We start from the raw sequence: 72089 nt of genomic DNA, 5'->3' as shown, positions 1-72089 counted from the left end.
TCAAGTCTTTTTTATATAACTATTGTCTTGCATTTTAATTTTAATATATTCATACATATTTACATAAATACTAAACTAACTTTAAAATACTTAATTTAAAAATCGAAAATTCAAGTTTAAATTACTTTAAAATATTTAAAATACAAATTTGAACTTCTCAAATTTGAAATTTAAAATTTGAAAATTGAAAATTGAAACTTGAAGTTTGAAATTTGAAAGTTGAATTTGAAATTTGAAATTTGAAGTTTGAAATTTGAAGTTTGAATTTTGAATTTTGAAATTTGAAAACTTAAGCATTATTTATTAGCTAAAAATGTTATTGAAAAAAAATCAAATAAACTAAAAATGTTATTCAATAACATATAATCTCAATACAAATAAATAAGTATATAAAAAATAAAAAATCCCCCGTCCTGTCCCGTCTCGTCCCCCCAAAACCCGTCCCATCCCGTATATATAGTGGGACGGGATGGGACTTATTTTTGTCCCCCCAATCCCGGTCCCGGCCAAATCCCACCAGCGCCGTCCCCAATCCCGTCCCGTCCCCCTTTGTCCCGTCCCCCAATCCCCGTCCCTGCCCCCTTGCCAGCCCTAACTTCAGCAACAGTAGAAGCCATGCTTCTTCAGAACTCTTTGAGATAGTGGATTGCTTTTTTGACTTCCAAGAAAGTAAAGAGTCCCCAAATTTTATCATATACCAAGTGATGGACCTCCTAGTATCAAGGCAAGATCCCCAATCAGTATCACAATAGGCTTGTAAAGAACCAAAAGATTGTGTAGCCAAAAGAATGCATGAGCTTGGATCCTGTTTGATGTATCAAGGCTTGCGTATAGTACACTCTATCCTCCCCAGACCACATTTGTGAAATTTCACGGAGCGTGCTGTTGTTGTTGTAAAATAGACTTATTGAATGTGACTTCTTATAGACTGATACACGGAATTAGGAAGTAAATGGTTATTATCATTATACTCTTCCTGTTTCAATTTACAATTTGGACAATTGAAGATTCTATATCTGTATTTACATCGACCATTAGTTAGTTTGACCCTCATATTCCGAATCAAAGTCAAAGAATTAACTTGATTTTCCTCTGTTTCTTTGCAGTTTTCTTGCTCCTCTACTTGCTACAATTTGGGAATTTGTCGGTGCATTTGTCACATACTTTGTAAAACTACTTGGGCTTGTTTCTCCACTTGCTTTTCAGCCTTAGATTGTTGTTGCACTTGCATTTGTTTCAACATTCAGAAACTTCTTCTTACACCTAGGCATAATAGAAGAAGAAGAAGACATCAAAAAGATATTGAAGAAGCACTCGTTGTTAGTATAAAGGGCATATATGCTCTAGTTTTTTAACGATAGAAATATTAATGTCTCAAAAAAATGACGAAGAATATCTGCATATCATTTACGATAGTTCGAAGTATATTTTATTTTTCCCTTATTATTTTGATGCAAGTAATATGAATTGCGTTAATGACTTAACGTGTGAGGCTGACGTGGTGAGTATATCCTAATATTGTTATTGGTAGAGTTGAATTAAGTAATGTATTAATTATATCACGTGACTAAATGAAATTCCAGCTGTCGTTTCTTTTAGGATCTTTTTCACAAAATATATTTTTCAAATCTTGGAATATATATGTCAAAAGATATTGCGGCTTCATGATAAGATAATAATCAAATCTTTTTGGTCAGACAAAATAAAAAAGACAATGCTTGTGATTGGCAGGGAGGAAAATGTTCTTCTGAAATAATTTTTACGAATCTTTCTTGAAGTTTGGATTTTCTTGAAGTAACTTTTAATTTTATCGTAACAAAATTGCTTCCTCCACTTTATATTAATTGAATTTTTGAGGTATTTTTTATTTTATAAATTAATTTAATTGTTCAATTTTTAAGACTACTTTTAGAGTGTTCTTTCAATTTTACCTTTCATTTGGATTTTCAATGTGATGACTTCAATAAATTTGGCAATAATTAATAAGGGTAAAAATGGAAAATTATGTTTAATTTATGTCTTAATCTACTTTTCTCAAAAGGTGTGAAACACCTCAAAAATTCAATTAATATGAAAGGGAGGACGTAGTATGTATGTATGTAACTTAAAATTGACATATTTGCTTCTTATATGTCAATTTTATGTCTTCGTTTATTTTGTATTTTCGTACGCATCATTCACATAAGGTGAATCCAGAATTAGATGTATAGTATGGTTAAACAATTGCTATTGTCAATGTAGAACAAAATCATAATTAGATATGATTTGTAAGATAAAAATAAATATTTCGAGCTCATACTTTTTATTTCTATATTTAACAGAATTTGAAGGATAAAAATTAAACACCACTCGAGCGAAGGATGAGAGGTAGTAATTAGCATGCACCAAATAGGGACAATTTGATCAGTGAAACTTATCCATAAATCTAAGGATAGAAAGGACAACTACTGTTCTTTTGGATAAGATATTGCCATAAATTTTGGTCACGCCTGTTGGAGCATAATCTTATCAGTGGTTTCAAGCCTATTCTACATACCTAGGGTACCTATTGTTGACTCCGGTATTCGGATTAGTAAAAAGGTCAGAAACAATAAAAGATAAAAAGAAATAGAAAAGAATTATTCGAGTTCATTCTTAAGAAATTTAATACCCTCAAGTATCTGAGGTTGTAGATTAATTCCTTCCAAGATAAAACAGATTAACTATTAAAGAAATAGCGGTACCTCAAACTTCGATAATTTCAATGAACTCAAAAAGACAACAACGGGACCACATACACAGACAAGATCGATTTCGTTTGTAAGAAATGTATGTAGAAGAAGGGAAGAATTCGATGCAGAAAAATGAGAGAAAATCTCTCTATTTATAGCCAACAAATTGTAGTATAAAAAGGTGTTAATTATGCCTTATTGAAAAAGTCACAACTCCTTGGAAAAGAAATGACCTTTCAGAAAGGTCCCAACCCTTTGAAAAAGAAACGACCTTTTAAAAAGGTCTTAACCCTTTAGAAAAGGTACAAACTTGCAAATGGTCATAACCTTTTAAAAAAGACACAATATTTCGTAAAAGTCACAACCCTTCATTTTCTTTTAACACCTTTAAACCCAACGCTCATTACAACATACGATGTGTGATGCAAAATACACACAATTCAACTTGTACAAGGCATGCGTGATTGTGGGCTCTTAATTATTGTTGTCATTTTGTCCCAAAGAATTTAAAAACAAAATCTTCAAGTAGGCTGAGAATATGTATCGACGATAACATTGATCAACCATCAAAAAAAAGTATAGTGACATAAATGAATTTTCTTTTTATCCTCAACTAAAAGTATCAATTTCGCATATAGTATGAATACACTTCTCAAAACTGCCTAAAAAGGTAGGGTTAAAAGTGACGCAATCACTTTCGTCTTAAATATTTTTGTTACTTTTCCATTTAGGATGAACGACATCGCTTTGAAAGGACGGACATAATCTTTTTTTTCATTTGAAAATATTTTCTATAAAAGTGACGAACAACTTCGTAATATTTGAACTTTTTTAACGTTATCCATCGCTTTGTTTTTTCATATCCGATAAATGTGACAGTGAGTTAAAAAAGTTGAATCAGTAAATTTTAGATATTATAAAAGGGGAAAAAATACATAAAGAAAACTTTCAAATTTTGTGATCTAAAAATTAAAAATATATTAAATTATTAAAAATAAATAAAAAATTCAAACACTATAAAAAACAAATACTTACAAACAAATTAAAACAGAAAAAATATCTTTTTTAACTTATTCACATTTTGTTGAATAGTGGAGAAGGGAATTATGTGGCTGTCAAAATGGCGGCGAATTCTGGTAGGGTTTAAGTTTTTGGCATAATTTTGTTGTGTGAAAATGATTGATTCATTTCACGTAGACCCATCTTTTTCTTTTTCTTTTTTTGCAAAAAACTTTGGAAAATAAAATTCTTAGTTTTAAAAGACTCTTGCCAACCCCCAACCTTTTGTTTGATTTACCAACTTTTCCAAGTGAGGTGTTTTTTAAAAATATTCGTATTGAAAGATCTATTTTTGAGGTGATGTTTCAGAAATCGAATCAAAACCTCTTTGATTAAGAATGAAGGAATTTGAACAATTCTATTATCTTTCATATTTGATTATTTTTCGTTTATAAACTAGTGATAGAAGGTTTTTCGATATTTTGGCTTTTTTTTTTCACGAGGAAAAAGGATTAAATTTATCCATAAATTTTGCAAAATGATCTAAAAATTGCCCCCACTTAAAGAAATGGTCCAAAATTTCAATTTTCTCAATTTTCATCCCTTGTTTTTCTAGATCATTACCACTATAATAATTAATTTTGTCCAATTACGAAAAAAAAAATCCGTACAAAAATCATTTTCATCTGTACTATTTTTTTCAAATATTATTTAATTAATTACCTCCGCTAAAAGACTATCACCCATCAAGTACTATATAACCTTTATCTTAATTGCCACAATTATATTAATGCAACTGATTTAATTAGGAGTTGAATAGTGTATATCTAAGTTTGTTTTGGTATTAGGTGGTTGATATAGAGCTCTTTCTTAATAGATAATTTTAAAAGGATTAGTGATGGAGTTATGTCAATAGAATTCTAATAAATGTGGGAATCCAACTTATTAGTGCAATATTATTCATTCCTTAGCTTATTTGAGGTTTGAAGGTGGTTAATTTGAGCTTCGAGATAGAGATCTAATAATTGGAGATTTTGAATATTGAAGAATAACGCGATATTGTTATCGTCGATATAAATCCTTGCTCCTTTAAGTTCAAGACAAATTTGAACCTTAATTAACCTATGTAAAAAAGGATCACTTTTTTCGAAAGCTTTTGTCATAAGTCAAAGAGGGCAAATTTAGCCTATATTTATAACGAAAAGGGTAGATCCAACCCCAACTATTAACAAGGGGTATATCTAGACCATTTCGTGAAGTTAATAAAGGGCAAATTTGGACCCTTTGACTTCTTTATAACACGTGTAACAAAAAATGTTTGACTTTATATTTTGAGTTTTTATTTGATTCATTAGTTGTGTACTCTCAAGGACGTGTCATTATTGAAATGATATAACATATGTAATACCAAAAGATCACTTAAAAAGGTATTTTTATTTTGTTTTGCACATATTAGTTTATCATAATTATAAGAATCAAAACCTTTTTTTGATATTCTTAAATTTTGTATTCATTAGTTGTGCACTCTTAATGACGTGTCCATTATATTATTCTTCCTTCCTTTCTTTCTAAAGCAACGTAACATTGAAATCAAGAATAGTTCTCAGGTTGGAGATGCATCTTTCTTAATCAAAGGTCTCAGATTCGAACTTTGAATATAAAAAAATTTGTAATAAAAAGTTCATTCCCTCGAATAAAGCTTTTCACAACTTAAATTTAGAATAATCGAGCTTCAATATAAAGTATCGAACATCAAATTGCAAAAAGAAATAGAAGTAATCAAGAATAGTTGCATCGAATCAAAACATGGTATCCTTATCTTGATAGCCTCTATTTCTTCATGTAGAATTGCTAACTAAGGTGGAATAATCGCCTAATCAACGAATATATCTATCACTTCCATTTCCCTCTAGCTATTTGTAGCTAAGTGACAAAGAGTGATAAATAAGAAGTGGGTAGAAGCAAACAGTTGTCCGTCGACATGTCTATTTCTTTAGTTGAGGGTATTTTTAAAATTTCTTTACTTTGTTTGTCTTATTTTTTTTTTTAATCTATTATATATTTAAAAATACATTAAAAAAAATATAAATTATAATAATTAGCAACTTAAAGATACTTAAAAGTCATATACAAAATTTGGTTGACTCTCAATATATTATCAATATCACTTAATTTAACTGGGATAAAGGAGATAATATATATTATTTTAATTGATGTAAAAAATACTAAAAATCACAATAATTAATAAATTTAAAATTTAAAAAACATATAAAAATTTTAACTAGCTTTTGAAATTCTATCAATACCACATAAATTAGGACAAATAAAATAACATATATTGAATTCGTGTTAGTGGCACATGCTCATTTATCTAGTCACACCAAAATTATTCATGTTTTACTTTTTTGCCTTTTCTCTTTGTGGATAGTAAAGAATGAATATACATAGTTTTCCCGTGTAACATTGAACTTTCTCTCCTTTGTGTCCAAGTGTAGTGTGGTGATATATAGTCTTCCAAAAAGATTGGAAAATTGTTGAGAAAAATTTGAAAATTTTCTATTAAAAGTAGAGATTTTAACTCTTGATGGTTTTTTCAATTGGATGGTATATATCTCCCATCAATGAAGGAGAATAATGTTATGAAAGCCGTATCAATCAATATTATTCAAATTAGACATTTGTTCTTACTAGATGTTGATGAAACTCTTATGAGAGTAATTAGGATCACTTTAGGTTTTCAAAAGGGATGATAAAAAAAAAAATACAACTATATATAGTCATGCAACTAATTATGAATTTATATCAATTTAAGTATATTTGGTCCTTGTTATACTTTTTGTATCAATTATATTTGTTTGTATCTGCTACTACTGATTATACATTTATATTAGTACATCAAGGGTACTTGTTCCTCGTTATTCCTTATGTATCATTTAAGTGTATCTGCAACTTATTATAAATTTGTATTAATGTATTCAACTGTATTAGTTTCTTGTTATACATTTGTATCATGTATTTTTGAGTGTATATGTTCACTAGTATACATTTGTATTAATGTATTTGAGTATTTTTCTAGTGTACTAATCACCAGAATGTAGTTATATCAATGTTGTAGCAATGTATTCCAAGTGAAAAATAAAAATTGTAAATCAAAAAAAAAATTATGTATTAATATTGTATAAGTAATAGTTAGTGATATAGTGAAATTAATGAAGAAGAAAAAAATCTTGTGGCACAATTCTTTTTTATTATTAAAAAGACCTTAAGAGTTTTCAGTGACATTGATTATCAAAAATTGAGATACTAGTGAGAGTGACTTATGCTAATTTACATTTTTTTTTTTAAATGTTGCACAATTAATACATGTGAAAATTTTATAAATGACATATATAAGACTAATAATTTCAAGTTATGACAATATAATAAAACTTTCAAGTTGTAACAATAAAAAATTTCAGGTTATAACAATTTATTAAAAAAAAAGTTTTAAAATAAAAATAAAAAACATTTTAAAAAAATAATAAAAAGTAAAAAACGGAATTAGTTGTAGTAATTAATTTGAATACATTAATGATAATTCATAATTGTCATAAATTTAGAAGATTCAAAGTATTTCGAAAATCAGATTTCTTTTTTTATTCAAATTTTTCTCTCTCCTCGATTTTTTTTAATTTCAAAAACCAGATTTTCTTCTTTTGTTTTACATTGTCAGATTCGTTTCTTCGAATATTCATACAGCTTGGATACCAACTTCATACATTTTTTTATTTTTTTAGTTTTTGTCTTAGATTATGAAGTAAAAAAACAATCATATATGAATTGGATACCAATTTTATACAAATTGAATACTAATTCTATGACACTCGTATTTCATGTAATCGAAATTGTTGTTCATTTGGTTTTCAATTAATATCCAAAACTAAAATTGTTTAATGTTAACAATCTGTAATTCATATGTTAAGTTTAACCATGAATATGAATTATTTGGTACTATGTTTATGGATTTTTTTTCAAACTAAAGTCCAATAAAAATGTTGATATCTAAATTGTGTATTGTTAGTATCCAACTTGAGAAAACAGTGCATATTATATATAGTTGGAAGAAAATAGTGAATATTATGTATCATCCAAAACTTAAAACAGTAGGAAAAAAACAAATATATATCATCCAAAACTTTAAAAAAAATTTAATACTTAAGAGTCTAAGCTCCGATCAACTATCTCAAATTAAATTTTCGTGGTCTTGGTGTAGGACAATTTTTGGTATCCGGGGTCCACCAAATTTGCTAACAACAGTTCCAGTTACTTCACTCTCACTAATCGCACCATCATTGTTCTTTATTTTTTCGTACTGCCAAATGATTGTGGCGTACCTTTGACGATGATACTTTGCATCAATATCAATGGAACCCATATTAGAAACTCCATTGCAAATGTATTCAGCAAATAAACATGTGTACATACCACAATCACTGAAACAAAAATGAAAGAAAAATAATTTTAAGAAATAAAGTGAATTAATTTTTATGATGAAATCACTAAAAGATAAAAATACATACTTTGAACTTGACTCTTGTTGAGGCACATTTGTCAGATGCATGACTTCAAGAGTTCAAGTATTAAGACAGTTTCATACCAGTATTATTCATGTTTCATACCACATTCATATACAAATATTAGATAGATGACAAACTTCATACAAATATTAAGACAGTTTCATATCAATATTATTCTTGTTTCATACCACATTCATATACAGATATGAGAGATTTTGAAAAATAACTTCCCTGCTAAAAGGTGTATCAACTTCATACCAAAATTAAATCAGTTTCATACCAATGTTAAAACATACTGCATACCACATTCCTAAACCAATATTAAGACATTTTCATACTAATATTATTCATGTTTCATTCCACATTCATAGACATAATGAGAGATTTTGAATGATAAATTTCCTGCTAAAAGGTATATCAAGTTCATACCAAAATTAAATAAGCTTCATACAAATGTAAACATATTGCATACCACATTCATAAACCAATATTAAGTCAGATTCATACCAATCTTAAACATGCTTCATATCTTTTTTGATAAAAATAATAATCAAATTAATATCAATTCCATGATAGTAACTATATGTACATATGTATGTTTATGTCACAACAATTTCATGTCAAACATTGAAACAAAATTCATGCCACAAATAATATGCATAAATAACCTGTTATAACAAAAATTGTACTAAATTTAATAATTGGAAAATAAATTAAATAAAATATTTACCCTAATCACTTTTTTGCCCTTTTTTGATATTGGAATTTTCGAAGTCTCCTTCATAAATAAACTGAGTTTTCTTCTTCTTTCTTGTAATCTACTTCTTATTTTGAGAAGTACCAACCTTTTTCGCTGGAGTTGCATTTTTGTTATGCGATGGTGTTTGAGTGAATATGTTAAACATCGGAGGCTCTATTCCAATCATAGAACTCGCTTCTACTAATATGGGACTCTTTCTAAAAGTATGCTTTGATTTCTTCGACATGTTTTAACGAAAATCTTGAAAACTTGATTCTTAGTATTGTGAAATCGCCCTTTCTTTCTGATGGTAGATTGAATATTTTATGATTTAGGAGGTGATATTGAGATGTAGAAACAGTTTGAATGGAAGATGATTGATGAGGTGAAAGAGGAATGGGTAATTGTTACAACGGAAAATTTTACTTTTTGAACGTAGGGGTGGTGGGTTACTGACTAGAAGAGGTGTGATGACATTAGGGGTGTGGATTTGACGTGTAAAAGTAAAAAAGGAACAAGAATCAAGGTAAATTTCCTATAAATGTGTAAAAGATAATTATGGTAGATTATTTATTCATATCATTTAATAATAAATATAAAATAATAAAATACTATTTATTTAATAAAGTAAAAATTTAATTGATTTTGAAATAAAATGTGATATGTTATAACCCGTAATTAAACTGTTATAAGTAAAAATATTTTAAAAATAGCTTTAAAATCCGTAATATTGTCTCTTAAATATATATGTGGGGTGATTTTTTCTTAATACATTTACATTAAATATTGTATTTATATTTGAAGTCACCTAGTGATTAGTAAATTGAATTAAAAATTATAAGACTCCAAATTCAAATTTCAATAAATATAATAATTAAATACTAGGTAATACCTTTTTATTTTCCTATTCTTAGTGGATATAATTAGTTATTATCTAATACCTATCGCTAAAAGGAGGACGCAAAGTGATCCTAACACTATGGTTATATATATATATATATATATATATATATATATATAAAACGTTGCTTTTGACACATACAATGAAACACCAGAAGATATTAAAGCTTTTTTAGCTCAATGGTGGAATTAAAATATTTGAATGTCCAATAGAATTGAGTCTTGTTAAAGTCAAAAATATCAACGTGGCTTGAATATGCTTTAAAGCATAATAATAATTGATTTAAATGTGACCTAAGATACACCGAAAACCGTGACCTAATCCAATGCGTAAACCATCCCCCCCCCCCCCCCNNCCCCCCCCCCCCCCCCCACGCCGAACCCCTACGCCAAACCAACCTGAGCTTATTTTGGGAGAGTAGTAATTTTTTTTTATTAATATTATAAAGCAGTATTTTATACTCTTAAGGTCATTGTCCAAAATTACTTATGAAAAAAAGCTATTTTTTAATTTCTGGCTTTAAAAAAAGTGAGTATCATATTATTTTTTTGGTCATCCTAAAATGCTCATCCAACTAGGTATGTTGTCTAATATTTTTCTGTCACAATTGATACGATTCACTTTTTTAATCGATCTAAAAAGAATGATATATTCATTTAAGTTGAAACAAAAAAAAAAAAAACTATAAGGAGCATTAGATCCCTAGAGTGGTACTATATTATTGTCTATTACTAGGTTTGAAGTCGAATTAATTAGGTCGAGGTGGTACAAAAGCAAGCTATTATATTATTTTTTAAAAAAAATTAATTCGGAGTTATTTTTTGTCGTTAAACAAAATTAAATAGAAAATATTAATCGAAACCGTTGTTTATATGCTCTGACAATGAATTAGCTAATTAATCCTAATCTGTTTTTAGTATTCCCTCTTATCTTTGAATTGAATAGATACTTCCCCTGTCTCAATTTATGCGGCACTTTTCGTTTTTCGAAAGTCAAACAGTTTAAATTTGACCGGGAATTTGCATATGAAATCTTCAATTTTTTTGAAATGAAATTTATATATTTGTAAACTACGTAAAAAGTACTATAAGTCACAACAATTGATAATTCAAAATGTTTAAAAGATCTATGAAGAATTTACTGTCAAAGTTAGACTTATTTGAATCTCAAAATTCGAAAAGTGCCACATAAAATGGGACGGAGAGAGTATTAAAAGACAGTGTTCACATTATTGAGAGTGACAGTCTAATAACTTAATGCGTGCAAGCCATATTAAGGAGATTATGGAGAACTCAGATTAAGATACGACGTTATTAGATGGTTGAATACTGTTTCTCTTTAATTTTTTATGTTGTTTCAACTTTTTATAATTTTTTATCCTTGGAGTTTGGTTGATATATATGATTTGTTTATACTTCTATTATTGTTTAATCTTATTATGACTATTGTTTATGATGATTTGACAGATTGCTTATTAGTAAGTTTTTGCCAAGATTTTCTCCTTTTTGTTATTTTTCTCTATCTTGCTTTGACTTGTTTTTTTCTTAAATCGAGAGCCTATTGAAAATAACGATAAAATTTGCACACACCACTAAAAAAAATAAGTTGATTTTTATTTGGTGTCCGATTTATTAGAATTCGATTAAATTTAAATTTATGTCGAAAAGTCACACACATTAAGAGTAAACACTTTCTAATAAAAATAATTTTATATTTAAAAAACTCAAATTTAAAATTTTTAATTAATCATAAGATAATATATTCCCCACTCTATCACCATCCTTGTTGCCTACACCAATAAACTTAAAAGGGAACCTCAAATGTTTTGTCAACATAAAAAAGTGACGACTTAGTCAAGTCAATCACCAAATATACCTCCACCTCCACTAACTTTTTTTACGCTCACTCCAAAAATCAAGGCTATTTCCGCCTACTTTCTCATTTTACCACTCCCATACAAAATGAAATGCGTAAGCAGTGACAAAATCTCACTTATCTTAATTTGTTTTTCACTCGGTGTCTAGAATTCACACTAAAAATTCCGATTAAATTTGGATCATGCAGTGCAAGATCGATTTGGAGCTGACGCTCAAATAAGATTTTCTCCATATTCATGGTTCGAACTTGAAATTTATGGTTAAGGGTGAAGTACTCCCATAAATGCACCACAAACCCCGTTGGTCCTACTCATCTTACTTATCCACATACCCACTTAGTGTGTTGACACGTGTCCATCAACTTTATTTTTACATTTTTATATTACTCTCTCTCACGTTTATTCTAGGCCCTGCCTCCTTCTCTAGCCACGTGTCCCTTTCACCTCCTATATATTTGCTTCTCCTCCCCTGTGTTCTACGTTTCAACTTTCAAAGCACCTCTTTCTCTGTAACTACAAACATAAATCATATCAATTCAAATCATTTTTTTGAAGAAAAAGTAATGGTGGAATTGCAATTTCCTGCTGGATTTCGATTCCATCCAACTGATGAAGAGCTTGTGATGCACTATTTATGTCGAAAATGCGCCTCACAGCCGATTGCTGTTCCGATTATAGCTGAAATTGACCTCTACAAGTATAATCCATGGGATCTACCTGGTAATTTTTCATCATTTTATTTACTTAGCTGTTGTTTTTGTACACAACTTTGATGAGGATTTTTTGATTTTTTTTTTCAGATTTGGCTTTGTATGGTGAGAAAGAGTGGTATTTCTTTTCGCCGCGAGATCGGAAGTATCCGAACGGTTCACGGCCGAATCGAGCTGCGGGAAATGGATATTGGAAGGCGACGGGTGCGGATAAGCCGATTGGTCGTCCAAAAGCGATGGGAATTAAAAAAGCTTTGGTGTTTTACGCAGGAAAAGCTCCGAAGGGAGAAAAAACAAATTGGATTATGCACGAATATCGACTTGCTCATGTTGATCGATCTGCTCGTAACAAGAACAATAGCTTAAGAGTGAGTAAATCAACTGAATTATACACTTGTAAATGTAATTCAGTGATTTGAGATTTGATCTTTTTGACTAATCGAATGTGTGCTTCTTTTTTTAGCTTGACGATTGGGTTTTATGTCGAATCTACAATAAGAAGGGTACAGTTGAGAAGAATCAACTGAATATTCGAAAAATGAATGTTGAAGTGTCGCCGGCGGTAAGTGAAGGTGATGTAAAGCCGGAGATTATGCCGTCTTCGACATCGTACCACGTTTACAATGACTTCACATACTTCGATTCATCGGATTCTCTTCCAAAACTTCACGCCGATTCCAGCTGCTCGGAGCACGTACCTTCGCCGGAGTTCACATGCGAGAAGGAAGTTCAGAGCGAACCGAAGGTGAAACTGAGTGAGTGGGACAAAACTGCCCTTGATTTTCCATTTAATTACACAGATGCCACTACTGCTGAGTTGCAGAGTTGTTATGAGATGTCACCGCTACAAGATATATTCATGTATCTGCAAAAGCCGTTTTAAGTGGGGCCCGCCGGTTTTTCCATTTTGATCGCACGTGCGAATGAGACTGAAGTCGATGACTTGGCACGTGCCGATGATTTGTAGGAATTGGAAAAAAAGAGTAGTATCTTTGGGTTTTCCATTTGCTTTCACATTGGCTATTTTTTTTTGTTTTGGAGAAAAGAAAAAAACAAAACAAATTGGTCGTATATAGTTTTTAGTAGAAGGAAGAAAAATTAGTAGAAAACTAAGTTGTGAAATGATATATTTATTGGATTTATTAGCATACTTGTGGAAGTATTTGATTGATACTCACAAATTGTAAGGAATATTTAGACTCCGCGTATATGTATATGATTTAGAGGTGTTAAAAATGAGCTCAATTATAGGTAATTCGTCAAATTCGTTTGGAATTTTAAGGGTTCAGCTCAAGATAATTTGTCATTCAAGTCTTAACGAATTCTCAATTGAGCTCAATTTAATCTCTAGTTTCAACCCGTTCTTAAAACTTTTTATTTGCATTAATGTAATGTACATTCCTATATTGAAGGTATGAATTACTTATCGATTTTATATCTTTTAGGATTTATTTATTTATTTTGTATTTTCTTTCTTTTTAAATTTTCTTGAGTTGAAATTCAAATTGTGGTTATAAAATTTAGAAAATAATGTATTAAAATTATTGAGATTAAGTGGGTCAAGACTCGGTACGTTTTAAAACTCATTTGAGCCTAAAGTAAACTTGAACAGGTCAAGACCCAATCTAATATCTATTTCAACCAACTTTAGTATCTTTAATTTTAACTCAACCCGTCCATTTAACGTCAGGAGCACGTAGAAATGCTAACTCGTACATAAGCCATTAATGATTGAGAGAAAGTGAGCAACATCTTGTATAAGGTTGGGGCATGAAAGAAAAAGGCTAGCGAACGTCTATTTGCAGATATCGACCCTTTACTCAATTGGGCAAATCAACTGGAAAGCTCACTACTACTAAAATACAATGATTGGAAAATGTTGTAATCTTTCAATATCCAACTAATAATCATTACTTTCTCTATTTCAATTTATTTGCTTTACTTTTTTTCAAATTTTGTCAATAACTCCAAGATTCCACCTAACATATTTAAGACCCAAGATTAGGAGATATTTTGGTACGTTATACATATCTTTAAGAATACATTACAGTTCGATACCTTTGGACCATCTAATTTACAATATAATATATATATATATCTTATACATATACCTCAAGCATTTTTTATATACTAAATGGTTGAATGGTATATATTGGTACTATTGGCATTTTTTAATGTAAGACTGACAAAATTCGAAAGTCTATCTTACTTTCTAATTAAACTTCATGCTCAATAACAAAGACAAATAAATTGAAATGGAGAGTATATAATTTCATCTCTACCATTGTCGACTGAGAGATTAATTGACAAGTGGTTTAATTTGTTGCAACTTCCTTTTCCCTCTTCTATGACTCTCAAAACCAATTATGTTAAGATGGTAACTGACAGGACATACCCCCAAAGCTGTTGATTCAAATGCACATATTTTGTGTTCAACTGCCAAAATAGCTGTTGAACGAGCAAGATCTGCACTAGTAGTTGCTGCAAATTAGTAATTTTGTCATGTTGATCAAACTAATCCCACTTCACTCGTCGAGCTGAAAATCTAGTTGGACAGAGTAAGTAAGTAAATTCGAAAAGAATGAAGCAAAACTAATAAACTTTAATGTGCCAGGCCTTCTGCACAACAATCACCTTTGGCATTTGTTGCTACTTGGAATTACAAATACACCACTGGGATTTGAAATAAACAGGATCCGTTTTTCTCATCATGACTCTATTTGATATTGATATTTCTAAGAACTGCAGAAACTGTACAATTTGGTGCTTAAAAGCTAGGTGTAAGACTTACCTTGTACCATGGGAACCTCTCTCAACTTTTCTGTACTTGCAAATATCTTTACTATTTTTTACAGTTACAACACAGGTAGCAGAGCTTTAGATATGAAAAAACTTGGACTTTACCCCAACAGCTCTTGCATTAGGCTGGAGTATGAAGAGATTGTTCTTTACCAGGTTCAGCTCCGACTTTGGGTCCTCAAGTCTGCATTATTTCTGTCTTGCTTCTCTTCACTCACTATCGCTATGAGTTCTACTGGACCAGCTAATCTCAATCTCTAAAGTCCGTGATGAGCCATCCTTGTTGTTGTCCTGGCTGAGGCTGAAAAGGCCACTGTACATGCCTTCACTAACAACTTTATCGATTTGGATTGTTACCCTCCCGATAGTGGTCTGAAACAAAAGTATACACATCAGAAATGCTGAGACTGATATTAAGTAAGAGTGACCTGACTCGCAAGGGGTTTCGAACTTGAGACCTCCAACATGGAAGTCCCATGGCCAAACCACTAGGACACCCCGAAGGGTGTTCTAACTGAAAGTTTATTGGTCAATGAATATAAACTTCACACCAGACATTCAGAATATAAAGCTATTTACCTTCCCAAATGTGTTTTTGCTTTTGCACAAGATATGTAACTTTTGTCCCTTGGGTGGTACATCAAAAGCCCATGTGAAGCCTTCTTTCCATTCTGGTGATGTACTATGACTCACAACCTAATCATGAACCATGGATTGTTAATATGAAATGCAGATCACCAAAACAAGAAGCTGTTATATATATAAGGTTCTTTAACACATTCCTAAACCTAAATATTCCTCTCTTGGAAGTTCCTATGAAGTATAATCAAGTAAACTGCAAGTCGAATAAAATTTCAGAATAAAAAAGGAAAGAAAGGAAACCACCCAAAAATATCACAAAAAATGTTCTTAGCATGACTAGATCTTATAATTGTTGCATGAGCTTAATATGATTATCCTGTGTTTCTCGGACTTTTCAAATATGCCGACGCACCCATGTTGGATCCTTAAAAAATATACTACTTTTGGAGGATTCAATACGCACCTGACAATATTTTTAAAGAGTACTAGCAACATAGTGATTATCTATAGAGATCCATGGAACTCATCACTGTCTTATGCAAAGAGTTATACAAGACATCATGTAATTAAACATTCAACCACACAAGCAATGTGCATGTAGCACCCCTATCGCATGCCTTAAATACCTTCAAAGTAATGTCTCAACACCCAGAGTTGAGAATCTAAGTAATGTGAGACAACATTCTATTTCTTCCTCACACGAAAAATCATTTTATATTTCTTTTCCTAATTTTGAGATTATATTTACAATAGGAAGTTGATCTTCGATGCTCTACATTTTTTAAAAAGAAATAGTGGAGAGATTATGGTACAAGGATTACATTTGTAAAGGATTCACAATTTGATATTTTTTTAATGGAAAAAAAAAACTAGGGAATTATAATATTTGGATGGGGTAATTATATTCTTTAATATAGTATATTCCAGATACAAATGTTCCAACCACCAGCGACTTCATTGACTTTTAGAATATGTAAGTCTAGGATCACTTGGAATTTAAGCAATTCTAGAGGACCCTTAAACTGTCACTACTCTACCAATTAAATAAAGCCCTTCAACCCCCACATCCCACCTATATATAGACATGAAACATCAAGACCTAAAAAGAGGAAACAACACCATCTTTCAAGCTTCATTTGCTCTGTGTATCTTGCTATTTTGCTCCCCATTATTTTCCTTCCAATTCTACTCTGATTACACTTTGTTTAAGTCGGGAGTCTATCAAAAACAACCTCCCCACCCACAAAGGTAAAGGTAAGGCCTGCACACATCCTACCATCCCCAAACGCCACTTGTGCGATTACAGTGGGTATGTAGCTGTAATTCACATGTCGGGACATGTCCCATTCCTACATATATGTAATGTATTCTGTAGGGTCTCCATTGACTCACTGTGGATATGCTTATATATACTTGATATTGTATTTGAGCTACATCTCACGAGACTTAATTCAACTATGTGATAGCTTTGAACCTTTGTACGGGATGTTCATGCTTTATAACAAGTTGAACAGGATTTGCTCTACAAGTGCCAGGCCCGTCGGGTGCTGGTCACTGCCCCTAGTTTGGGTCGGGACAGTGCAATACACATACCCTACTATACTCAGAGTAGCTGTGATGGTACTTAACGGATATACCCCTAGTATAGTTAATGTAGGCTGTGATTGTACAAAATTGTCATTCTCATGATAAGTGAATGATTTCAAAAGTAAAAACAGATTTTAGAATAACAAAAGCCTTTGTGCTTCATCAACAATTATAAAGTGATGGCTCATTACCTTTGTTTGCCGTGATGGACCATTTCCAATAGTCAATTGACAAAAAGCATTAGTTCCTCCCATCACCTGCTTTAAATTGTTTGCACGCTTGATTGTGACTGTCAAACAACCTGGTAAGCAATGCAACAGACTGTCTGCTCTATCATGGAAACTTGGTGGGCAAGTCTTCATTAGCATCTGCAATACTGGAATGGCTTCAGCTGCAACCATTGCTTGTGAGTTTGACACATCCATTGGCATGGTTGACCATGATTGCTTGAGTAAGCATAGTGTAGTCAATACTGAATCCTGTGCAGCCTCACTACCAGACTTCAATGCTGCCACCAGATGAGGGATACAAAGTGTAGCAGCATCAGTAACATGGAGCTTGGGAAAATTAGAAAATATAACATGAATGGTCTGCAGAATCTCCTCACTAGCAGTTGCCTTGTTCCACAATTCCTTATCAAGTGCAGCTGCATTTCAAGGAATTTTAAAGTGTTTTTAGCAAATAAGAGGAAAAGGAAATACTTGTACTACAGTCATGACATGAAGAAGGAACAAAAAAGAGATGAGAACAAAAGGCATGCAACAAAGATTTAGGATTTGGTTAGCTTAAGACATTAGATCATGGAAAATTTGAGTTTCAAAATTCATAGATCAGAAAAATTTAATAGCTGCATTGGAGCGCTACAAGCAAAATTAGACAAGGAAAGAATATGCATCGGGTAACGGTTTGACATCTTGTTACTTAATATGGTTGTTTTATTTTTATTTTTTATAAGTAGGTTTGTTTTATTTAATGGCATTAGGTCTTATGTCTACCAATCTAGTGCACTTATGTTTTTCCTTTTGTCAGCTGTCCAATTCTTTGAAGCACTATCTTTAGCTTACAGATCTAGTTTCTGAAAATGGCTCTGAATCTGTAGCTTTCAATTAAGTGATAGCTTCTAAAATGACTGGAAAGCTATAGCTTTCAATTTATTGTTTCAAGACTTTACCCTACTTCAACTTGTGGGGACATAAAAATCAAAATGTAAAAAGAAAAATAATTGCAGCATAAACTTTCTAAGGGTAAAATATTGGAACAGAGATTTACATCTGAAGACTCCTTTTCTGGGTTTTTAGCAGATTGCATGTAACATTATTTTCGTGTAGGCTTTGGATGGTTCATGTATATTTCCATAAAAGCTCTTCACCAGATGTAGGTGCTTCATCGTCATCGGACTTCCAAAAATTAAGAATAAAAAAAAGTACTCCCTTTGTCCCAATTTATGTGGCACACTTTCCTATTTAGTTGGTTCCAAAAAGAATGTCACCTTTAGAAAAAAATGAACTTCAAAATTCTCATTTATTTAGGTGATTTATAGCCATACAAATGTCTAAGGCTAGTCTTACATACAATTTAACTTCAAAAATCTTTTACCCTTAATGAGATGATTATAGCCACACAAATGTCTAAGACTCGTTTTAGATCACAAGTTTCAAAAGTCTTGCTTTCTCTTTAAATTTGTGACGAGTAAAAACATGAACATAAATTGGAGAGGGGGGGGGTACTTAACAAGCAAGTTACCTGTCAAAGATCTGATAAGCTCGTTTGATACATATTCTTGAAGCGTGTGATTTGAGAATAAAAACCTTACGAGCAGAGATGCTTGTACTACAATTTCTGAATTAGGGGCTATAAGCAGTTCTTGAACCATTAAAATTCCACCTGCGTCTGCAACTGCTCTCCTGTTTGTTCTACTGCTCATTACAAAATTTTGCAATGCACAAATTGCCACCATTTGCATTTCTTCTGTTGGTTCATCTTCAAGTAAGCTTATCAGAGCTCGACAGGCTGAGACAGAATCACTCGATCTAGCTAGTCCTTCATGCTGGGAGAGATCACCAAGAGCAAGAGCTGCAAGAAGCCTACCAGATTGCGATCTAGACTGTGGATCCAACAAATATTGTGCCAGAGGAGCAATTGCGTACTTAGATACCTTCAGCTGTCGTACCCTGACATTGTTGAAAAGGGCTTCAAGTAATCTTCCCGATGCTTCTTCACACTGGTGAGATCTTAGCAGATCCAGAAGGGCATCAACTGCGCCTGCTTCAGCCATCAGTTCCGCACATGAAATATCGGCCTTTTCATGAACTATAAGTGCATCTAGTGCAAGAGTAATGGTGGTCTCGACTGTTGAATGCAGCATCTTTACAAGAACCACCAGGGGAACTTTGAAGTAGTAATCAGAGTTAGAGCATAGGACATTGCAGAGAACCATAGCTGCTGACTCCCACAATGCAGGCGGTACAGGGTCGTCTTGAACAATAACCTTTGCAAGCTCAAAAATACCGCCAGCATCAGCAACTGCTTTTGGCCAGCTTAATGAGATATTTTCCAAAGCTTTAATTGCTGTCTGTTGCAAGTTCAAAATACCAATGCCTGCTAGCTGCACAAGAGGCACTACAGCATTTTTTGTAGTTATATCCTGCTTAAAATGCTCTTGTGCAAGGAGGTGAGATAACAATTCGGTTCCAAGTTGCTGGATATCTTGAGATGGAGATTCAAGAAAGGAAATCAGAGGCTCAATTACCTGGCTAGGAGAAAGATTCAGAGTTGAAAGACTTTGTGGCTTCTCTAGAATATTTACAAGAGTCTGCAAAGCACTGTGCTGTCCCCACAGTCCAATATCTGACCGTAGTAAAACCATAAAGAGAGGTTCTACAATTTTTGCAGCAGATGTGCTTTTCGAAATAGCACTACTATTTGTCAATATGCGGAAGAGTTCTGCAATAGTGGAGCACAGGGAACTGGATGCAGTTGGGAGCAGCTCAAGGCAATTTTCTATTATGCCTGCTTTGACCATATCCATCTTGCGGGGAGTTCGGTCTTTACCCAACTTAATAAGTGCACAAATACTCGCGTCGCTGAGCCGGTGGTTTGAGCTACAAATCAGATGAACCAGAAGATCAACAAGATCATAAGCTGATGCAAGCTCCACCAGCTGCTCATCATCCAACAAGCTCTCAAAAGCACAAACTGCTGATTCCACAGCCCGTTCTGCTTCAGATTGCATTAGCATTACTAGGGGATCTACAAATTCAGAAGCAATCGGCAATGCTCTGATTTTTGGATCACCAAAAAGTACAAAGCATAGCTCGGCAGCATCACTTTTCAGTTCCAATGGAGAAGCTGAAGAAAGAATCTTATGTAGACTCTTAAGGGGATTCCTTTCTAGATCAGCCATCAGTGATGCTTTTGAATCACTTTCCGATGTCAACTTAACCAAGGCGCTAAGAGCAACTTTCTTTTCACTTTCTAATGCAGCGTCAAGCATGTCAACTAATGGCTGTATGGCTTGAATTGATGTTTCAGAATCTCGGATGTTCTCAGCATCAAAAAGTTCATTTAAAGCCCTAGCAGCACTCAGCCTTGCATTTCTTGACCCCAAATGAAGAACAGCAATCAGTTGTATCGTGCAACTAACTGCTGCTTCATCCTGGAGAAGATCGGAATTGCTGAAGAGTATTCTCAGTAGCTCAGAAATAGTTGCCTCAGTCAAGTCTTGAGGACTCAAAGATAGGTACTTCGTTAGAGCCTCCAGCGCCCCAGCTTCAGCCATGATTAATTTGTTTGCATCGTTACCATCTGCAATTTGTATCAAGAGACACACAGCCAATGGAGGTGCACCTGGTCTATCAGGCAGTGGTTTTAACAGATCTACCAGTAGAGGGATAGTCTTGCGCGCAGTTGAACCAACTCTCACATCATCAATTTCAAAAAGATATTCCAGGGCAACCTGATCAGGGTTTCTTACCAATAAAAATTCTTCAGAGAGAGAAACAAGATTCGGCATATCGATTTCAATGTGACCAATCAAGCTCACTAAACCAGCAATTGCACCTGAATTCGCAATAGTAAGATTTATTCCCTTGTCCCTCTGACGAACAAGACTAGCTATTGCCTGAGCAGCAAAAAATCGATCAATCATTTCATCAGATTTCAGAAGATGTGCAAGCAAGGGAATAAAACGCATGGATGTTGGAGAGGATACTATATTGGCATCTTGGAATAAAATAGCCAAAAGCAAAGCACTGATCCACATGCCCTCTGCATCTTCAAACTCTGCCTGCCATAACAAATTTTTCTTCAGTTCACTTGACCAGATAAAAACTTCAAAAAGAGCATGTGAACCTTCCTCACTTCTGATGATTGGACTCAACAAAGGTGACAATGAATCAGTTACTTGCTTATCAACCTTTTCTTTAATTTGTTAATTATTTTTTCATTAATTTCATCTTGTTGCCAAAGTTGAGAGGGTAAACTTGCATATTCAGGTACTCGGAAAAAATTCCATTTAGCAACTCCAGTGGTTTCTATCAAGAGCTAGCACATGGCAAGACAAAGAGAAATCAGTATAACAGAAGATGAGACATGACACTTCAAATGCATTAGTTTTTATCATGATCCAAAAACATGAAGTGAGACAAAAATGTTGGCCCTAATCCAGAAGTATGTAATTGATACAGATGATACCTCACAGCCTTGCGAATTCGTTATTATGGGTAGTTCCTACAAAGGATCAGACTAATGACGTATACAATACTCAGATTCTCGATGTAGATGCTACATAGTTGGTTAAGTCAGGTAAATGAAACATTCAACAGTTTTAAATAGTTTTACAATAGCGGCCATCAGTTGCGCAATCAACAACATAATTAAACCGCACAAAGAATAATAACCTGAACCAAGGTCCAAAAACCAAAAGTACTGAATAAAATTAGCCAATCAACACTTATATGGTTCCAAGTTGAAATCAAATTTGGTTCTTAAAGAAGAGGCCTGCAGCACAAAGACAAAGTGAGAATTATACAATGTCTACCTGTAGATTGTAAGTGTGTCTTGCAAGCTTGTCAGCAAGAGCCTCAAGTCCCCCCGCTTCCTGAACAGTGGACTTGCTATTTATATGAAATGATGAAATTATTGATAGCAGCCAAAGGGCAACAGTACCACCCAAGACCATTGCTGGATCTGGAACCTCAAACTCATTTCCTACCCCAAATGGAGTTCTTTCTGTGAAACCCCTAGGGGTTCTGACTTCAATTTCTAGAGAAGAACAGTTAGAGTTCTTCTTCATCATATCAACTAATGCATATATAAGAGGTTTCAAGTACCCAGATGCATAAAGTGCATCCATTGACTGAACTTTGTGTTCCTTGGCAGCACAAATAACCAATGCTGTCCCACCAACACTTACTTCTAGGCTGCTAGAGTTCATTATTCTATCAGCCAATGCACCTATTGACCTGGATCTTGACACTAACAGGTCACCTAGCACAACTGGTTGATCTCCACAGAGCCTGGATAGAATTTCTATTGCTTTATCTTGTACCACTGGAGATCCCTCACATAGGCAATGTATAAGAGGCTCTAAACTAGATGGAACTTCAACAAGGGTAGACCAGGGGTTGTATGTCGAATGTGTGCCTTGCTTTGCCCTAGCAAGAAGTGCAATAACATCTAAGGCGTCTGCAGCATCAGTTCCATCTGCACTCATTGCTTTTAAGGATTCTGCAATAGCGAGAACAGCAAATCGACACTGAGCAGTTCCCGTCAGTACATCTCCCACTGGAAAATGCCTCAATACTTGATGAAAGCCACGTGATGCATTTTTCTTACCTTCTAATGACCCTTCTCCTAGAACTCGGGTAAAAGCTGAAACAACATCTTCAGCCAGTGCTTCCGCAGCTATCTCTGGATCAGACAACAGATTGGCTAAAGCAGCCATTGCAGTCTCTGCAGAATCAATAGTTGCAGTTTTAGCCAACTTAATCAGTGGTCTTACATCTCCTTCAGCAATATAAAGCATCTTATTTGTAGATTTTTCTTTTGTTGGACGGGACAAAGCACCCAAGGCTCGAGCTGACTGTGTTGCAACAACTGGAGTTTTGCTAGTCAAAAGCTTCTTGAAAGGATTAACCACTTCATCCACTGTGAGACTGTCACAAATATCATGCCGACTGCTGAATAGGTCTGCCAAGACAGAGGCAGCATATTCTTGAGTCTTTTCATTTGAGGAATTCAGAGCTAGGACAAGTGATTTTAGCCCTTCGTTAGCAGCAGCCCCTTTATGTACAAGGTCACTCTGAGATGCCATGGTAAGCACATGACCTAACACCTTAATTACATGGGCCTTTGAGCTTGGTGAATCTCCCTTCAGCAACAGTAGCAATTGATTTATAGTAGCCGAGTCAGCAGTAGTGATTAGTTTTGTTAGGGATCTAGCTGATGCTTCTTGTCCCTTTGGTCCACCATTTTTTAGAAGCCACAAGAACGAGTGTATAGCTCCAGCACTTTCAACACAGGCACGAATGTCTTCACTATGGCAGCACAGGTTATACATAACATGTGCTGCATCTTCCTTAGCCTTCTGAGACCCCGTTTCTAGTAACTGAACAAGTGGCGGAATCCCACCAGCAGCAGTGATTGCCCACTTGCTGTCATCAACTTGGTCAGTTAGGATTGCAAACATCTCAACAGCATACTCTTGATGTTGTTCACTGGATAACCCCAGCAGTGATATCAGTAACTGAATTCCTTCTCTCTTTCCAATTGCATCCCAGATACTCACTCCATCACAACATAACTGTATTAAAGAGAGTATCAGATACTCTTGCGCATCACCACTGGCCATTGTTATAAGGCCCGTAAGAACCTTCTTAGATTCTGATTGGTGGACGAGATTTGACAGATGAGTATTGCCATAAAGACTTGCCATTGCCTCAAGGAGACGTTCCCGGACCAACTTATTATCCCGCGGCTTTAGAAGCATTATTAGAATATTCTCAACCTTTGTTGCGTCAAAACATTCTTCTGCATTGAGCTCAAAGATCATAAGAGCATAAGCAAGTGCTCCAATTATATCAGCAACAGGAGCAGTTAATCTTGGGGACTGAGAAAGTTCACCAAGATACAGCACGAGGGCACACATTCCACCGCATATATTGGATAAAGCTTGTATCGCATGCCACTGCAGAAGCTCTCCTCCTTCGCCTTGCATACATTCTTTGGATGGAGCTACGACAGCCCCTATGAGAATTGGCACACCTTGTGAGTCAGCAACAGCTTTCTTTGCTTTGGTTGATTTGAGAGAAAGAACCTCTAGAGCCTCAGCTGCACTGGCACGAACACACACATCATTTTTCTGATGTAAGAGGCCTAGAAGAGCTTTGATTGCTCCAGAATCAATTATTTTGGGAATGCTGTCACTGAGTGCCAACATTACTTGGGCCAACAGCGAAGCTGCATTTGATTGAGCTGCAGCATTATCAGAAGAAAGAAGTCCTAAAATAATGTCAACTCCACCACCCTCAAGTGTTGCCTTCCAATATCCATCTTTATCACCACAGAGATTTCTCAAGGCCCCAGTCACAAATCCTTCTACTGTTTTATCCTGCTTCTGCTTTGGGTTAAGTTGCTCCCACAAAGTTGGTACTACACCCTCAGTAACAAATATTTTAGTGCCAATAGGATCATCTGAAAGGCCACTAGATGACACTTGAAAAATTGCTTCTGCAGCTGCCTTCCTTGCTTCTGTGGAATCCGACTTCAAAACTGAAAGTAGAGGTGGAATACATCCACCTAGAAGAACCTTCAACCTTAAGTCTTCATCTTTACATAATATAGATAAGGTTGCAGCAACATTTACTTTTGCCAAAGGAGTGCCATTTCTGAGAATGAATATGAATAATGGCATTGCTTGGCCATGTGAACAAATAAGACCTCGTGCTTCCTTTCTTGCTTTGGCTATGCCGAGCAAGCGTGCTGTAGTAAGTTCTTTTTCATGTGGGGAAGATTTATTTGCATGCAGCTGCTCAATAAGTTGAGCAACTGTTGACATTGTCTTTTCTTGATCATCCATTTCAGCAGTTCCATTGGCCTCACTGGAAGTAAAAATAACATCTTTTATTGTCAATATAAATCATAGTATGCCTCATAAATTGATGAAAAATGTAAGGGATAAAGTTAAAGCAAGCAATGTGGAAATGATTTCTGTCTTAAGACAATTAATAAAAGGTAACAAATAAGTGATTGTATATGCCCAATAAACCCTGGTCCTCCAAGTGTTCTGTGTATGGAAAAAATAAAAGATAGATGAATCAGCAAAGCTCAGCCACCAGGAAGTAAACTTCTCTACTTAACTTCAAGCAAAAATATAAAAGAATTGTTCTGGAACAAATTCTCTGATTAGTTAATGTGTTGGTACACATTTTAAACCAACCCAAGTAGCACATTTACATATCTTACATGCACATGAAAGGGGGTAACCGACCTGTTCTTCTGAGAAGAGAATGAAACCTTCCCGACCCTCAATTCAGGGGAAGCAGATTTTGACATTGGCAACAACGCTCCACTTTGAAACTCTTCTTGCTTCCTACAGAATGTAACTACCTTACATTAGTATAGCATTCAGGTTTGCTTGATCAATGAAACCACAAGCATAAATCAAAGGGAAAAATCATTGAAGAAAGGGACAATGTGGATAAATTTGCTCCCTGATATGCTTCACTTTGACAAAAAATTCCATTTTAGACCAAACCCACTTCACAAACTTAATCTTCAATAAGAGGGGGTATTTACCGTGGCCGAAAAATTTCCCCCAATGCTGCCAAATTCAGCTCCTCTGTTGCTCTCCTAGGTTAAACTTAAACAATTTACAAGCAGGAAAACCCCCATTTTTCACATAGCTGGACAAAATTTGTACCAATTGTAAAATTCGCCAAAAAATACTGCACAAACCCCAAAAAAATAATCTAAATCATACCCAGATCTCCATTAATAACCTATACATGCAGGTGAGTGAGACTTATACATACATTACATTATTATATACACAAACCACATGCATATAATTTGGAGAATAACCAAATTGAAAAAAATAATTATGAATTAATAAAAGCCATTTAAAAACTGTAAAAACAACAAATATACAGAGATCGAATCAGAAGGAAACATTGCAGAATATTAAACGATGAATGTCTGTATACATTACCCACGATACGTCAAAGTAATAACAATATTTTATTCATTTGAAAACTAATTTACAGAAAAATAAATAATAAATTAAAAAAAGTTCCAAAAAATTGTACCTTTTGTGTGAAATTTTAACAGTTTCTGCAGAAGAAGAACATCATCATCATCATCATCATCAATGGAGGGAGACAAGCAGGTGTAGAGAGAGAAAGAGAACAAGAGAGAGAGATTGAAGTCTAATTTGACTCTTTCTTTGCTTCATTTCTCCTGAAATGTTTTGACACTTATTTTTATTTTTTTTCAGCACACTAGTATGGGTTAATTAAAAAAATATTTTTATTGTTGCATTTTACGTGGCAACTTTTTCTTTTTCGTTTATCTCAAAAGAATGTGATTTTTTTATAATTAGAAACAATTTTATTTTACAACTCCCCTTTTATCCTACTGAAATGATTTGATTTACGATTATACAAATATCTNGGGAGACAAGCAGGTGTAGAGAGAGAAAGAGAACAAGAGAGAGAGATTGAAGTCTAATTTGACTCTTTCTTTGCTTCATTTCTCCTGAAATGTTTTGACACTTACTTTTATTTTTTTTCAGCACACTAGTATGGGTTAATTAAAAAAATATTTTTATTGTCACATTTTACGTGGCAACTTTTTCTTTTTCGTTTATCTCAGAAGAATGTGATCTTATTATAATTAGAAACAATTTTATTTTAAAACTCCCCTTTTATCCTACTGAAATGATTTGATTTACGACTATACAAATATCTGAGATTCTTTTAAATTTCAAGTTTCAAAAAATTTTATTTCTTTCTTAAACATTGTGTTAAGTTAAACGGTGTAACATAAAATGAGACAGAAGATATAACAAGTTTAATTTTACTAACTTATGTGAATATAGTAGGACATTCATGATTTGTTGTATTTTTTAAATTTAGAAGAAAAAAAATAGGTTCATGTTTAAAAAGCTAGTAATAAATATTGGCATGATATGTAAATATATATCTTTTAACTTGATTTCAGTTCACATTTATGTCCATCAACTTTGGTATGCATAAGTAAGCACTTAAACTTGTATAAAGTTTAACAAATAGACACACATCTTATGTGGCATCCTACATGACAATTTGCGTCATATATAGTGTCCTACATGTATTATGTCACGTAGGTTTCATGTGTCTACTTGATCAAATTTATACAAATTTAAGCGTTTATTTATGCACATCCAAAGTTGGAGGGCATAAATGAAAAATGAGATCAACATAAAGGGCACATTTATGATTTATCAATGAGCTCATTTAAGTGAATAAAGAAGAATTTTAGTAGCTCAGTTGTTAACTACTGAATTGTGTTAATGAAATTTGATTTCTCACTGTAATTTCTTCTCCATTTTCTCTTTCGAATAATAATATTAATAATAATAGAAAATTAAAGAGTTTTCGATCTATCTAAAAGAAATTTAAAAAAAAAACATTTAAATCTTTGATCAAATTTTCGTCCAATTATTTCTACAAAGATTAAAAAAGGAGAATAAAAAAGATATTTAAAATATTAAAGTTTATTAAATACTGTGTTCATTTTCATCTTGTTTAACCTAGCATTTTTTTTAGTTGTGTTGGTTTTATTAAAGAAAAGTATAGGGAGTACTAACAAAGTGAAATAATAATTCAGTGACGGAGTGACCTAGATATATTCCAACATGAGCAACTTACATAAATGACTACATTTATAGGGTTATTGAAGTTCAATAGTTATAAGTATGTTATTTACTAAAAATGACTACATTTTATATGAATATCTAGTTGTATTTGTGTATCTTTTGTATTTTAATTTAATTATAAAGTGGTACAATGTGAATTATAGTGCATTAAATAAGGTAATTTATGGTACTATAATTGAATCTCTTTAATTATTTCCTGAAATTCTCAACTTCTCATTATTGCATTAACAACTAATGATTACATAGTCAATGTGTATACTCTTGAATTCCAATTAGTTTTTAAAAATTGGGTACATCGTACACAAATTGTCATTGTCGCTATTGCTCTTGTTCAAGCGTAAACGTATTTCACATAAATTTCTTAATTAAATTGATTTATTATAATTGTGAATGAATCTTGTTTGTTTCAATTTCAAATACACGAACTTCATGTCAAGCATAACTGTATCCCTAAGATTGTTCAATACAATTGTGTTGATATATCAATACAATTGGACAATCTAAAAAAAATGACAATGAACTATACTACAATATGATTATCCAAATCTATATGTATTTCACTCTATAAAAAATAGATGTGATGTATACGTATACATTCAAATCTATGTAATGTATTTATGTATCCAAATGCACTTGTATTTCCAATTGGACAATCCATGAAAAAAATAAAAAGTATTCAAATGTATATGTACTTCATTGTGTTCAACATTCAAATACGATTATATGTGTATAATCAAGAGAAGAAAATGTATTCATGTATTTGATTACCTAATCAATGCATATACTCTTAAATTCCAATTAGTTTTTATTAAATTTGATACATCGTACATAAATTTTCATTGTCGCAATTGTACTTGTTTAAGCGTAAAAGTATTTCACATAAATTTCTTTAGTTAAACTTATTTATTGTAATTGTGAATGAATCTTGTTTGTTTCGATTTCAAATGCGCGAACTCCGTGATAAGCATAATTGTATCCCTAAGAGTGCTCAATACAATTGTGTTAATATATCAATACAATTGGACAATCTAGAAAAAAATGACAATGAACTATATTACAATATGATTATCCAAATGTATATGTACTTCACTATATAAAAAAGTAGATGTGATGTATACGTAAACATTCAAATCTATGTAACGTATCTATGTATCCAAATGCACTTGTATTTCCAATTGAACACTCCATAAAAAAAAAAAAAAAACAAGTATATATTCAAATGTATATGTATTTCACTGTGTTCAACATTCAAATACAATTATATGTGTGTAATCAAGAGAAGAAAATGTATTCATGTATTATCTCATCTATATCAACGTGAATTTTAACATAATTAAATTGTATATTTGAATGCTACTGAAAATAACTTCTTCAAACAAAACCCTATGAAAATCGAGTAAGCATATAGATGTATACAAATATAAATTTCATATAAACGAGAAAAAAAATACAACAAATCGTTCCTACAATCATGCAGAGGATCTTGAATTAGAAGAAAATTGAGAGAAACAATAATAAAAAGTGACATTGATGCATATAGAGAAAAATATTGAATAAGGTAAGCAGGGGAACATAGCACCATAAAACGTGCATATGATATTTATTAGGTGGGTAGTGATATCTTTCCTATTTAATAATAATTTAAATACATATAATTTTTTTTAAAAAGCTGACAATTCATGTTTAATTAAGTTTGCTAATTAATATATAAGTATATCCATATAGCTTAAAATAAATAAACTGTAGCTATACACATTAAATATAAATTGATTATATTCTGTAGTTTTTCTTATAAACATAGGTCAGATAATCAAAGAAAATAAATACTGATTTATTAATTTATGCTCAGATTTAAAGTTATTTTTTAATTTAAAGCATGATTTTTTATGCAAAATGTTAACCGATAATTTTATCCTTCAAAGTATATTATGTATTTGGTAAAATACAATTAACGTCTATATAAAAAATATTTTAAAAGATTATATATAGTTATATAACTAAATTTATATTAGTTTAAATCGTAATATTAATGAACTTGACAAATTTTCAAAATTAAAATTAACTAACAATTTCAATTTATTTTATCAAGAATATTCTGAGCGATAATTATAATTAGCTCTCAAAGTAATTGTAGGATTTTGATATTTGTACTTTCCTAAAGTGTATGTATGCTTATGAGTTTCAAAAACTAAAAAAATGAAATAAAATTATAATGCAAGATTCACTCGGATTCAAATTTGGAACCTCTAGGGAAAATTTAAACACTCTTATCGTCGCGTCGAAGGATATACTTAGAGGTGTTAAAAATGAGTCCAATTATAGATAACCCACTCAACCCGTTCGGGATTTTAAGGGTTGGTTTAAGATAATTTGAATTGGGTTTAATCTCAAATCATTCAAGTCTTAACCCATTTTAAGAAAATCCTCAATTGAGCTCAATTTAATCTCCAATTCCAACCCGTTTTAAAAATCAGTATTTGCATTGATGTAATGTATGTTCCTATATTGAAGGTATGAACTACTATCTATTTTATACATTTTTTAAGATTTATCTATCCGTTTCTAACTTCTTTTTTAAAATTTTTTTGAGTTGAAATTCAAATTGTGGTTATAAAAGTTAAATAATACTATGTAAAATTATTGAGATTAAGCGAGTCAAATTGGGTGGGTCATGACCCAATCCGATTTTTAGCCCATTTGAGCTCAAAGTAAACTTCGGCGCGTGAAGACCCAATACAATTTCGATTCTAACTCATTCTAATATCTTCAATTTCAACTCAATCTGTTCATTTAACACCCCTAATAAATATGCTTGTTTAAAGAGTGTTCAAAATTATATATATGAATAAGTAATAGAATTTGACCTGCATATACAGGGGTTGACCCACGTGGGTTTCAGGGGTTCACCCGAACTCCCTCAGTAAAATTTACATCGTATATATAAGGTAAATTTTCTATATTTTTGTAGATATATTAATTTTGAATCCCCTCAAGAACATGAACTAAGTTGTAGCATAGTGGTAGATCTCTTTTTAACTTGATCCTAGCGTTCCGGTGTTCAACCTCAATTGTGAACATTTTATTTTATTTTTAGCTTCTCTTCATTTAGTTTCGGGATCAATCTTTCACCTTATTTTTTTTTTTAAAAGAAATAACGTGCTAAAAAGTAGATTTAAATCCAAAAAAATTCAAACGTGCTAAAAGATCTCCTATAATGGAACTTACTTTTTCTACCTATAAACATATACTACTTCTTCCTTGCAATTGTATTTTATTGACTTATTTACACGTTTGTACTTTTATTTTTTGAACTCTTGATGAAAATCTTGGATCACCACTATACATATATGATAATAAGTTTTCGACAAGAGCATTCAACTCAACAATGGCTATAGAAAATGACTAAAGGAAGATCAGTACAAACAATAGCATGCATTTTCAATGTTAGAGCATCAATGAAACTTGTATCTTTTTTATCAAGGTCGTCTCAATCAATTTAAGGTCTAAAATCAAACTTCATAGAGAGGCTTTAATATATTTCTTTTGTTGACATATATAAAATGAATAATAATAACATAGCTTAGTATAATTGTAAAAGTGATGTCTAGAGAGAATAAGGTATACATAGACCTTATGTAGTAAGAATGTAAATGATGCAATATTTTAGTGAAAAATATATAATATAAACTTAGAATGATAAAATCTAGTTCAAATTTTTAGAAGTTAATATAATATGAAATAGTATTGAGTTGAATTTGATAAGTTAATATAACTATATTAAAATAGTATTCACTTGTTGTAGTGCTTGAAATTTAAAGAAAATATCAAATAATAGTAAAACCAAGATTTTCATTAAGAATTCAAATTATGAAAGAAATAAATACAAGAAGTAGTCAAAGAAGGTTTAATATCAATTAATATATACATAAAAAAATAATTTTAACTACGTATAAAGTGCTCATGCGTTGGCTCTGCCCCTTAAATCCACTCATGAAGTTAAAAGTGATACTAAAGTTTCTAAGATTTACTCTTCCTTTTTCAAATTCTAAATTTTTTTCTTATTTGGAGCATTCTATCAAGGCAAGTATGTGGCAAGATCCATTTGGTTAGTTTTTCTATGGAAAGAAAAGTGGAAAATGTTCTTTTGTGTTCACGTGATGCTAATTACTTACTTATTTTCTTTGATTATATATTGACACTAGCTCACCATTGATGACATTGGATTTGAGACATTGGATATTTGATAAAGGACTCTTCATAGCTTGGAACTCTCTAAAGAACCTAAAGTTGGATACCGTAGAGTTATACAATGAAGATATTGTGAACTTACTATCCAGATAGTCTGACATTAAAAACTCTGAAATCGTTATTATTTTTTGAAGTTTTTTTTTCATGTTAAAATTACTTCTTCAAATATAACAAGACTAGTATTAGCAAGCCATGTGAAGCATGGAAATGTGGAGTCTTTCGAAATTTGTTCTTATTTCTAAAGACTTCTCGTTTCCAGATTCAAATGGACTGAGAACATCAGTCTATTTAAATTTGGAGAAGTAATTTCTATATGATAAAAAAAAATCAAAGAATAATAATAACTCCAAAGTTTCTAATGTAGGCTAACGTGACAGCAAATTCACACTATCATCATTGTATAATTCAATTGTATCTAACATTAGGCTCTTTATAGGGGTTCCAAGTTATGATGTCCTTTATTAAATACCTAATGTCTAAAATCCAATGCAATCTATGACAAGTTAGTGTATAGAGCCAGAAGAAATATGTATGTATGTGATATCAACATCAAGTGAACACAAAAAATCAAAACTAATCCAATGGATCTTACCACACCCTTACCTTTGACAGAATACTCAAAATAGTATAAAAAAAATTAAATTTGAAGAAAAAAGAGTAAAATTTAGAAATTTTAGTTTCACTTTTAACTTCAAAAATCAACCTAATTTCTATAAAATCAGATTCTAAAACTAAAAACATGGAAGCGGTCACTATACTATGGGGCAAATCATGACCGCGACTTAAGAAAAAAGTACTCTTGAAAAGACTAAAGGAACGGGGGAATGACTACCTGTAATAAAGCACAGGCTAATGCGAGCCGACCAGAAGAAGCCAGGCTTAGATTACCAGATCCTGGACACAATCTTCCTAGAGATGGAGAGCAAATCAGGATGATCAATTTTACTTAATATTGTGTTACATTTGTAAACAAACTTAGATCATTTAGATACCATAATCTTTGACAACAAAGAGTATGTTGGTAGAAATTAAGAGTCCATACAATAATAGTGGTTGTATAACCTATGCAAATCAATTTTTACTTCCTTACAAAAGTAAGATATTAAAAAGTACATGGATCTAATAACATAATCAATTAAAAAAAATGGAGAAAATTAAAGGAAAAACAATGAATTAAAGATCTTACAACATGAATACTCATTGATTCAATTGAATTGCAACATCTTCATTCATCCTTATTATGAGTTGAAAAGTGAGGGATGAGAAAATGATAAGACATATATGAGTTTATATAGGAGAGGAATGAGACTCTTAATGGAAAGTAAATCTGATTTAATTCCAAAATATGGTAAAAATATCAATTAGTTTCCAAGTGATTAGAAGCCACTTAATGGAAAGTAAATCCTACTGTGGATTTGTGAAGTAATTAAATCAAGAAAATAATTATACATCTTAAAAGTTGATTCTTATAGACATCTTGTGATTTTTTATTTATTTTTTTTATGAAAAATATATTTTAAATTATCTCTCTATTTATAATCTTTTATGTGATTTAAAGCCTATGTTATTCAAAATAATAATAATTTGGAAAGTAGAATTATATTGGTTTAAAGACATTTTATTTATTTTTTTGGATGCATGAGGTTGATGAAAAATTGGCAAATCAACTTTCAAGTGGAGTTTTGGAAATACCACATATATTTTGCCCCATTGTTGTATTTTCTTATGTCTTCTTTTAATACAATAACATTTATTCCAATTATATGCTTGTCTGAAAAAAAGTTTGTAAAAGAAATACCGAGAACTCTATTATTTTCATACAAATAAACTTTTTAGTCTAAATAATGAATGTTCAATTGTGTATTTGTTTTCACTTCATGTATTTAGATATAACGATTTCATGTGAAACTCAATTTCATGTAGCCAATAAAAAAATAGCCTTAATAATGAAGCTCCAAACATATTCTTTTTACAAATCTAGCCAGAAATATGGCCCAACAAAATTATTGGATCGGTAATAATATATTTTTAGTATAGTGGACGAGTAAAAGCAAATTTCGAAAGTATTGAATAAAAAATCTTGTTAAACTAAAAAAAACAAAAAACATATAGAAGAGCCCGTACATGAAAAAAACCAATGCTAAATTTATATTTTTTTCCACCTTAGAGATTGAGCCCGTGCTAGCATGAGTAAATCGCCGCTAGTAAATAATATAAATCACATGTTTTATAATATATACATGATACATATAGTGCATGGTTCCTACAATATAGTAGCTTATCTGGCCTTCCAATAACTTTTGGAAAATTTTTGAAACAAAAACTGAGGCACTGAGTGTTTTGGAAATTATCCTTAGTTGATTTAGAAGTTATTTTTCGAGTTTTTTTTTTTTAAAAAAAGGTTATTATGCATCTCAATCCGATTTCTCATGAAAAAAATGATAGCATCAAAGAAATGAAAAAATGAGATGGTGATTTTTATATTTCTGCGAAGCGGATATTATTAATTCAATCGCTTGGCTAATAAAAAGGATCACATTTTTTTTACTTNTCAGAGAGGAAAAAGAGTTGCAGATACACGTTTCGGCCATCTTCAATTCTTGGTAGGCATACATTAATTACTTTATATAAAAAATAAGGATAGTTGCTGGCATATTACATTATAATAATGTTGGTTTGGTACAGTGCTAGCACTATGGTTATTATTATTAATTGTTATCAAAATTGTTGGTTATTAAGATGTGATGATTGGCAATGATTGCCATTGAAATTATTATAGATCATTTTAGAGGGTTACTGAGTTTAAGACGTTAGGGATTTTTATATGTATATATATATGCGTATTCAATACATACATGTGAAGATAAATTTCTTTCCATTCTGGTACAGAGATAGGCATATATTATTTACGTATGTTTATGAAATGCAATGTCAATTATTATGAATGAACTTGATCTTGTGTGTTGCTGATCTTGTGAGTGCCTTTCTGTGAAACTATTGATGAATATTGAGTTGTTATTGAGAATATATGATCTGTTAGAGTGCTATTGTTGAGCTGTATGCTTTGTAAACTGTGAATTGTTAGGTTGGACTGGTTTTATGCAGGTTGTAGTTATGGAGGTTAGGATGGGGTGTAAGGATCGGAGTACTCGTATTCTGTACCCTTAGCTTGTGTTTAGAGGTTTGCTTGTTGAGTACCGTGTGGTTTGGTACTCACCCCTTGCTTCTACAATCTTTTGTAGGTTACGAGCCCGGATCTTCGTGATACCTTCCATTCTCTTCGTTTCCGAGGCTTTCTATGGAGATCTGAGAGGTAGCTGTTTGTCATCTCAGCGAACCTCCTTACTCCTGTTTATGATTTTGTTTTTACTTGAAAGACAACATCATTTGAGACTTGCGTAATTTATTTCAATTCTAGTATTTACATTAGAGGCTTGTGCACGTGACAACCAGGTTTTAGGGATTGAATTAAGTTGACTTGTTTTCGTAATAGTAATTGTTATTGAACTTTGCTTTATTTCCGCACTTTATAGAAATGATTGAGTTTTAGGCTGACTTGTCTTGGTGGGATACGACGAGTGCCATCACATCCATTTTTGGGTCGTGACACTTAGTTGATTTAGAAGTTATTTTCGAGTTTTTAAAAAAAAAAGGTTATTATGCATCTCAATCCGATTTCTCTGGAAAAAAATGATAACATCAAAGAAATGAAAAAATGAGATGGTGATTTTTATATTTCTGCGAAGTGGATATTATTAATTCAATCGCTTGGCTAATAAAAAGGATCACATTTTTTTTACTTTGACCAAACACTTTATTCACTAGCCACACTCTTTTTGAGGTAAATTCCTAAAAAAATGAGTTCACAAAGATGTGGATGAACAAACCTTTCTATAATCTTTGTATGAATAAACTTTTCTATAATTAAATTATTGATTAATATGTGTATTTCCTTTAGGTAATTACAACGTAATTATCCGTCTGATGCTTTAAAAAAAATATCAAAATACTTGTGTCTTTCATCAATGTTATTACATTAATTGCGTTTTATATAACAATTCTTTCTTTTAGTATAATAAAATTGACATGTTATTATCGTGCAATGCACAATTGTAAAGACTAATATATTATAGAGGTATGAATTCCACGTTAAATATTGAACGATGAAAATATCTTCAAAATCAATTGATCTACTTTTATGTCCTTCATTAATTGAATTACTTTTCAACAATAATGCCTAAAAATGTAAAAATAATTCATATAGTAGAGTTCAAGTCAAGATGTCCTTTTGCAATGATTTTATAGTCTAACCCATTTTTAGCTCATTTTAGCTCAAATAACTTTTGGACGGACTTTAACCCTACCTATTTAAATTTGCCCAATTCCAATCTAACCTCTCCATTTTACACTCTTAATTCAACCAGATATAACGATTTATTTGTGTGCAACAATAGCATACCCCATTTGGTCCCATACAATGGAGTCTAGTATATGCAGACCTAATTATTTCTACCTCAGAGTTGAGATAGAGAGGTTATTTTGATTGATTTATGTAGTGTTATCATTTATAAATTTATAATGACTAGGTTGATATCCTTTTGAAGTTAATTTTCATATTAGGGAAAACTAAATTAAGAGAGTGATAATACTTAATGTGCTAAGTGCTTTTATTGAGATACTATCTAACCAACTATGAGTCTTAGTGGGTAGGTTATGGTTGAGTATTAAAAAGTAAATTAAAATTATCTGTCTAATTACCTTTTACATGTATATATTATGTGGATACATTTTTAAAGAAGCAAAGATATGTATATGGTATTTTAGGGGTGTACACATTGCATGTTTCCCTATATGGACATTTTCGTATGCAAACATTTTTACTCCCCTAAATATCATTTTCCCACTATCATAAATCCAATAACTCTTTCCGTGTCTTAATTAATGTGATGTAGTTTGACTGGATATGATATTTAATAAAAAAGATTTTTGAAACTTGTGACTTAAAATAAGTCATAAATATTTGTATGACTATAAAACATCTCATTAAAGTTAAATTATTACTCTCTCAGTCAACTTTTGTTGGTCATGTTGTCCTTTTTGAAAGTCAAATTGACTCATTTTCAAAGTTAAATTAAATTACATTAATTCAATATTTTAAACAAAAAAAATTTAGATATTCAAAAACTACACGAAAAAAGACTATGAACTGCAATTTTTTGTATATCAATATGATGAAAAATACATTTTATAAAAATGTTAGTCAAAATTTTTATAGTTTGACTCTAAAAAAAGGAAAATCATGACAAAATAGACAGAAAGAGTATCAAATATAGAAATATTCTTTTTTAAGTCCGACTAAAAAGAAAAAATGTGTCGCATAAATTGATACACGTACTTATAAGAGTGTTGATGTTTAATTCCTTCCACCTAGATTTTCTATAAATTGAATTTGAGTCATTTTTCAACCAAACAAATTATCAATTTGGTGCTTGAGTACACTATGGTTAGCTTTCAAGCTATTCTTGTTTTCATTAGTATTTTCTTTTTTGTTAATCAATGTGTAAGTGCAAATGAGGTTCAATTTTACCAAAATTATTATCAAAAATATGGAGGTGACCATATAATTGTTACTGACCAGGGAAAAGAAGTTTGCCTAATGATGGACCAATATACAGGTTTTGTAATTATTTAACTAAATATCAATCTCTAGCTCTATCAAATTCATATAAATAAAAACAATATAATATATTTTAACTCATTTTGTTGAATTCAGGTTCTGGATTTATCTCTAATCAACATTTTGGTTCTGGAGATTTTAGCATCGACTTAAAAATACCAAACAAGAACAGTACAGGAGTAATAACAACATTCTACGTACGTACATTTTTTTGATATATATATATATACATGTATCTGGTAAACGATTAATACATTTATCTTCTCTTTTTGTTAATAAAACTAGCAAGTACTTACTCAAATGGATGGTTCTAATTTCGCAGAAGCAAGCAACAGTCAGGGGTTGCTCAATAGAATAAATGATCGATTTAAATGAAAACCTTAATAACATGCTTTAAACATATTGATACAATTAGTAAGGTATATATAAGACAATATTTTTCAACCCTAACACAAGCTTATAGCTTCATTGTCAAAGTTGTACACATTTTATGAATATTCTTAACCATGAATATATAACCTATTTGAACATATATATATATATAGAAAAATATAGTTGTCTCTGTTTAATTAATCGATTTGATGATTGAACGTTTACAGTTAACATCACTACCAATTAATGGAGATCCTGGAATACGTCATGATGAGATTGATTTTGAGTTTCTTGGAGGAGATGGAAAATATACATTAAATACAAATATATTTGCAAATGATGGAGGAAGTAGAGAGCAACAATTCAACCTTGAGTTTGATCCTACAATGGATTTCCATACATATCGAATTCTTTGGAATCAATATCATATCGTGTAAGTATTTTTAGTTATATACATCGTCAGTATAACTATGAACATACATAATTTGTTGTTTTAACATTTTCTTTTACTTCTTTGAAGATTCTATGCTGATGATGTTCCAATAAGAGTTTTTAAGAACAATACTAATTATGGAGTGAATTATCCAACAAACAAAATGCACATTGAAGCAACAATATGGAATGATACAAATTGGGTTGGAGTTGTAGATTGGAGCCAAGGACCATTCAAAGCTTATTATCGCGATTTTTCGATAAATGGATGTCAATATCAAGAATCAAATCCTCAAGAATGTTATAATGATAACTATTATTGGAATACAATTATGAATCTTAGTCCAGATGAAATGCAGGAATATGAAGATGTGAAGGAAGAACAAATGACTTTTAGTTATTGCATGAGGAACAATAGTATGAATTTTCCAGAATGCATGTTAAATTGATGATGATCTTATAATACTAATAATAAAATTATCTACGTAATGAATGCTTGAAACTATGAGCTTGACTAATGCTAACTGATTATGATAACAAATTACTAACTAATGTAAGTACTATAAATTCAATTATAAGTACACGTGGCGGAGGCAGAAATTCAGCTATACGCTTAGGGGTTCCATTTTAAATATATACACGTACACAAAAAAATTGATCTTATATATAGTGTAATTTTTTTACCGAGGGGGTTCGGACCTGGACACAATGTACATCCGCCCCTGAGTACAACTCATGTGCTAGCACCATTCAAGTTAGAAGTGTGGATATATATCACTACAACAAATTCGATTATCAAGGACAAAAATTTTTATCACTTCAATAAATTCGTCTTTAGATATGGGTGACTAAAAGTATAAAAAAGTGATTTGTCATAAAAAGTGTATTTTTTATAAATAATAGTATGATTTTGTCAACATCAAAGTCAACACCAATTAGGAGATAGTAATTAAGAGACTAATTGGATGGTGTCTTTTTAAGTTGATTCATCCAACAAATAGTAAATTGGGAGTGAAGTCAGTGAAACCTCTATAAATTAATATACATTAATATAGGTAGGATCATGAAATTTTATTATTTTATAGAGATATTATTTAATTAATAAACTAATAATTATTAATTTAAAGAATGATTTGAGATTTAATGAAGGTTAATTTTGATTATATCAAAATCATTGTATCTTACTAATTTATGTATCATATTTATTAATTTCACATAAAAAAAATATTATACATAAAGTACAACGAATACATCAAAATTATTGTATCTTACTAAGTTATGTATCATATTTATTGAATTGTCACTATCGTGCAAACAAAAGAGCATGGATGACAAGTGTGTTTTTTGATGAATACATTAATTCGTTTGACAACAAAATGCATGGTAGACGAGTTTTGCTTATTGTAGATAATTGTCCAACCCATAATAGAAATATTGAAGGGACTACAAAATATTGAATTGTTTTTCTTGCCACTCAACATGACATCCAAAATTCAACCTTGTGATGTTGGGATAATATGAGCTTTCAAGATGTATTATCATAACAGATTTTATCGTAGGATATTAGAAGGCTATGAAGTGGGACAAACTGATCCAACAAAGATTAATGTTTTGGATGCTATCAATTTTGTTATCCCTGCTTAGACAAAGAATGTTCAGCAAAAGACAATAACAAATTATTTTCGACACTGAAAAATTCGTTCGGGGGATGCAATCTCGGAGAATTTGAATGAACCTGAGGTCATGATTAATGATCTCGGTTACCACAATAAAATGGATGTCAATAACTTGTTGGATTATCCGGGTGAAAGTGATACATGTTCAGAGGTCTAGAGATTAGAAGAAATTGTGGATACCATCGGAAAAACAATGTTGAAGATGATACTATACCTTTGGAACCAGTTATGCGTAAGGAAGCACTTATCACATCAGGAACTTTTCACAAATTTATGGTGTAGTTCAAATAGACAACACCGACGCTCTTGGATGCAATAAGAAAAGTTAGAGAAGAACTTCAACTAGATTTAAATTTTATGAAAAAACAGAACACAATAGAATCATATTTCACTAAATTGTCTTAGATACATTTGTACTTTTAAAGAATTATTAATTTATGATATTAATGAGACCATATATTTATATAGGGGTTCTGGAAATATATTATCTTATTATCTTATCGAAATTGGTGATTTTTTTCATTGGCCCAAGTCGGGACTGGAGGAAAATATCATTTTAGAGAGATTATTAATTTATCGAGAATTAATTTATAGAGGTTTTACTGTATACTACTTCCTCCCGTTCGTTCATTTTTATTTTTCATTGTTTGACTTGATACACTCATTAAGAAAATAATTATTGATATAGATATTTTACCATACTATTCCTACTAATTAACGTTTAGTATTGAATCTTGAAAAATGATATGAAACATAGTATTTAATGGTAAGGGTAAAACATGAAAAAAATAATTGTCTTTTCTTGTTATATATGTCAAAAGTGACAAGTAAAAATGAAAATCTATTTTAGGAATAAATGACAAGTAAAAATAAAATCTATTTTAGGAATAAGTGACAAGTAAAAATGAACGGATGGTGTATTTGTATAGTTCCAAAAAAATATTAAAAAATAAAGAGCACAATTTTGATATTTGTATAAAAATTGGAAGTAAATTAGACTTTTTGAAAATATTATAACAACTCTTAGAAAACCCTAGCATCTTGTCTCTCCTATAAATATTAATGATGATTTATCATTACCTCTCATTCTCAATGCAACTTAACCTATTGCGGCTGAGGTGGGAACTTAAATTCAATGAAGTACATCTCACCCACAATAGGTTGACTTGCGTTGAGAAATTCAGGTTGAATTCCGTTGAAAAATCACTCTCAATATGAGTCTCTTCGTGAATTCTTCAAAATTAAATTCACAATACATTGAGCTGCGTCGAAAAATCACTTCCAACATGAATCTCTTCCTGAATTCTTCAAAATTAAATTGTAAGTTTTCCTCTTCATTGTATCTCCCTTATGTGTCATGATGTTATATCCATTTATGTTTTGATTCTTAATCTTTATATGTCAAAATGCGAGTTAAAAAAATACCTAATTGAATTGATTCACCGGATCTTTCATCTACGAAAATGGAAGAGATGTCTGTTAAGGTTGGCTTCATGAAATCAAGAAAGAAAATAAGTTTAACGAACATAGAGATGGAGAGAGATGGATTTTGCCCAAACACTTGATTCCAGTTTAATTTTAGTTTTAGTTATAGTATCTGGATTTTGATATAAGTTTATTTGACTGATGTTAAAATGAAATTAAATATTTTAAATCATAATTTTTATGTTAAATCCAAAAGTCTCTTTTAACCTTGAATAAATGGTCAAATCAGCATTAAAGGAAGAGTATGAAATTCATTTTTTTCCCAATCTGACTATAAAGAAAAGAGTGGGTATTAATTTCATCAACTTTAAGTATCATCGGAAAAATATTTATTATAAGTCTGTAGACTAAATTTATTATATAAGTCACTTCTAGAATTTTCTATATGCTTAGAACATTCTAAGGTCTTTCAAGAATTCTTCCTAGATATTCTAGTAGTATTTCCAAGAAACTCTCTATTGCTGAAGAATCTTCCCACAATTGCTTATCAAGTAAGCTTCCACATAGATAACTTTATACCACGTGGTGCCTATGTGGTGGGTAATCACACTCTCCCACACCAGATGTTGTGATGCTGCGGCGTATTGCTAGCTGCTACATAAATTTTCTCAAATCTTGTCTTTGAATTATCACAAGTCTTCATACCACTCCCATGTGTCTTCTTCTGGTGATTGTCCCTTCCAATGGATGAGGAACATGGTTGTAGCTTGTTGACCTTGCTTTCACCTAGCTTGATATTTAGTCAATTGTATTCTCAATCGTGCAAGATGGTGATAGTAAAAGGCGCATGACTCGATTGTCCTTTGTTTGGGTCATTCTTGTTTTCGTAGTATGGCTTAAACATGTTGGCATTGAAGACATGATGAATCTTAAGGTGTGGAGGCATGTCAAGTTTGTATGCGATCTTTTTCCACCTTAGAAAGGATTTTATATAGGCCCTCATATTTGCGAAATAGATTGTGGTGCATGCCTCATAGTGTCTTAAACTGTTTGGGTTAAACTTCATCATGACCATGTCCCCAACTCTATAGTCCGTGGAACACCTCTTGCAGTCTACAAATTTCTTCATCTACTTAGCTGTCTTGTTCAAGTAGGACTTAGTCGTGTCAAACTGCTCCTCCAATCCTTTCATATGATAAGCTCCCGAACTCTTTCCTTCGAACGCGGCTCATAGTGAATGTGGAGTTTGAGTCTGTTAGGTTGTGGCTAGCTCAACTTTAAGTATCATTTTTCGGTAAAATATTTATCTTAGAGTATGTAGGCTAAATTTTATCAATTTTAAGTATCATTGATTAGTTGCAAATTTTATTTGTGATTTTTTTTATTTTTCAAGATTTTAAATTTTTTGCAAGTCTTAAGCTAGTGTTTAGCAATAAATTTTCAAATGTTTTTCACAAGTCATTTTTTAGTGAAGTTTTGAGTTAAGTGTCACCATGCATTTGACCACAAGTCATTTTTGGGAGAAATATTTGGCTTTTTAAAAAAGTATGATTTATATCCATAAGTTCTAAAAATTATTTTAAATTAACCATAAGTTTGTATTATCATTTTATAATGAAAATGTCGTGTGAAAAGACATGACAACGAACATAATTAAAATGAATTTGAAAAAAGAGGAAGTAAACAAAAGAAAAATACCATTAATTTGTATAGAAAAACTATTATTACTACTTGTAACTGGAAGTGACTTCGGAGAGCAAATTCGAATAAAAATTGTATAACATATGTATATAACAGTATAAATTTTTGGGTAATTTATAAAATATAAAACTTGGGATAATTATTNTCGATAGTAAAAGGCATGTCAAGTTTGTATGCGATCTTTTTCCACCTTAGAAAGGATTTTAAATAGGCCCTCATATTTGCGAAATAGATTGTGATGCATGCCTCATAGTGTCTTAAATTGTTTGGGTTAAACTTCATCATGACCATGTCCCCAACTCTATAGTTCGTGGAACACCTCTTGCGGTCTACAAATTTCTTCATCTACTTAGTTGTCTTGTTCAAGTAGGACTTAGTCATGTCAAATTGCTCCTCCAATCCTTTCATATGATAAGCTCCCGAATTCTTTCCTTCGAACGTGGCTCATAGCGAATGTGGAGTTTGAGTCTGTTAGGTTGTGGCTAGCTCAACTTTAAGTATCATTTTTCGGTAAAATATTTATTAGAGTATGTAGGCTAAATTTTATCAATTTTAAGTATCATTGATTAGTTGCAAATTTTATTTGTGATTTTTTTTATTTTTCAAGATTTTAAAGTTTTTGCAAGTCTTAAGCTAGTGTTTAGCAATAAATTTCCAAATGTTTTTCACAAGTCATTTTTTAGTGAAGTTTTGAGTGAAGTGTCACCATGCATTTGACCACAAGTCATTTTTGGGAGAAATATTTGGCTTTTAAAAAAAGTATGATTTACATCCATAAGTTCTAAAAATTATTTAAAATAATTATAAGTTTGTATTATCATTTTATAATAGAAATGTTGTGTGAAAAGACATGACAACGAACATAATTAAAATGAATTTGAAAAAAGAGGAAGTAAACAAAAGAAAAATACCATTAATTTGTATAGAAAAACTACTATTACTACGTGTAACTGGAAGTGACTTCGGAGAGAAAATTCGAATAAAAATTGTATAAAATATAAAAAGTTGGGATAATTATTAAATTTTTAAAAATTCTCAAATACTAAAATTCAACCCAAATATTCTAATTTTTTTCCCCAAGAACTTGGAAATTTAAGATATTTGCCAAGTAATAACAATTATGATCAAATACTAATTTTTAAATTTTTCCCAAATATATTTATGTTCAAACGAATCCTAAATATTCCATCAATTATTAGATACGTGAATTTCTATCCAACCAACACAAGATCCTAACTTTTAGCTTTGTTGCATGGACTATGCGTAGCACGTGACAACAATTTTGTTCTACTTGAATTATACATTGACTTACTTGAAGTAATTAACTTACTGCTACATATATAGATCCAAGTTGATTCGAATTTTTCAAATATATAATCAAATTATTTGTGTTAGATTTTTAAATCTATATATCAAATCAAATTATTAAGGGTTTTTCAACTTCAGCTTTTTTTTTTGGATTTTTGGATTTTTCCCCCATAAAGTATTCATATAAACATATACATTATTAACGTGTGCTTCAAATATTTCTTTAGTCCTATCAAAATATAACTATCTAAGGTGCTTCTTAAGAAAATAAGACTAATATATTCAACAAATATTGCAAATTAATTATAACTCATAATGAAAATAATCATAATTTAAAAGTACTAAATCATGCTAAAATAAGTCTAATAAGTATTAATTATTCATTAAAGAAAAACTATAATTAGGTTAGGTATCTTGATTGTCTGAGTCAATGTAAACTAAAATAAAATTATTGTCATTCTTAGTATTGAATTGATTTTTTCTAAACATTATTAGTATTAATTTGATTTTGATTTGAACTTTATTAGAGTTACTAATATTTATGGACTATGACTTTTATTGGATCATTCAAAATTTTAAGTCTCAAACTTGAAATAATATGTAAAAGGATAAAATTATCAAAAAGTGTAAGAAATATTTATAAATTATGTCAAAGTAAATACTTTTATATATAAAATAAATTTTAAAAATTGTAAATATATTGTCGGATTGGATAAAAAAATGAATCAAACCAAAAAAATCGAGTCAAACTGGAAAAAAAATTTGACTAGTAATTTGGTTTGACTTGATTTGATATTGATAAAAAAAATGACTATACTTGAGTTGATTTGGGTTAACTAAAGTCAACATGAGATCAATATAACCAACCCGACATTATATATATAGTTTTAAATTATTTTATATATAAAAGTATTTACTTTGATATAATTTCTAAATAATTCTTATATATTTCATAGTTTTTATACTTTAAAATATTATTTCAAGTTTGAGACTTAGAATTTTGAATGGTCCTATAAAGGTTATAGTGCTTAGATGTTAGTAATTCTAATAAAGCTCAAATCAAAATCAAATTAATACTAATGTTAATAAAAAAAATCAATTCAATACTAAAAATGACAATAATGAATATTTGTTCTTTAGTTTTACCTTGGCTTAGTCAATTAAGATGCGTAACCTAATTTTAATTTATCTTTAATGTTTAGTCAAATAATTAATATTAATACTTATTAGACTTATTTTAGCATGATTTGTACTTTTAAATTATGGTCATTTTCATTATAACTTATTAATTTGTAATATTTGTTTTATGTGATTTCATTATTATTTTTTGTTGAATATTTTAGTGTCATCAGTCATCTCATATTTTGTGTTATTTTCTTTTAAAAAAACACGTTAGATAGTTGTATTTTGATATGTCTAAAGAAATACTTGAAGCACAAGTTAATTATATGTTTGTATGAATTCTTTATCGGAAAAATCTGAAAATATAAAAAATCCAAAAAAAAAAACTCTAAGTTGAAAAACTCAAATTTTATTAGTTTGATTTGGTTCATAAATTTAAAAATCCAACACAAATTATTTGTTTTGATATTTGAAACCCCAAACTATGCAAAGATGATAATATGTTCTAAGATTTGTGCATATATTGAGTCAGCTTTTTTCTTTTGTTGGTTTCTCACCTAATATTCAGTATCTATATTGGAGCCAAATTAAATTTGAATTTCACCAGAAAGTCCCGCATTGTGGGTAAAAGTGCTCCCTATTGGAGCGCAATTAAATTTGAATTCCACCAGAAAGTCCCATATTAGAGTTAAAAGTGCTCCCTAACAAAGTGACTCAAACATGAGACCTATTGATTAAGGAGCTACAACCCTTGTTGGGGAGATATTGTGTCCTTTGATACAACATATAGAATAAATAAAGAATATCGACCCATGTCATTATTTGTTGGTTTGAATAATCATAGAGAAGTAGTTATATTTGGCTTGAATAATCATATGCATTGTCATTACAATATACAATTAACTAATAAAAAGTATTGAGAATACAATTAACTAATAAAGGGTGATCCCTTGTGATAGTTTAATTTGATACCAAGAAGATAGACTTTTAACCTTTCTTCCTTTTTTTAATTACTAATATTTTTTTAATCCAAATTCATGACCATTTGTCATAACTTAGTACAAATGTTTAATCCAAGGCATGCACGTGAGTTGTTGGATTTTGGTTTTTCTGTCCACATAAGTAGCAGTGAACTGAAAAAGATTGTCCAATAACAGTTTCTATTAAACAAGAAAACTTAATGGGGTCATGTGTCAATTGTCATACTCTTTTTTGTTTGATTAACCATGTGTTATGCTCAAAGACTCTTTAATTATTGGAAAAATCCTTTTGGCCAGAATGGTAAAATAACATATTTTACAATTCACACTATGTTATTTTATTTTTTTGAACATTTTTACCCTTTTATATTTAATATCTTTTGATTAAAAAATAGAAAAAAGATCAGTTTATTTTAAAATAAAAAGGATATTATAAACTTTTTAAAATTCTGACCAAATTTTCTAGTCATTTAGTATTACCCTTAAATTTATGCTTTGGCCCTACTAGCTAATTTGACTTGGAACTTAAAAATTGAGTATTTAATGAAATTATGTGGAAGTAAGAACTATGAGTGTACTTGATTTTCTATTGATCACAAGGGTTTAATATTCAATCTTGCATCTCTAGAATTATGAGTTGAGGGTTGAATCTAAGTGTAAAATTTGTTGTGTTTGACATTGTATCCCATGCACATTGACATGAGGAAGTGAAAGGATATAATCTTGATTCGAAAGTTATTTATACCTTGATTATTGGCTTTATGAATTCAAGGAGTTAGTGGTGCAGTGGTGAAACTGCTTCACCCTTAACTAAAAGTCTCAGGTTCGAAACCCTGAAAATCCATGGAGTTGTTATGATAATCTTGTGGATTGTTTGTAAAAATCCCTTTTCTATAAGTGTGTGACTCGATTTGCACAATATTTTGCATATAACCTATGCATATTTACTATGCAATTCATCTTGGAGTCTTTTATAAGTCCTTTAAAAGGCTTAATATTAAACAATGATAATATGTAGTCATATATATTTCTTCCAAATAATCCAATAGCAGAACCGAGGGTCTATAGAAAATAACAGTTCTACCTTCTCTCCGCTATCGTGGATTCCATTTGTTGTTGTTGTAATCCAATAGCAAATAAACTTCCTTTAAAAGTATGTTATTTTACCTTACTTTTTACTATTGTTGTCATTGTCANGTATTAGTAGAGAGAGTGTAAGAAAATAAAACAATATTTTCTTGATTTCTTCTAGTTGAATGGGGTTGAAGAGAATAAAATAATAATTTTAAATATATACTTTTTATCATAAATAATCAATGTTTTTCTATAAAAAAATTAACACATAATTTATTCTTAGTAAAAAATTGAGGCCCCTAAAATTGGGGGCCTAAGGCCAATGTCTTATTAAACTATACATAGAGCCGGCCCTGAATATTAAACAATGATAATATGTAGTCATATATATTTCTTCCAAATAATTCAATAGCAGAGCCGAGGGTCTATAGGAAATAACAGTTCTACCTTCTCTCCGCTATCATGGATTCCATTTGTTGTTGTTGTAATCCAATAGCAAATAACCTTCCTTTAAAAGTATGTTATTTTACCTTACTTTTTACTATTGTTGTCATTGTCATTATTTTTTGTGCTTGGCTATAGTGACTTCTCTTTTTCCACATCTTGTGAGTTTGTTATTATGGAGGACAGATACATATAAAAAAGAATAATGGTATTTTATTATATGACAAAAATAGCCAGCCTAGCAATTGGTGTAAACAACAAATGGTGCATGCACATTAAATTTCTCGTGTTCTTTTCCTTTGGAAGATATAGTACTTCTTCCGTTTTAAAAAGAGTGTCCTAGTTTGATTTGACACGAAGTTTAAAAAAATGAAGAAGACTTTTGTAAATTAAAGTTATGTCAAATGTATAAAATTGTCCTTTAATCTTGTGGCGTTAAACATGCCACGTAGAAAGCTAAAATTAAAATGTTACTAAAAAAAATAAATCGTTCTTTTTGAAACAAACTAAAAGAAAAATAGAAGAGAGTAATATGTTTACTGGCAAAACTGTCTTATCCCCTTTCTCTTTCTCAGCAAGTTGTCTCCCCTTATTCATAAAATGAGGTACCACACCCAAGGTATTGTCCGTTTTAGCCCGGCGTTTTTGTGTCCAACGTTTAAAATTTTAGGCCTATTGTTCCCTTGGATTTTAACTCAAAAGACGTGAAAAATTTCGATATAGTAACTACATTATTTTAGCTTCGGTGATTGAAAAATAGACATTGTCATGAAGTTGTAATTGCTTATGTGATTGAAAATAAGTTATTGTCATGATCAAAGTTCCAAATTTTACAAGTGAAACTCGAAGACATAATAGTTGAATTTTGTTTGTTAAATGTATTACTCCATGACAATGGCTACTTATCATCAACTAGATGGTCAAAAGTGGTCATTGGGTGTTATTTCTACAAAGGAAGCCTTAATGGTTGAATCTTGAACTTGCCCTTATGTGACTAGCTATTACTATTGTAACCCTAACCCGCTAGTAATATTGTTCGCTTTGGGTCTAGGCCTGCATGGCTTTAAAGCGAATCAATAAGGTTTGCTTAATTACTCATATATTCAATATCTCTCCTGTGTATTATTGATGTGAAACTTCTTATGTTAAGCTGGGGTGTTACAACTACTCCGTTTGCTCACTTTTACTTGTCAACGTTTCACTAGAAATAAATTGTATGAATTTTGAGCAACATTTTAAGATGTATTTTTTAATCATATTAACCTGGGAAGGATTGCAATTTATATTATTTTCTGTGTAGTTTCCGATAATCTAAATTTAAAATGTTGAATTAATCAATTTAGCTCCTACGATTAGTAAAATTGACTCTCACGAAGAGAAACATGACAAGTAAAAGTGGAGGAAGGGAGGGAGTAACTTTCCCCTTCCATTCCGATGTGGATTTTCCTGAAGGAAAGTTTCACGATAAACACCCTTTCGAATTCAATCCCCAACGGTCTGTGTGATCAGGGGTGAATCTACCTGAACATTAGTTATGAATTCGACAGAATTCAGCAGTTTTAATCCAAACTTCGTATTTGTAGTAAAAAAAATTATTAATTTAACGTGTAAACATAATCTTCTTCAAACCAGTAAGTTGTTACATCATAAAATCTAAAAATCATAAACTTAAAATCCTTGATTCGCCTCTGTCCTATCATCTAGGCTATTTCCCTCTTGTTAAGGGGACCATTTATTATTTTTCTATATATCCAAGCATAGGAATCCACAGCTGTGTGTAACTCACACAAAAGCTAAAAAGTTATTAGTAAAGTGATCAGAGATACACTTCCAAACAAGAGTTCAAAAATTTATAAAATAAAGTTTCCCAAAAATTAAAAAAAAAAAAAAAAAAGCACTCAACTCAAAGCCTGTGATATATTGCAATAAACCATATCTTCATGTGATCAACTTTCAAAAGGCACATTAAATGCCTTTGCCCAATTGCACAAAATATATGCCTATATAAAACCCTATCCCTCTTCTCTTCTCATTTCACTTCCATTCTTCTATACAAAAAAAATAATAACATGAAGATTTTCACATTATTTCTCATTTTCATCCTCCTCATACAGGTAGCTAAAAAATTTAGTTTAATAAACACTTATATAGTATTTAATTATTTTTCATTAATTAGTTTTCCTAATCCTAAACATAATTTCTTATTTTAGGTTTTATCCAATGCTGCTGCTGAACAGGTATTATTCGTATAATATAGTATAAAGTACAGAAATCTCATACATTTGAGGGCTAATTACATCCTATCCCAAAAGTTTCTCCAATTTTACAAAAAAAATGGATTTTTCATTGCTCTTGAATACATTTATTGGTTGTCTAATAGACTGATACATTGCAAATGATATATTACTTAATGGGGGATGTATTCGAAAGGGAATGGAGATGTATCCGAGAGGAGATTTTTTGTAATTTTTTTAAAATGTAGGGGAATTTTTGGAGATTATGGTATCTTAAGTTGTGTATTTATGTAATTTTTTCTATAATAAATAACTCGCAAATCATCGTAACATAATAAACAAAGGAAAATTGTTAATTTTATGCAAACGTTTTTAATATGTAACGTTTCATTTTGTGTTATGCAGATAGAGGCAGGCAATGAAGGAGCTCTTCACAAAAAAATTCACCCAATTAAGAGGATACGTAAGTTGTACAATATTATTAATTTTGAGTTAAAAGTATTACTTGTCATCTCAATTCTATAGGTAAGATATACAAGGACATGTGCTCAAAAAAAAATTTAATATCGACCAAGAATTGATTTATGGGATTTAACTGGTTCAACTAAATCCATAACTTAAATTTAGTAAGTATATGTCAAGGATGTAAGTTTGGTTATGTATACATGTGAGAGAGATATTAAATATTATTTTGAAGTGATTTTGTTGATAATCCCTAGCTAATTGTTGTTATAAGGTTGTATAGCTAAATGAGATTAGCATGGATCAATTTTTTTTTCTTAGCTATAAAATTTTGTCTGTTATTAATTTCTTGTTTTCTAGCCGTGAAATCAAGAGAAGTTATAAAGAGATTAAATATTATTTTGAATTGATTTTGTCGATAATCCCTAGCTAATCTGTTCTTATAAGGCTGTAGGCCTGTAGCTAAATGAGATTAGCATGGATCAATTTTTTTGTTGTTTAGTTATAAAAAAATTTCTGTTACTAATATCTTGTTTTCTAGCCGTGAAATCAAGAAAAATTATAATATTATTTTGAATTAATTTTTACAGACTGCGGATACGCATGTGCGAGGAGATGCAAGAAGTCGTCAAGAAAGAAGGTGTGCATGAGGGCATGCAAGACATGTTGTGCAAGATGCAAGTGTGTTCCACCAGGCACTTATGGAAACAAGGAAGTTTGCCCTTGTTATGCTAGGCTTAAGACTCATGGCAACAAGCCTAAGTGCCCTTAATTAATTAATAATTTTTTAAATTAAGAAAAAACAATGCATATTATTTATTAAATAAATGCTTAGATTTTAATTAATTTCTCTCTTTTTTCTGTTTTAATTCTTGGGTGGGTGGGGGGTGGGGGGTTAGAGGGAATAAACTGAGAGAAATTGTTGCATGAGTGTATGCAAGTGTGCTTTTGAATATTTGATTATGACTCTTTTGTTTGTGAGATAAATTAATACATATAAATATATTATATATGTATTTTCTAGATAAAATTATTGATGCTCTTTTTAATTATTTTTTCCCCTTTATATCTAGATTGTTGTCTTTTGTACCTTTGTTGATATTCTTATATTCCAAATTTCATTGAGATGTAAATTATGAAAAGGAAAGAATAAAAATTACTTTATTAACCACTATGTCAGCATTTATTTTAGCAAATGAAAGAGACTTCGATGGGTGGCAAATCGAGTCGAATAGTGAGTTTACTGTATTAAAAATGACTTTTAGCGGTAATTAATTAATGACAATAAATTAATTGTCGTCGTTAAATATGTTTTTTAATTAGTAGCAATTATCACTCTTTGTAAATGTCCCCAAAACTTATAGTGACATTGAATCCAATGACAATTAACTAATATCGATAAATGCTTTAATATTTTTTTGATTTTTTGGCTTAAAAATAGAGTGTTACGATATAAAAAAAGTAGTCGAATATATTACTTTTCAACTTGAATGACTTTTTAAATAAAACAACAAAGAATAATTAAGTAATTTGTATTGATACAAGAATAGTTTAATCATCAATTAAACAAGGGAAAGGGTTTGATATATAATCCTAAACTTTCTTATTTAGAGCTGATATACACCTCATTACAAAAGTGGTTCACATATACCCCTACCGATACAAAAGTGACTCACATATACCCATACCGTTATAAAACTGGCTCACATATACCCTTTTCATCTAATGAAAGTAAAAAATAATTTTTATTTTTTATTTTTTTTAAAAAATCACTTAGGGAGATATTTGATCTTTCTCACGCATTAATTTTTTTTTTATTTCTTTGATTATCATTATTTGAGTTTCTTATTCTTATTTTTTTTCTTTCATTCTTTCGTGTTAAAATATGGAAATAAAAAGAAAGAAGTGTGAGTGGAAAAAGAGTAAGAAAAATAAAAATATTTTTTTCAGCTATATTGTAATTTATTTTTTGTATATGTAAATAAAAAATTTGGGCATATATGATAAATTTTACAAGAAAAGTAAAAAAAAAAATTAACCATCAAAACAATAAATCCAAATTACTCATTGAACCAAAAAAAGAAGAAAAATACGTGAGAGAAGGATTACATATATCCCTACATAAAAATATTACTTTAAAATTATTTTTTCTCTTCTATTAGAGAAAAATGATTTATATGAATTATTTGTATAACATGAGAGACATAATATGAGCAACTTTTATAATAAGAAATATGAGCTTTAAATGACAAAATTAAGAGATATATCAATCTTTTTTCCCTTTAAACAATGAACTCCACATTAAATGACAAAATTAAAAGTTGTTAGTGTTTAACATATATAAAAATGACAAAAGAGGGAAATGAGAGATATCTTATTAAAATGAATTATTAAGAGTGTCTTGGGAAATAGATTTCACTTGTGAAGATATACGAAGATTGATGACTTTTTTTTAAAGATTTCAATAATTTATACTTGAACATAGAATATGATAACTTATAGGGTGTGTTTGGTAGGGAGGAAAATATTTTGCAATTTTCTCGTGTTTGGTTGGCTTAAATGTTTGGAAAATATTCTCCAAATCAACTCATTTTCCTCAATCAATTCTTTCTTTATTTAGTTTTTACGTAAATTTTGTAAGAAAAATTTACAATCATTAATATTGTTTTATGTGAAATTAAAATCGTAAAATTCACAATGAAAATTTTTCAAGTCTCAAAATTTTGAAAGCCTAAAGCAAATGCTTTACTAGGTTGATCATTGAGCCACCCCTGCAAAGATATTTTAACATGAGAAAATCATTTTCCTAGTAACAATTATAACCATTTTGCTTATCTTATTTAATCTATGTTCACTCTGCATTTGTAATTGCTAGACTCATTAATCAGTGTGACACACAACTTTTCCTTTTAAATTCTGTATATACAATTGTAGAGTTAAAAAAAAAAACTATTGCAAATATTTTTAGTGGGATTTGGGTCTAAGATTTGTTATTCATTCACTCAATCATATATTTGAAAAACTGTAAAAATGTGTATAGATGAATCAAGTCAATATAATTTCTCCAATTTGGACATAAAAAAATCGAAAAAATCGAGTCGAACAAACCAAACTTAAAAGAAACGTTTGGTTTGGTATACAACTTCAAAAAATCAAAAACCAAGAAATGAAATCAAATTTCAAAAAATTGCTCTGATTTTTTTCATTTCATTGTCTCTGTAACATCCAGACCCCACCTAGTGGGATTTCACTGGGTTGTTGTTGTTGTTGTTGTCTCTGTAACATACTTTGATCTAAACTTGAGTCACATCTCAGTGCAATACAGAAATTTGATATTGTATGAATTTACTTTCGATATTGAATAATTAGATACAATGGTTGACGAAAGTTATACATAAAGAAAAGTATGAGAATGAAAAACAAGAATGCAGCTAGAATCGAGCCCAACAGCGAGTGCATTTAGCCACACAATCACCTTTGCAATCAACATTGTAGCCTAAAACTTTTGGATTTCGAAGAAGCAAATTTCTCAGAGTTTTACCTTCAATTCCCCATTGCTTTGCCAGAATTTCGACATTGGTTTTCATTTCATCTTCAAGGCTACATCCAAGAACTTCTGGGAATTTCTTGACAAGTTTAGTGAGATCATCATCAGTAAGGCTTAAACTCCTTAGATAATCCAGTATCTCATTCACAACTTCTAGTCGTGGAACCTCTTTTTTCCGTTCTTCATACCAGTAAGGCGAATGTATGTGGCCAAATGCTTTTCCTAATATTTTGTCTTCTTCATCTGGGCTAAATTTTAATGCAGAAAGAGCTTGTCTGCTATCGTTCCATGTTTTCTTCTCTTCTTCAGTTAATACTATATTGTCAGTAACTGTTGAATACAACGTCCATTTCTTGGATGGATAATTGGACGTCCAAGATCCCCTAGTGACATTAAATGTAATGCTACTCGAGCAATTTACATATCCTACTAGAGTGTTTGCTGTTGTTGAGATGGAATCACACTGTAGAGTAAGAAAAAGAAAGTATGAGCTATGTTTTCGCCAGAGAGTATATTAGGGTAATATAGAAGACTGAACATCATATAAACAATGAAAGATTTATCGTTATCAAGAAAACCAACTATTCCTCGACTAAAAACTAGTCGTCCAGATATATGAATCCTCAGATAACCATTCCTTAAAAATCATCAACCACACAACTATTAAATTAACATTATCTGCGTAATGATCTTTGCTTAGACAGAATCTTAACTACTGGCTGGACAAACTTCAAGTCTCATGAGAGACTGGTTTAAAATGCAAGGCCAACAAAAAAAACGAATTCAACTTAACAGAATGCAGTCTTTCTGAGGTTCAAATCTGAAAGAATCAATTGATCCATTAATCAACTACGCTCATTCCCAAATTAGTTGAGGTCGGCTATAAAACTCCCTTTTAAATTTATATGTTCTGCTCTTTTCGGCCCCTTTTCAAACCAAATCATGTCACAGAAATGCTCTTTACTTCCCTAGAATTCATTTCATAGATGATATAGGTGTTCCACAAAAATAGACTAGCTGAAGATTTTGTAACATCACAAGTTCACAGAAGTTTGGCCATGGATAGTTCCAAGAGAGATAGAGGTAGGCCGAAGAAGTAGTGCGGAGAGATGATTAGACAAGACATGACGCAGCTTCAGCTTACCGAGGACATGACCTTAGATATAAGGTTATAGAGGACATGGGTTAGGGTAGGAGGTCAGTTAGATTGTTGAGTGTTGTCTCGCTTATTCTTCTATACTATAGTCATACTATTAGTGGAATTATTGCTCTTGTAGTTTCTTGTCCTTTGAGTTTGATTATTATCTTTGGTTTTTAACCCTTCGACTATTGCTTTATCTTGTTATGACTACTGTTTAGGATGATTTGTCAGGTTGTCTTATAATATTTTGCCATGACTTTCTTCATTTCCGTTATTTCTCTCTCTATATTGCTTTAGACTTTTTTCCTTGAACTAAGGGTCTATTGGAAACAATCACTCTACCTTCAAGGTAGTGATAAGGTCTGCATACACTTTACCCTCCCCAGACCCACTTTCTGAGATTACACTGGGTATGTTGTTGTTGTTGTTACAAGTTCACCGAGTTTGTAAGTCACAAGTATGAGAGATAACAAAGATAAAATTAGTTAATTGATTCATAACTTCAAAAATTAAAACTCTCAATTCCAATTTATATGACACACTTGCAATTTTGTTCATTTCAAATTATTTGACTCCATTCCATTAATACTTTCTCTTGTAGCAGTTCCAGACCACTTGGCGCACCTCGACTATTCCATTGGATACCTGTTATCTCCAAGTACATGTATCGGTCACTCTGTACCCCAAAACATCGACTAATGGGAAAAAGCACAAAGTATTTTTGTGTCTGCTGACATTTGAACCCTACTCTCTCATGATTTTCACCCACTTCATTGACTAGCATACCACACCCTTGGGTGCTCCATTAATACAATTACTATACACAACTTTCAGGATGTGATGTTTTCTATATCTATTTTCAAACCGATATTGTAATATATTCTCTCATTACTACTGATATAAGAATATTTTTGCTATCGGATGTCCTCGAAGGATCCTTACTACTGTTATATTATATAAGTCAAATTAGCATTGTCTACTCTGTATAAATCTAGTATCGTCACATAAAATAGGACGGAGTAGCAAAAGAAAGAAATAGAACATGAAGTGATTGACATAGTAATTTGGATCTAATGACCCCAACCATAACTTACGGATTTTTTTTTGATACGATAAATAATTTTATTAATAATGAAAAATCTCGTTTATATAAGCAGTATACCAAAAAGTAGAGAATCGAAACTGATGGTTCTTGGGATTAAATGCCACCCCTTGAGATGAATCTAACCACTCAACGGCTTCTACAAAAGTGTAAGACGTTATACTCACACCAGGAGAGGAGAAGCATGATGCTGAGTTAAACATCAGCAAAGGAGTAGTAAATGATTTTCCTAGCATCCCTGCACCATATAGCACAAGCTGAATGAGTAGATATAGAGGACATTCGAAGACCTAAAAGAAACGCCGAACTTTTCACAGCCCATATAAAACACCAAGGTAGGACGTGTAAGGATGTGAGACTTCAGAAATGCACTCAGAAACTGAGATTTTCATGCCATAAAACTGCTTAAATCCAAAACCTATATCTCCCTTATAAAAATTAGAGTACAAAACAACTACTGAATTTGTACTTACCAACAACAAAAGAAGAACTATTGAACTTGTTTGGAAAGTACTGTAAGGACCCACTCTAAAATAACCTTCTCCAATAAATGACATGAGAACAGGTCGAATCATTGTTGTATCATGGTATTGCAGCACTTACTATCAGGTACTTAGAATCAAGAAGCTTAACATACAGAAGTAGTAATCTTCTCCACATTACCGAGACAATCCTTTCGAATCAAGTCATCAACTTATAAGTCTTGTGGTTTATATCTCAGTATCGAGGATGAGACCAAAGATTTATATTTTTTGTGAACTCTTTTGAAACAAACTCACCACTTTATCCCAACCTTATACAATTAATCCTCTTCACTGCAACAACTACTCTTATTTGCAATGATGACAAGTCGACTATCCCATTTTCTTTCGTCTTTTCTTAATAACCACTTGTTATACATACACACATGAGTTCTAATTTGACTAGCAAGTAGTAATACTTAATTTCTCTCCATAAAATAGTCCCAGAACTCAATTTTTTTCCCAAAAACTCACATGTCGACCTTCTCACATTATAATAATTTTCACTGCAATGTTCATGAATGGTTCAGAGACTTCTACTCTTAAACTATTAGGAGTCGTATGGTGTGAGGTATAAGGTATAATAATATCTTATCTTGTGTTTGGTTGGAGGTATTAGGCCGTCATGGGATTATTTATACTTTAGTAACGGAATAAATTATCTCATATAAATAGTGGAATAACTTATCCCAGGATAACTTGTTCCCACTCCCAACCAAAGGACCTTGCTATTTATTCGGGATGGAATACATAACCAATTGTTTTCATTTCCTTGTACCCTACCAATTTCCTTATGCATCAAGCCACTATCAAAAACCAACTTTCAGTTAAACAAGTGCCCTAAAATATTTGAGTGAAATCAAAATGCACAAACTTTAAGCAGCAATCTTGTACAAAGATAAACAAACAATATATGAGGAAAAACAACTTACTAAAAGGAATTGGAGAACAAATTGACAAGTAGAGCTTCCAAGGTATAAAAGGGTTCAATCCAACCCAAATAAAGAAACACCCCAAACTCCAAAACAAATACTACAAAAGAAAAGTTAGAAGTCTACCTCAGAATTCAGATTCAAGAAATGAATGGGAAACAGCTGAGCTCTACCCTCAATTGGGACAGGAAGACCAACTATGTCCTTTCGCTTAGCTCAACCAGTCTTTTGACCCATTTATCAAAACTTTAATTCTACATCTGGTTGAAATTCACCAATATTTTTGGAAGATCGAGTTTTGTCCTGAATTTTGGTTTTTAAAAAAAACAATATAATTTTATATTCATTAAGTTCTAAAAATTAGTAAAAGTCTTTATAAGTTTCTATTATCATTTTGTGTTTCCTAAAAAGTAATCATAACAAACATAATTAATATGAATTTGAGAAAAATATCATTGATTTATATATGAAAAAAATACTATTTACTACTTATAATTGAAAGTGACTTTAAAAGGCAAGTTCGAATAAAAACTAATAAAATATGTATATAAATGTATAAATTTTATACGACAAATTAAGATTCTGAAATTTAGTCCAAAACTATAAATGATGGATGTTTTTATAAAATATGAAATTTGCGATAATTTTTAAAAGTTCCCAAATACTAATTTTTTCTACTATTTGAAAATTTGGATTATTTTCCAAAAATATTTATCAAATAATGACAAGTTGTATGACCAAACAAGATTTTTCAAATTTTTCCCCAAATATTTTTTAAAATATCTATGGTCAAACGGAAAATATAGGGGTCGTTTGGTATGGTGTATTAGGGGTGTGCATTGATCGATCCGGTTTGATTTAATGTACTATCAGTTCATTTTATTAGTTTTCGATTTTTAAATATGCTAAATCAATACTCAATATGATATTTTTTAAAATCAATTTTTGATTTATCGATTTTTGGTCCTTAACGATATAGTTTAACCAATACAAAAATGCTCATAAGACAAACATGTAACTTTGCATAATGCTTATAAAATAGAAACATCAGTAACTAACATGAAAATACCTATACAAGTACAACACAAATAAAAGAACTAAAACAATAATATGAATTGAAGGCTTAATCGTAAAGGTAGTAAATAGTAATGTATTGATGTTAATATTAGTATTTACGTAGGAGTAAAGGAGTAAATTACTATAGCCTTAATGGTTATATATCGGTTTACCTAGTATTAAAAAAAATCAAAAATCGAATAAATAACTCAGTAATTTTTTTTTATAAAACCATTACAAACACACGTTAACCAAATAAATCAATAGCATTTTATCGATTCAATTTATTGGTCAATTCAATTTTTTCACACTCCTAGAGTGCATAAGAATAATGTTAAATAAAATGTATTAGGAATATTAGCATTAGTAATGCATGTATTAGTTATGTTTGCATTAATTATGCAAAAAATATTTCTTATACATTGTTTAGTTTGGTGTATTAAAAACAGTATGCATTGCATAATTTTTTTTTGTAAAATACTTTACAAAGACGCCCTCCACAAGTATGGCAGAAAAGTTGTAAAAAATATATTTTAAGGAATGATTGAGTCTTTAACCATACTAATGCATGCATTAAAATCTCTTTCATTACTAATATCATGAATTTTCATGTATATTAACAATACACACCTCAATATATTAGTTATGCATAAATTGAAATTGTACCAAACAATATATTACTAATATACAAAATTAATACACACATTATTTCTTTTAATACACTCTATCCAACGATTCGATAGTTATTTCTTCAAACAAAATTGTTATGTTAGTATGGTTTAACACATTATTCTACAGCCATGACTAATTTGGTCTGCTTATTCATCAATCAAAAATAAAATTATAGTTTTTATTATTATTAAGTAGTGATGTATTTCTAAATTTTTAAAATGAGCAATTTATATATTTTGTATAAACCATGTATGAAATGGTGTTTTTTACTTATAAAAAAGAAAAAGTTGGCTAAAAGATACCCATTTTTTCTAATGTATCTTTGGCGTACTTCATGTTGAAAATTAAGAGAAAAAGGAAAAAGAACAAGAAAAAAAAGGAAAAAAAATTGTTGAAAATTAATTTATCTTTTACACTTTCAATGTGAATAATCAATTACTAATATATTTCAAAAAATATTTTCAATGATATGTATACTGATTCTACAATTTAATGATATAGTTGAGCAAACATTATGAGGTAATTGATGAGTTATCAATACAAATTTAAATTAATTTTGTTTCTATACAGTAAAAGAAAAAGAAAATCTAGAGATTTAATTTATTTTGAAAAAAATTGTTTTAAGTTAGTGGTTTGAAGAGAAGATCATGTGCTAAGTTATTTTTGAAGCTTCGATATACATGAAATTAATAAATTAAAAATATAGTATTATTAAATATATGAACTGTTATGATGGAGACGTATGTATGAATCCTTTAATAGGAGTTTTAAGAAGCTATAATTTATTTAATATTGTTTTTTAGAATTTTTTTAATGGAACAAATTAAATAAGAAGAAGGGGTAAAAAACAAACAAATAAATAAATAGAATCCGTAATGAAGCTACACAATTACTCGATTATATATGATGTGAATTTCAAATATATTTGTATTGCTGAACAATAATAATAAAAAATAAAAAATAAATAAATTAATGTGTTGAATTTGCAAGCAAGACCAATAGTTTAATAGAAAGTTCATTATTCGAGAAACTAAAAAAAATAATCCCTTAAATTTGGAGTAGGTTTAAAGTAATCCCTTAATATATTTCAAAATAATTTTGATCTTTTTAATTTATCAAAAGTAATGAGTAGTATTTTTTATTTCTCTCAAATTTATAATAAACTTTATTAGTTAAATCTGACGAAGCAGTGAATTTGTTTTGCAACACAAACTAGACTTTTCTTCAAGTGCAGCTAATGAAGATCTTTTTGTGTTGTAATTTTAACAAATCTTTTTGATCAATTTTTAAAAATAACTAGAGATACTCAATTTTAATTATTTCTAAATATTTGAATATTTTGGTCAAATGATATAACAAACGATACTATTTTTTCTTAAGCAAATCTCTCGAATTCGAGCTTTGCGTTTTTATTTTCGAATGAGACTTGTAAGCTATACAAAGTTGAATTAGTCTAATTTTAATATGAATATCAAACATCGAATGAGAAATATCAGTTAACCCTTTCCTACGAAAGATTGAAATAATTATTAGTGAAAAAATATATATATTTAGTAAGATACTAATATTTATGCCAAAAATGAAAGAAAAACAAAAGTTATTAGAAAAATGGCTTGTGTTAATTTGGATCTAACATAGGGATTTTGACAAATATTTATGAGAGGTGAGTAAAAAAGTGTTATGTAAAAGCCCGGCGCGGAATCCACGAGTTTCGTGTTTTTGTGTTTTCCTTATTCTTCATCATTTTCCGGTCACAAAAATCTCCATTTTTGCCTCAAAAACCCCATTATACACTCTTCAACTTGGCTGTAATACGAAGTTTTCTGGTTCTACAATGCTCGAATGGCTCAGTACAGACAATCGGGTGCTATAGGTATTATAAACAATGGTGGTGGTGGAGTTGTTCGGAACGGAGTTGCATCGGATCATGTATCGGTAGGGATTCGTTCGAATAAGCAGCAGCAGCAACAGCAGCAGCAATTGCGGAATCATCACCGTCGATTGAAGTCTACTACTCGCAAGATCTCGATTGGTGCTATAATCGTTATTCTATTCGTTGCCTTTGTTGTTTCCGTCTCTGCTTTCTTCTATTTCACATCTCAAAATAAAGGTTAGTTGAGACCTTGCGCTATCATTGACTACGAATTCTGTTACATTTGTTATCTTTTTTTGGAGGGAGTGAGATGGGTAAAGCTAGATTTTGTTGGGTTTTTGGGTAGTTGGAAGTGTTTTGCAAGTTTAGGAGTTTAGCGGAATAGGATCAAAAGGTGAAATCTCATCTACAACACTCACTGTGAGCTCATTTTGTCTAGCATTGGTAGGCCGGATTTTTGTTCTTTTGGTTTGTAGCAGGATGTCGGATGGGTTGGTGGAAGTGCAAGTTGGCCGGTGGGGAGTAATTGGATGGGGTTTGTCCTAGTTCTATAATGAGATTGCCTTGCTATAGTGTACTAAAGGATATGGTTTGTTCTTGTTGGTTGTGAGTAAATGTAAATATTCTGCTATTTTTTTGGAGCCTTTTGGAATGAGAGATATAGAAGGTGTTTTGGTGGCATCTTAACTCCCAAGTCACTCTTTTAAAGCTAAATGTTTAGTTAATCTCTTTACTTGGATAATGTTGTCCCGAGTAACTAGTGCAGGACAGTTTTTGAATTTTACTAGCTTTTTAGTTCTTTTGTTATTAGCATCCTGTAACTATGCATCTCCTTGATGCCTTCCTATGTAATCCATTACTTCATTGCTTGTTTTAAAAAAAGAAATGCAAAAAGGTAATTTAAGAGGATTTTTGCAGAACTCACAATGCCAAGTTTGACGGTTTGCAATTTTTGAGTAGTAGAAATTCGGAGAATTTTTTAGAAATGGGATTTGGTAATACTTGTGCTTATCAGCAGTTTCGGTTAGTTTTGGTTTGGTTGTTTGAAATGTTGATGATTTTAGAAATGGGAATGCTAAATTGTGTGCAGGTTTAGCAGTTTTAGCTTTTTTGGTTTTCGAGTAGTTGGAGATCTAGGGTAATTATAAAATTTTGTGGGTTTCTGTGGCCCTAGTTAGTCTTGGTCTTTAGATAGTGCAAATTCTAAAGGATTCTTGTGGAAATGGGAGTTCTAAGTTTTGTGAGGTTTACAACATTTGAAGATAGTCTTAGTTTTCTTAATTTTTGACCTGAAGTTAAATTAAGATTATTGGGAAAAATTAAGATAGACAAATAAGAAAAATAATTGAATGTTTTAAGAGTTCACGATCAACCAAAAAAACAGAAGATGACTTTTTTTTTTGAGGAGGGTAAACACAGTAGATGACTTGGAAAATGGTTGCAACATGATTCTGGAATTGAGAGTTGGCTACTTTGGTAATATTTCATAGTTTATTTATTTACCAGAACTGGGGAGTTAACGACTTATGCCAAAGTGGTAATGATAAAATAATTTGGCTTTTTCTGCTTTTATAAGTAGTTTGGTTTTCGGCAGTTGAAACTGAGTTAAACTGAAGTAAGAAGATTCGTTTTTTTAATTGGATATCGTTTCTTAGTTTAGACTACATTTAAGTATCATCGAGTTAGGGAATGCGTCATTATGACCTTGTTATGAGGTTGAATGTTCACAATGGACCAGAACGCTCATCCTCCGGGGTGGCCCAGTGGTTTGGGCTTGAGACTTCCATGTTGGAGGTCTCAAGTTCGAAACCCCTTGCTAGTGAAAGCAAGGGGTTTGTCTTCTGGGTCAAGCTCGTCGCTCTAGGCTTGCCTAGTGTGGGGTTACCTCTCCCGTGTGGTCGAGCTATTGCATAGGAGCGGGAGTTTTACCTTGTGCGCACCCAAAGGGTAGCGGTTGCGAGTTTCCCTTGTCATAAAAAAAAGAGACTAGAACGGTACAAAAATGCCGATGAATTGGTAAGTAATGGTAAGAACTTACTTAACAATATTTGGGCTTATTAAGTTTTACGGTACATCTGTAGATGTTATTTGTAGAGTATCTTGCCACGGTTTCTTCACTTTAGCTATTTCCTTTTTTGACTTATTTTAATGTGCTTTTTCCTGAACCAAGGGTCTATCGGAAACAATCTCTCTATTTCTTAAGGTAGGAGTAAGGTATGCTCACAACTCTACCCTCCGCAGACCCACATATAAGATTATATTGGGTATGTTGTTATTTGTAGAGTATGATGTATTAATTGACAGAACTCGTAAGTGAACCAAACGGATGCTGGAACTACGGAGAAGCACTCTTTAGTGTAAAGAGTTTTAATTATTATGGCGAGTTAAATAAGTCAAAAAATCATATGCACTGTAAATTTCGTCACAAGAAAAATGAAGGTAAAGTAAGATTACACGGATTGTGGTTCCCAAGTGCAGTCTATTCAGATATCTGGGCTCAACCTTTAGGAAGAATGACATGATAGATGAAAATATAACACATAATTAACATAGATGGTTGACATTGAAGAGTGCTACAGGGGTGGCTTGCTAATAAATATGCAACAAAGTGAAATGTGAGTTCCATAGAATGAATGTGAGAGTAGTAATATTATGTGGGAGTTGAAGCCTCAGCACGTGCATGGATATATTAGCTTCTGGGATGCATCCCAAATTGTGTGAGTCAGTATGTTGAAGTATCCTGTATTCCAAGTACGAATTGAGTGTTACTTTTAATAAGTAAGAGGTTAGAGTATAATTTGAGTTTATGAGGCAAAGTATTTATCTGTGAGCAAAGAACTGGCAAAGTTGGAATGATCTATGAATTTGGCTTCATGATCTATAATTTGTGCATCTCTTGAAACTAGCCCTTTCCATTTTTAGAATTTTAGGATTAAAGATGACAACATAATAAATGTAAAACTAGATGTGCCCACAGGTATTTGGTTTAGTGATGAGAGTATAGTATGTGTGGATTACACGCACGTGATGAGTTTGATTCCCGAGGGTAGAGGGGTGGACCCATTATTTACCAGGTTTCAAAATGTGCGTTCCCTCGGAGATTTTTGGGTTAACAAAATAATAAATAATCATAATGTAAAGCTAGATGCCCCAATCAACTTGTTAGAGTAAAAAAAAAATTTAAAAATGGTTGACTATGGATGGCAATTAAAGAAATAGTGTAAACAAGCAAGGTCTGCATATTTAGTTAAAAACAAACAAACAAGCAAGGTCTGCATATGATGTTCCGGAGTGTTCAGCTGTATATTTTTTCATTGTTTTGGACAGTTAAGGCTAAATCTTCCAGTTCTGTTTTAGAAATATGTTCTCCAATATTTAGACAGTTTCCCTGTATGCTGTTGCAGAGTTAGATAATAATCACTTTCAAGATGATGGTGATGTGGAAAATGATTCAGATTTTCTTACAAATGTGACACGGACACAAGGGAAGGTTCTCCAATTTGGACATGGGTCAGTAAATCATGGCCGGGATTCTCGTTATTGGGATAAGGATGACCGGAGAAGGGATGATGATTACAGCGAGGAGGATTTGGAGCGGAATCCAGATAGTGACTTGGATAAGGAGCAAAGTCCTCCAGATGGGAAGAAAGGTGACAAGAAGTCGTTTTCAAAAGGATTGGATCATGGTGGAAATGGTTTATACAACGAAGCTGGACGCGATGAGTTGAGAAAATATGAAGCCAAATATCAAGCTTCCTTGGAGAATGCTGAACACTCACAAGATGGACATCATTTGCCAAACCAGCAATCGAGTGATGCTGACAAGGGAAAGAAAAGAGAACTGGTGGATGCAGATGATGGATATGATGATGGAATTGACTTAGAAGATGCACATACAGACGAATATGATGATGGTGGTCATGAAGATTGGAACCATACTGTTGCTGCCGAATCCCTGGACATAAATGACAGACATTTTTTTGATACACATGTTGCTGGAAATAACTATCAAAATCATGCCAAAGAGGCTAGTAAAACATCCAAGGACTTTTCCAATAAGGAATCCTCTTCAAGTTCTCATCACCAAAAATCTAACACAAACTCTGGACGTGTCAGCTTCATTGATGGTCACCCCTCAAAAAAGTCTTCATCAGAAAAGCGGCAAGTATCCAGAAGGAAGCCAAGGAAGCATGGTAACATTATTTCCTATTTTTGTTGGTGCCCGGTGACTTTATTTTTATGATTATTTTGTCTTCAGACAATTTTGTATTCCTCGAGTCAACTTGATGTCTGAACTTTTTGATTTTAACATGGACAGAGAAAACTGAAGAGATGTGCTTGGGGACATTGGAACATTTTCTTATGGGAACTTGTTTAAGCGCTTTGTATAACTTACCTAATAAAATTTGCTCCTTATTACTCTTAGCCTAAAGAAAAGGCACTTTTGAATTCAACATCTACATGCTGGATAATTAATTTATAAGTCTGTGTCTGTAAAAATAGAGACTTGTTGTGGGATGCAAGTGATCCTGATTCACCTATATATATTTATATGTATAATTGATGAAGTAAATAAGAAAGACTAAGAGAACTAAATTCACTAAATAATGTAGTATATCATACTTAGGAATAGTTCTCATAATATATAACTACAATTTGAGCTTTCTTGATGAGGTTAATGTAGGCTAGTCATGGATATTTTGCTAGATTAGAGAAAGATTTTAGTTGAGTTGATGTATATCATTGGGAAGTTAAACTAATAATTGCTACTCGTATTTAGTTGTGTGCAGTCAAGGAAAAAACGAAAAGAAACAAGAGACAGCTGTTAGCTGATCATCTTTATGTAAAGCATAATGAGATGCTAATGATAGTAGGAGGTCATCAACACTTCAGATACTGTTAGGGGTCATTTGGCAGTGTATTAGCAAAAATAATGCATGCATTAGCTCTATGTATTAGTAGCCCCTTGTTTGGTACACTTTTTCATGCTATGTATAACTAATGTTACACTCTATTGCGTATTAGGAGTGTATTACTAATACCATGGATTTCTAGGTATTAGTAATGCAAAGGAATTTAATACATGCATTAGCATGGTTAAAGACCCGATTACCCCTCTAAAGCGCTTTTGCATCTTTTCCACCATAATTGTGAAGGATAACTTTGTAAATAATATTTTTATACAATGCATACTATTTTTAATACACCAAAACCAAACAATGCATAAGAAATAATTTATGCATAACTAATGCAAGCATAACTAATACAAGCATTACTAATACACTCTATTGAGCATTAATTTTATACACTTTACCAAACGAACCCTTAGTAATTTATATAATAATTATGAAGTTAGGTATTAGAGCATGTTAGTTGTAAAAAAGGTTAGGGATTAGAGTCTTCCCAATCTCTAAAAATCTTCCCCAAAAAGAAAGGTATTAGAGTAGAATATTGTATGAGAAGTCTCGTCTAAGAAGTAGAGTGATGTTGCTCAAAATCTTTTATTTTAGCCATCTCACTGTACTCATTTTCCAGTCTGCTAATCTGCTAGCTAAATGTGTGATTTCTGTCTTGCTCGTCACAGTCATCATGGTCTGGTGCTGTAGAGTATTAGCAGTCTTTCATGTCAAGTATAAAACTTCGGATCTTGACAAGGCAGCATGCCAGGATTCAAGCCCTTTTTGTCCCTTGTATGAGACATCGTTTCTCAGATTTCTGGATTTCCAAACATCAGGAAATTTCTGTAATTTCTTGCATTTAGCAATTAATAGAATGAGTTTATGTGCAAAATCTTGGACATTAGCCCACCCCACTCCCTTACTCAGGACTTAAATAATCATGCTTTACATTTGCAGCTTGTGAGATGAAAATTTTGAATGCTAGTGCTCTTCTTGTGGAACCTCTGGAAAGTCGAAAGTTTTCAAGGTTTTCATTGCAGTACACGGAAACAGAGGACAAACCTTTTGACGATGCAAACTGGGAACCTAGATTTTCTGGGCATCAAAGTCTGGAAGAACGGGAAGAATCTTTTCTTGCACGCAATCAAAAAATAAACTGTGGTTTTGTTCGAGGCCCTGAAGGAACTCCAAGTACCGGATTTGACTTGGCAGAAGATGATGCAAAATACATTAGCAGTTGTCACATTGCTGTAGCTTCATGCATCTTCGGAAATTCAGATCGCTTGAGAATACCAGTGGGCAAAATGGTATGACCAAATTCTTCTCTCTTTAGTTTTCGTAATTTTGGATGAGATAACAATTTTAGATGTTCTTTTCCATGGATGCTAGCTCATGAAACTTTGCCTACGTGTATATTGGTACACACATAGCAAAATCGTATTTTCCATGTCGATGCTAGAAGGAACTCATGCACACTTTTGTTATACTGGTCAAAAGCTGACAGGAGAAAGAGAAGATTTACTAGTAAAGTAATGTTTAATCTCCTTTAGATCCTTAGGATACACCCTATCAAGATGTATCATATAAGATGTTCATCTGCTTAAAGGAAAAAAACTTAAGGAAGCTCCTAATTCGTATTCTCCAACTTAAAAAGTAATAAGCCATTAATTAAACTCCTAAGAGAAGGAAATTAATAAACTCCAAAAATTGTTCAGTGGTAGATACATTAGCCGATTTAGACCAGCAAAAGAGTAAGAGCAAGCATCTAGTTTTGAGGGAGTGATTTGGAGTTTGAGGTTCCATCAAAACAACTTCTATTCCTCTCATTCCAAATAACCCAGAAGGTAGCAGCAGGGATCATTAGTCAGATCCTTTTGATGGTTTCATCTCTCCACAAGCTCCACTTCATATGTGCTTCTTTTATGGTCTGTGCCATGACCCATTTTAATCCAAAGATGCAATAAAACATGTAGATTGACTTTAGAGAGAGAGTGTTCTCCCCAGGTGAAATACCACATCCACCTATCAAACTCTTATCTTTCTTTTGTCTATCTTTCCCTTTTCTTTCACCCTGTCATTTCAACTTCATCACCCCGCCAGAATCCTATCTTCCTTATTCTTATCCTCAAGCTTTTTTTCTTTTTTTTTTCTACAAAGGAGATGCTAATGCTGGACCTTCAAAAGTTGGAGCAGATAAAGTACTACTTACAGAGATCCTAAAATTTCTACGAGCTGTTCTGATTCCTCTGAACTTATGTGTCTACACCAAAATAGGAGAGATACATTACAGTTCCATTTAACCTTATGAATGGACTTGGATGTTTCTTCAAAATTTCTACTATTCCTCTCTCTCCAAACTGTCCACCATATGCATGGGGGATTAATCTCCACCTAGCCTTCTGCCTCTTACTGCTCCCCCTAATCCAAGAACTCAACAGGCATACTCCACTTAGTTTTCTGTGGGTGAAAAATATGGCCCAAATCTGTGCTGTGGAACTGCAGTGCAAAAACAAATGATTGTTGGTCTCTTCTGTCTTCCCACACAGTGAACATCAAGATACTATAGTCATTCCTTTCTTCTTCAGGACTTCATGTGTCAGGCAAGCCCTCATAACCAACCATTTAAAACATTTTACCTTGGTAGGTGCTGAGTTTCTCCACATGTTCCTTCACAAGCTTTACTGGCTTCTGCTATGCTGGTTGTTATCCAATCTATAGGACATGCTAACAGTGAAAGCCCCATCATCACTGTGATGTGATCAGTCAAATTTATATCTCTGCCAAACTAGTTTTCTCGATATTGACAAATAGAGCTGAGAGGATATTTTGTTAGCATCATAAGCAGTTTTCTCCTTGCCTTGTTCTTCTCTCTCTCTCTCTTGCTGGCTTTAAACTTTCCTTCCAAGATAGAGTAATTTCTTAGCCATGTTAAACACTTGTATTTTATTTGGATCATGGTCTTTATGTTCAAGAATTAACTCAAAACTGAAGAAAAGACCGAAAGAACATGAAAAGCTCAGAGAGTCGCAGCTTGTTCAGTCTTGGTTCTACAGGTTTTCTGATTTTCTCGGTTTGACCAATTTTTTCTGAAAAATAGACTTGTAGCCCATCCAGTTGTGTGGCAACTTTGTTAAATCAGTTGAACTGGTTTGTCAGTACCATTTTTGAAAACATTGCTCCTAGCTTATTTCAGTTAAGGTTTATAATGTATCTAGATCGGAAACAGCCTCTTTCTCTCCCAAGGTAGCAGTAAGGTCTGCGTACGCTCTACCTTCCCATACCTCATTTGTGGGATTACACTGTGTATGTTGTTGTTGTAGAGTCTTTTTTGGATGACCTACTTATCAAAAAAAGAAGGGGAAACAGTCTACTGTGATTCACCTGTTTCGGTTCTGTCAATAGCTTTTGTAGTTGTTTATACGAGATTTTGAATTATTTTACCAAAACTTATCGTTAGCTGCATTGTATAACATTTTCTTAATTTAAATTCCTTTTCCAGGTCTCCCGTATATCAAAGAAAAATGTTTGCTTCGTTATGTTTGTGGATGAAGCTACTCTAAAAACTCTTACAGCTGAAGGTAAGATGCCAGACAGCATGGGCTTTGTAGGTTTATGGAAGATCGTAGTGGTAAAGAATCTTCCATTTTCTGATATGCGGAGAGTGGGAAAGATACCAAAGTTATTGTCTCATCGACTCTTTACTTCAGCCAGGTAACTGGAATTACAATCTTGTGTAGTATTTGTTTGTGGTATGTTACTGCTTATATTCGACTTGTATGATACCATGCTATAGCTAGTTAGCACTCAATATTCACTTCCAATCAGGGGTTTACCAAATCAAAAAAATAAAAGAACGAAAGAAGGAAAAAACAAATTCGTTCTCAATGTATTTAGTTGTCTGCACTGGCTTAATATTTAACTTAAAGGACATCATTTGTATTTGGTACATTCTCAGCATTAGCTTCATGCTTCCTGCAGTGCATCAAAATATCAGTTCCATTAGCATCTTTTTTTATCTAGTCGTAAAATTGGTGCATGCTTTTTTCTAATATTAGATTGATGATAGCTTCTTATGATGGTTTGGTTTTGAGTGGGGATTAGTCTCACTGTAGAGGCAGAGCTTCAAGTAAATAATGTCTCTTTTGGGTTTAATGTTTTTTCACTTTGAGTGGTGCAGCAATGTGTTGTTTTCACCATTTAAAAGATATTGTGTAGACAGAAGTCAACTGATGAGTGCAAATGTACTAGTTTCTGCAAATAATCAAAATGCTGAGATGGTACTGAATAAGAGACTGTTGGAATTTGGTCTACTTTTGATCGGCATTAATTACCCTTTCCCTTCTGTCTACTGGGGAATAAACTATATTTGAAAAAGTCAATTATGTGAACTGGCAATGCCATAACTATGAGTTCAGAGGATTGCTGGTGCTAATTTTACATTAACTCATTGGTGCTCTCAACTTTGGTAGCTATTTTTTTCAGGATTCCATAATTTGCCTGGGTTTCTGCTTTTCCTTGTTTGTGTGGTGGTGTTGGGAAAAATACAACATAAAATGTTAATGACACACATCTCTCAGCCTTCATCTTGCTGCTTGCCTACCCCTTTTCTTCCCTTTCCATATTTATCCAACATGTAGTGGATACCACTGTCATATGATTTACTCCACATTGCATGTAATATAATGTAGTATTATCTGTGAATGGATTAGCAAAAGGTGAACGATGAGGTCATCTAACTCAGTAGTGACAACTGTATTCTATTGGTGCAAGATGGACGTTTGATACAGTCAGTGATACTCTTGTAAACTGCTCTTTTA

General features: G+C 31.6%; 5 protein-coding genes and 1 pseudogene across 7 annotated transcripts in view; 4 read left to right on the top strand and 2 right to left on the bottom strand.

Moving 5' to 3' along the window:
• The first annotated feature begins 12240 nt into the window (after positions 1-12240).
• On the top strand, positions 12241-13642 carry LOC125845118 (NAC domain-containing protein 2-like). The gene is made up of 3 exons (XM_049524538.1): positions 12241-12502; positions 12583-12860; positions 12956-13642. Exons 1-3 carry the CDS (start codon positions 12346-12348, stop codon positions 13373-13375), a joined length of 855 nt encoding a protein of 284 aa, XP_049380495.1. The 5' UTR covers positions 12241-12345; the 3' UTR covers positions 13376-13642.
• A 1446-nt stretch (positions 13643-15088) lies between these two features.
• Positions 15089-26914, bottom strand: LOC125845113 (protein CELLULOSE SYNTHASE INTERACTIVE 3-like). Its single transcript, XM_049524533.1, has 8 exons — positions 26766-26914; positions 26257-26405; positions 25949-26050; positions 22499-25559; positions 19204-21745; positions 17652-18106; positions 15871-15987; positions 15089-15663 (listed from the first exon to the last, which is right to left on the bottom strand). The coding sequence occupies exons 3-8, from the start codon at positions 26011-26013 to the stop codon at positions 15502-15504; spliced, it is 6402 nt and encodes a 2133-aa protein (XP_049380490.1). The 5' UTR covers positions 26014-26050; positions 26257-26405; positions 26766-26914; the 3' UTR covers positions 15089-15501.
• An 11193-nt stretch (positions 26915-38107) lies between these two features.
• LOC125845121 (xyloglucan endotransglucosylase/hydrolase protein 2-like) lies at positions 38108-39553 on the top strand. The gene is made up of 4 exons (XM_049524540.1): positions 38108-38298; positions 38397-38497; positions 38900-39105; positions 39193-39553. Exons 1-4 carry the CDS (start codon positions 38124-38126, stop codon positions 39551-39553), a joined length of 843 nt encoding a protein of 280 aa, XP_049380497.1. The 5' UTR covers positions 38108-38123.
• An 11235-nt stretch (positions 39554-50788) lies between these two features.
• LOC125845124 (snakin-2-like) lies at positions 50789-52376 on the top strand (annotated as a pseudogene). The gene is made up of 4 exons (XR_007444235.1): positions 50789-50948; positions 51045-51071; positions 51474-51531; positions 52121-52376. The product of XR_007444235.1 is annotated as a snakin-2-like (transcript).
• Positions 52377-54819: 2443 nt separating this feature from the next.
• Positions 54820-59020, bottom strand: LOC125845282 (uncharacterized). Of its 2 annotated transcripts, none has more exons than XM_049524764.1 (3): positions 58900-59020; positions 57488-57558; positions 54820-55540 (listed from the first exon to the last, which is right to left on the bottom strand). In XM_049524764.1, exons 2-3 carry the CDS (start codon positions 57554-57556, stop codon positions 54962-54964), a joined length of 648 nt encoding a protein of 215 aa, XP_049380721.1. In that variant the 5' UTR covers positions 57557-57558; positions 58900-59020; the 3' UTR covers positions 54820-54961. The 2 variants fall into 2 exon arrangements, with proteins under 2 accessions (XP_049380721.1, XP_049380722.1); XM_049524765.1 differs by lacking the exon at positions 58900-59020 and adding an exon at positions 58774-58791.
• A 3123-nt stretch (positions 59021-62143) lies between these two features.
• The window catches only part of LOC125844139 (probable hexosyltransferase MUCI70), an 11318-nt gene continuing 1372 nt past the window's right edge, over positions 62144-72089 (top strand). Inside the window, exons 1-4 of the mRNA XM_049523397.1 lie at positions 62144-62611; positions 65779-66567; positions 68230-68579; positions 70772-70983. Coding sequence (XP_049379354.1) covers positions 62344-62611; positions 65779-66567; positions 68230-68579; positions 70772-70983 — 1619 coding nt within the window. The 5' untranslated portion in view covers positions 62144-62343. The remainder of the gene's footprint in view (positions 62612-65778; positions 66568-68229; positions 68580-70771; positions 70984-72089) is intronic.

Source organism: Solanum stenotomum, chromosome 11, assembly GCF_019186545.1.
Source record: "Solanum stenotomum isolate F172 chromosome 11, ASM1918654v1, whole genome shotgun sequence".
Classification (NCBI taxonomy): Eukaryota; Viridiplantae; Streptophyta; class Magnoliopsida; order Solanales; family Solanaceae; genus Solanum; species Solanum stenotomum.
The sequence above is the reverse complement of the archived record's forward strand: the minus strand, read 5'-3'. Positions and strand labels throughout refer to the sequence as shown.

What these genes read in the sequence shown, in the direction of transcription:
- LOC125845282 (XM_049524764.1), bottom strand. Translation starts at nt 57,556, where the DNA reads ATGCTAGGAAAATCATTTACTACTCCTTTGCTGATGTTTAACTCAGCA. An exon ending in CATGCTTCTCCTCTCCTGGT is followed by an intron (nt 55,541 to 57,487) that starts GTGAGTATAACG and finishes CTTACTCTACAG; the next exon opens with TGTGATTCCATCTCAACAAC.
- LOC125845113 (XM_049524533.1), bottom strand. Translation starts at nt 26,013, where the DNA reads ATGTCAAAATCTGCTTCCCCTGAATTGAGGGTCGGGAAGGTTTCATTC. An exon ending in GACACACTTACAATCTACAG is followed by an intron (nt 21,746 to 22,498) that starts GTAGACATTGTA and finishes TTGTTATGGCAG; the next exon opens with GCAGAGTTTGAAGATGCAGA. An exon ending in GCTTATCAGATCTTTGACAG is followed by an intron (nt 18,107 to 19,203) that starts GTAACTTGCTTG and finishes CTTGAAATGCAG; the next exon opens with CTGCACTTGATAAGGAATTG.
- LOC125845121 (XM_049524540.1), top strand. Translation starts at nt 38,124, where the DNA reads ATGGTTAGCTTTCAAGCTATTCTTGTTTTCATTAGTATTTTCTTTTTT. An exon ending in AATGATGGACCAATATACAG is followed by an intron (nt 38,299 to 38,396) that starts GTTTTGTAATTA and finishes TGTTGAATTCAG; the next exon opens with GTTCTGGATTTATCTCTAAT. An exon ending in TGGAATCAATATCATATCGT is followed by an intron (nt 39,106 to 39,192) that starts GTAAGTATTTTT and finishes ACTTCTTTGAAG; the next exon opens with ATTCTATGCTGATGATGTTC.
- LOC125845118 (XM_049524538.1), top strand. Translation starts at nt 12,346, where the DNA reads ATGGTGGAATTGCAATTTCCTGCTGGATTTCGATTCCATCCAACTGAT. An exon ending in TAATCCATGGGATCTACCTG is followed by an intron (nt 12,503 to 12,582) that starts GTAATTTTTCAT and finishes TTTTTTTTTCAG; the next exon opens with ATTTGGCTTTGTATGGTGAG. An exon ending in ACAAGAACAATAGCTTAAGA is followed by an intron (nt 12,861 to 12,955) that starts GTGAGTAAATCA and finishes TTCTTTTTTTAG; the next exon opens with CTTGACGATTGGGTTTTATG.